This window comes from Euphorbia lathyris, chromosome 3 (assembly GCF_963576675.1).
Source record: "Euphorbia lathyris chromosome 3, ddEupLath1.1, whole genome shotgun sequence".
Classification (NCBI taxonomy): Eukaryota; Viridiplantae; Streptophyta; class Magnoliopsida; order Malpighiales; family Euphorbiaceae; genus Euphorbia; species Euphorbia lathyris.
In genome coordinates, this window is record NC_088912.1 from 94267622 (window position 1) to 94324312 (window position 56691).

The following is a 56691-nucleotide window of genomic DNA, read 5'->3' on the forward strand; positions in this document are numbered from 1 at the left end:
TCTTTTTAATATTTTATAATTTAGTTTGAATTCTTAATATATATATATATATATATATATATATATATATATAGAAAAATGTAAACATCAATGAGAATACTAAATATCTACAAACAATTCGGTCATCTGATTGAAACTGTAAATAGACTCAGGGAGAAGTTGCTCGTACCAAAAAGTTGCTGATTCTTTTAAAGTCGTTAGGAAAAGGTGAAAAAGTACTGCATCTGTTGCGATGGTGGCTTACATGATTCTTCTAAAGTTTTTGACGTGATTGACAGGATCTCCACTTCCTCCATACTAGATGAAAGTAGGGATCAGAAACCCCTCGGCATTGGCTCACTAGTAGAAAAACGTTCATTTGCATCGCTGCATTTGCATCGGCCATTTTTAACACGCGATGCAAATAACTCATTTGCATCGGCCCTTTAACAGGGACCGATGCAATTGTCTTTAGGTATAGCATTTGCATCGGCCACTTAGAAGGGACCGACACAAATACATTTGTTATTTGCATCGGCCCCTTCTTAAGGGCCGATGCAAAAGCCCCTTTTACGTTTTGCATCGGCCTCTGGAAAGGGGCCGATGCAAATAAGTAAGTTATTTGCATCGGGCCTTTCTTACGGGCCGATGCAAAACATTATCCATGTATTTGCTCGGCCCTCTTTATAGGGCCGACGCAAATACCCTTATCATTTGCATCGGCTTTTTTAGGAGCCGATGCAAAGGAAAAATTAAAAAATAATTTAAAATTACCTTTTCCACTAAAAACAAAATTGGGTATCTAGCTATAGTCTTCTTCTTCGAGCAGCGTTGAAAAACCTAGATCCATTTACGATCTGTTGAAGCAACTTCCTTCAATCTCTTGAAGCAGCTTTCCTTCAACCTTTCATATCTCTCATTTAGACAAGCAAAGAGGAGAGCCAGTATAGATAAGCCCTTCCCGAGGCATCGAGTGCCTTAGACGAGTCGTACACTGTTCATGTTGCTGCAATTTGAAGGGTTGATTGTGCATTCTATGTTTTTGTTTTATGTGAAAGCTAGAATGAAGTCATTCTCTTTTTTGTAAATATAACAAACTTCGTAGGATTTTGCTGCACTAGAATGAAGTGTTTTTGTTTTTTTGTACCAAAAACTTGAAAATAAATGGTAATAACCTTTTTGTTTTATGAAACTATTAATTTGTTAAAGGGTACTAAAATGATGCAATATATTATTGATTTAGTATATTTTTTCTTCAAATTGAACAACTGAATACATGATATTAAAATTAAATTCTGGAAAAATAAATTAAGTTATTAATAAATAAATTATTTGCATCGGCCCTTAAGTATGGCCGATGCAAATGATATAATCATTTGCATCGACCCTTAAATATGGCCGATGCAAATGATACAAGCCCTTGTAAGGACCGATGCAAATAAGGAATCATTTGCATCGGCCGTTGTAAGGGGCCGATGCAAATGATTGTGTCATTTAACGTATCTGACACATCATTTGCATCGACCCCTTATAAAGGGCTGCTGCAATAGAGGTGGCATTTGTGTCGGCCCCTTTAAGGGGCCGATGCAAATGACCACCTCATTTGCATCGGTCAGCGGCCGACGCAATAGCATTTGCGTCGAGGTCTTTTGCATCGGTCGCTGGCCGATGCAAAAGGCCCTAAACGACCGATGCAAATGGCCATTTTTCCACTAATGGCTGGTGCTGAATTTCCTTGGAGAAAGGTGTGCATGTGTCAGATAGAGTTGAATACCTATGGTATGTGCCATATCTATCCAATGCCTCCTTTCTAAGAAGCTCATAGACGTCTTTTTTACGAAGCAACTTGTCGTCATCTTCCTCCTCCAGCTTGCTTTTATCAACATGTCTGCTACGGCTGGTTGGAGGTTTTTGAGGAGATCGCTGCCTACTCCTGCCTCGCTCTTGGGATTGGTTTCTCCGTTTGTCTTTGGGGGGTTTTGCCTTTCCTTTACGTCGGGGAGGTGTCCTTGATCTGGATGTCTCCTTGTGGGAGAGAGGCTTTAGGAACGATCCTTTGAGGTTTTAGTGAATTCTCGACTAGATTCCGCCATGTGATTGGCGTTGTTTCGTAAATCTTCCTTGGCTTTCCTCAACTGTTGCTTGAGATTTTCCATCTCACTCTCGTGCGCTGCTTTTGCATCATCTATTTCTTTTTGCATGGCGGCCAAACTCTGTTCGAACCTTCGGGGAACCTCGTCCGCTAAGAGTTGGTATTGAGGTTCCAGTTGTGGTTGGGGCTCTGCTTCCTAATTAACCTCATCTTCATTATTCCGATGGATCTCTGACTAGACTAGACTATATGTAGCCATTTTTTAATAATCTGATTTATCGTTAATTTATCAGATCCACGCTCATTGCACCAATGATAACCGAGTATCTGAACTTCGTCTACGTGTTCGAACGTCTCATCGAACCTTCCTGATATATATCAACTTGTAAAACAGAATCTTAGGTCAGATGGGAAGGTAAAGCTATTGGTATTCGATAGACTCTTAGGTGGATCAAACTCAAGGGTTTGGGTGGTGTGGAGATAGGGTCAGATGCATTGTTAGTGATGGAGCATATTCATCAAGCATATTTTCGTTCTTCTTATTGTTCAATTATAGACGATTATAAAAGTCTTATTTCTAAAGTGGAGTGGCTCATACTTTAGCCAAGTCTTCTATTCCTTGTCAGAACTTGTAAAGTGGGGTACTATCCCTCCAGGTTTTATTTTACATTCCTTGTATGTTGGTTCCGTTTAATAAAACTTAAAACATAATTAAATAGCGCTTACATTATAGAAAAAGGAAAATGCCTATCCCATCCTGACGTGATTCAAACTCATGACCTCTCTAATCATAAGTATATTCTCAACCGCTAGGCTAAGAGTTTCATTAATTAATTGTAGGGTTAATTACAAATAACTACCTTGTGGTTTGGCCGATTTGCGATGTGGTACCTGTGCTATTTTTTTTTTTGCAAACACAACCCTATGGTTGCAAAATTTTACATGTTTTTTTTTTTACTTTGCCAAATTTGGCCGATGACGACTTCGAAATGAAAATTTTCAAGAGTTAAATGATATTTTAAGCAACTTTAATTCTTCAACTTTTAAGGTTTGAGGTCATTTAGGTGTTGTTTTTTTTATGAGAGAGAAAGAAAATATTTAGAGAGAGAAAACTCCAAAAATGATGATTTTGAAAAAATTAAGAATATAGTTCCATAGTAAATATGATACCAAACAAGTTTAATTCTTGAAAATTTTCATTTTGAGGTCGTTATCGGCCAAATTTGGTAAAGTAAAGAAAACATGTAAAATTTTGCAACCACAGGGTTACGTTTGCAAAAAAAAATACTACAGGTACCACATCGCAAATCGGCCAAACCACAGAGTAGTTATTTATAATTAACCCTTAATTGTATACTATGGAGATCTCAATTAATCTTTAATAGAACGTGTGCATTACATTACATCTCATCAGCACGTCGACTTTGACTTTGACAATAATGTACTAACAACTATACATATATTATGATATATTAATCCTATCATTAGCATTAATTCATATAATAATCTTCACACATTATTTATAATCATATTATAATTTAGAAACATAATCAAATATATTTCAATTGTATGCTATTTGATATACTGGAGATCTTAATTAATTTTTAATCACGTGTATTACATGGACTTTGACAATAATGTAAAAGAATAGTTATCATTTTAGATCCAATCTGGTTCCAATATATATAAAAAAAAAAAACTAAAAATATGGTAAAATTACATTTAAGACCCCTCAACTTTATTCTACTTTTTTTTATTGTGCCTAAACTTCCATTTACTAGTATAAAAGTCCTTTAACATTTTGCCACTCTAATAGCAATATAGCATCTATTGTAGAATTGATGGAAATAATATTCTAACTTTTTGATTTTAAAGTCATGCAAATGCTCGTTGGTTCCATTTTTCGGAGCTACTTTTTGTCTTCCAATAATTTTAAATAGAAGATAAAAAAGTGTTTAATAAGAATTAAAAATAACTGCTTTTAGTAGAAAAATTAATTAATATAGGAAATAGTTAAAAACAAACAGCATCAGTTGGATCAAACAAGCTTTTAAGTGTTCTTTATTTAGTTATGATAGAGAAAATGATTTTTTAGAGAGAAAGTTCCAAAAATGGTGATTGTAAATTTCAATTCTGAAGGTTAAGCAAGTTCAGGGGCCAATGTATTATTGTACGCAAGTTTAGAAGATAAATAGACTACTTAAAAAAATTGAAAGATTTAATAGATCAATTTAATTAAGAAATAAATAAAACGTTGTCAAAGTGTAAGAGAAAAATTGACTTCTTTGTACAAATACATGAGGTTAAATCTGTATTAAGCCTTGAAAAAATTATAATTCAAACAAAGTTGAAAAGAAATACTATATCTGGTAGTGTTCATATTTACCGTTATTGATCAGATAAATTTAATCAATTAAATCTAGATTTATTAGATTCAAACCTTATTGTTATTTTAATTTCCATCTTGAAATTCTAATAAATCCTACTTTTAACATTGAATGAACAAATTTGGTCAGTTAGTGTCCATGTTAACACCTACATGTTATTCTGTAATAAAATATAGAAAAAAATATAAAAATAAACTCTTTAATTTTACCGATTTGAAAGACAACGGTGTGGTTTAAAAATTTGTAAATTCAGAATTCCAACAAAAATTATTGCAGTGCTATTTATCTCAAATTGAGCAATTAAATGACTAATTTTGCAAATTTATATATAAGGTCTAATTTTGCAAATTAACAAAACTACAAATTTGTATATCATGATTATGCACTATTCTATGAGTCAATGTTCGTGGTGAATCTTGATAAGGCGTTGGTTCACCAAAAATAATCCTTTAACTACAAACTTCACAAACCTTAAACACTTATTTGTAAACTTTCAAACCACTAATTTTGTTTGTATACTTTTATCTGAAATATATGTCAGTTGTCATTGAACCAATTGAACTAAAAGTTCAAGCTTATAGTTAAGGATCAATCATAGATCTTATATGAATATCTGATATACCCTTGTACGCATGCAAATACCCATTGGATTTGCAGCGTTTATAATACAGACTCATCACCGTGTGTTTTTAGACTCGAACTCTCGACTGTTTGATCCATTTGATACCATGTTAAGCTTTTAGTTAAAGCTCAACTATAAATCTTATATGTATCTCTGACGTAAATTATATTTTAAAAATAAAAAAAATTGGGAATTAAGTTTTTCATGTTCTATTTAACATTTGGACCTCAAAACTTTCTATACTGCAGCCTTCTTCTCGGATATCATATCAGTAGATGATGGAGCAAAGCCTAATCTCATCTTCTGCAATGCTTGAAGATATTAATGAAGAAGTTCAAAAACTACTTCCTTCTCTTCCTAAAGCCATGGATGGGACAGTTTTCGAGTTATCTCTATATCAAGGCTTCTGGTACGCAACCTCATCTCAGCTTCATGGTCTATTATCCTTCCAAAGATGCTTTCAATCTCATGATCAAGATATTATAGTTTCAACCATGCCGAAATGCGGTACTACTTGGCTCAAAGCTTTGATTTTTTCTATTGTTAATCGAACCCGTTATACCCCTTCTAATACCCCATTACTTACTTCAAACCCTCATGATCTCGTACCCTTTCTCGAATTCAATCTATTTAATGGTGAGAAAATTCCCGACCTTTCGACCATACCATCTCCTCTGCTTCTTTCCTCACACTTGTCTTATTCAGCGTTCCATTAAACAGTCCAAGTGTCGAATTGTTTACATCTGCCGCAACCCTTTTGATTCTGCGGTCTCCTTGTGGCACCATTACTGCGAAATGGTACCGGATTTCGAAATGCCTATGGAGGAATTTTTTGAGGTGTATTTTAAGGGGGTCAGTTGTTTTGGACCCTATTGGGATCATGTGTTGGGATACTGGAAGGAAAGCTTGGAGAAGCCGAGTAAGATATTGTTTTTGAAGTACGAAGACATGAAGGAAGATAATGTGTCTTGTTTGAAGAGAATAGCGGAGTTTATCGGGTATCCTTTTTCTCAAGAGGAAGATGGAAATGGTGTGATTGAAGAAATTGGTGAGCTTTGTAGTTTAAGGAAATTGAAGAATTTGGAGGTGAATAAGAATGGTATGTATCTGGGGAAAAGTCCAAATAAGGCATTTTTTAGGAAAGGTGGAGTGGGTGAATGGGTTAATTATCTTAGCCCTTCCAAGAAGCAATATCTAGAAAATGCGATGGAAGAAAAACTAGCAAGTTCTAGTTTGTCTTTCAAGCTTTCTATCTAAGATTTATTCCAACGTACAATTAGATTTATTCCAAGTTCTAGTTTGTCTTTCAAGTAACAAAACTTGACGTCTTAATGTTTATGAAATGGTACCAATTTGACCGTAAGTTTCGTTACACGTGACTATAATTGCACCATGTCATAAACGTTAAAGCTAAAATCATATTATTTCCTAATGAGGATCAAATATGGATTTTACCATTATTTCAGTAGTTAAATTGTTATTGTCCTTTTTGTCCTTGTTACTGTTATGATGAGATGGTGATTCATCCTAATTTGCTATTTATTGAGTTTATGTATTCTGATACTGTTTTATTAGAATGGAATAATACTCATTCTCATCTTTTCCCTTTGATCTTCATCTTATTTCTGTGTTCATCGTGAAATTCTGCTTATCATGGTATCAAAACAAGTTGACACAAAGAGAAATTTGTTCTGAATCTTGAGTATTATTTGTAACTCTATTATCTTGGCGGGTACGGCTTCAAAATATTTATTTCAAGACATGGTGAATCCATTATTCTTGCATCCTTTTGATAATACTCCATCTATACAAGTTGATAAATTGCAAGGGTCTTCAAACTAGAGAACTTGGGGTCGAACCATGAAAATCAATTTGTCAAGAAAAACACAGACGATGAAACCAAGGCAGAAATGTGTGGGATACATGTAATAATATGGTAATTGCTTGGCTCACTCACATATTTGGGAGACTAATTCTAATTTTTCAAAATACAATATCAAACGAAGCCAGGAATCCATATTTGGGAGGCTAATTTTAATTTTTCAAAATTCAGCCAGTCTTGACTGGACAAAAAAAAAATAGCTTCCAACATACTAAACTTCGTCGTTTTAGTATGTTGGCTAAAAAGTTAAAAGTGTCAAATATAAAAAAGAATAGACGTATTTAATTTTATATAAGTTTAATACTATTTTCTTAAAAATTATACTAACATTTTTACATTTTTTTTAACTTTTAATTATAATTTTTTATGATTTTTATAAATTAAAATTTAATTCAATAATTAGTTATTTGAATCCCAAAAGTTAAAAATTGATTTTTTAATGAAAAAAGATATAGTAAAAATGAGTCAAAAGTGTAATGAAGATAATAATAATAATTAATAATAGTATTATAGTTACATAATATTTTTGAAAACAAAGTTCGAATAAATAAAAACTACATAAAATAAAATAAGATTCATGACTTCTTAAATTAAAGTTTACATGTTAAACCAACCCAATCACTTTTAAATATTAAAATAACACTATATAATTTAAATATAAACCAATATTAGGAGTATTATAAAGGGGCAAAACAATCGCTACACAGAGGTGGAACTGATGGCTGAGTGGGCTTCAGCCCCTGGGTTGGCTTAGTCCCTATTAAAAAGTGAATTAAATTGGAAAAATAAAAAAAAAATAAATGGTGGTGCACAAGAAATGGAGATTTCATAGGAGAGAAAACATGAAATAAAAGATTTTCCGTAAAGTAGTGTTAATTTTCGTAAAATTATACAAATGTTACGGAAATTTGTAAAGGTTTTATAGATTTTCTGTAAAGTAGTGTTAATATTCGTAAAGTGGTTTGGTGGATATAATTAAAATTATTTTTTTATTAATAATTTAACAAAAAATAATTAATTTACGGAAAATTATAGAAATGTTACGGAAAATTGTGAAGGTTTTTTAGATTTTCCGTAAAGTAATATCAATTTCCGTAAAGTAGTTTGGTGGATAGAATTATATATTCTACATTGTGTAACTTTAATTTTCTCTATTTAGTGGTAACCTGTAATAGCAGGTCAACTTTTAATATAATTTAATTTATTTTAAATTAATTTGACACATGTCGCAATACTATTAGTTATTGAAACAAAGTAAATTTACTTTGTTTTTAAAGGAAGTGAGGATAACGGGCACCTTTATATTATATTTTAAAATTTAATAACGATACTATGAAAATTAAATTAGTATTTACCCCCATTTTGATGACATTAAATGCCAAGTTGTTGCAAGAAGTAGGAGCATAAATGAAACTGTAAGCTAATGATATGAACTTGTAATTACAACTTTGTAAGACATTTCAGTAATATATATAATTTCTTCCTAATCTCTCCAATAATATTGTTTTTGCCATATATTCACCGCGATTAATTAATTAATTATTTTTGTTTAATTGTCGTAATACCTCCAACAATAAGTTACCAATCGAGAAAATCAGAAATACAAGTTACTTTAAATTCTGATTTTGCAAATTCACTCACAGAAGAAAATGACAGACACAAACTATATTAGATGTGGAAACCGAAATTGAAACTGAAACAAACACAGGTAAACGTTATTGTTATTAAACTATAGTCTTCAAAACATAGTAAGGAACAAAATGAAACAGAAATGAAAATGAACACGAATCACGGAAACACTATTAAAGAGGGTTTGAAGTGACTCGATACTTTGCAACGATAGAGTTCGTTCACGAGAGACGACAAGCAAATTCTGTTACACATATTTAAAAAGAAAAACATGATAATCAGTGCACAGTCATTTTCACCTGGTCAGTGACTGACCAAGTTAAACTCATCAAAATCTTGTGGTGAAAATTAAAAGCAACATAAGATTTAGATTCATACCTCCTAGATCTAACAGTGACTGACCAAATTCAATTAGTCATTCACTGACCAGGTGAAAACCACCGTACATAATTGAAAAGCTTTATTGTTACCTGCTAGCTTTTCAAAAGATAATCCTGACCATTATACAACCTATTGTGCTTCTTTTTATTCATTTTCTTATTGTTTTGGTATGGAAAGAAATCTTAAATAGAAAGCCTGAAAAACAAACCAGATCCTCTTAGTTTTTCTTCTATCACATTTTCTAAATGTTGCTTCTTGGAAGAGCTAAGATAATCAACCCATTCTCCCACTTCACATTTCCTAAAGAACACCTTATTTGGTCTCATTGACGAATGCATATCATTTTTGTTCACCTCCAAATTCTTCAATTTCCTTAAACTGCAAAGCTTAGCAATTTCTTCGATCACACCATTTCCATCTTCCTCTTGAGAAAAAGGGTATCCAATAAATTCGGCTATTCTCTTCAAACAAGACATAGTGTCTTCCTTCAAGTTTTCGTACTTCAAAAACAACACCTTATTCGGCTTCTCCAAGCTTTCCTTCCAGTATCCTAACACATGATCCCAATAAGGTCCAACCCAACTCAACCCCTTAAAATAGACCTCAAAAAAATCATCCATAGACATTTCAAAATCTGTTTGTATTTCACAGTAATGATGTCATAGGGAGACTGCACAATCAAAAGGGTTGCGGCAGATATAAACAATTAAACAATTAGATTGCTTAACTGACTCTGCGAGTGCTAGATGAGGCAAGTGTGTAGAAAAAAGCCTAGGAGATGGAATGGTAGAAAGGTCAGGAATTTCAAGAAAGGGAATAAGATCATGAGGGTTTGTAGTAAGCAACGGAGTATTAAAAGGGGTATAATGGGTTCGATTAACAATAGAAAAGATCACAGCTTTGAGCCAAGTAGTACCGCATTTCGGCATGGATGAAACTATAATATCTGTATCATGAGCTTGGAAGCATCTTTGAAAGGATAATACCCCGTTAAGCTGAACCAATCTAGTTGGAAACCAGAAGCCCTGATATAAAGACAACTCGAAAATCGTCCCGTCCATGGCTTCAGGAAGAGTAGGAATTAGCTGTTTAACTTCTTTATCAATATCTTCAAGCATTGAAGAAGATGAGATTAGGCAACCACTCTTAGTTTTAGTTTTAGTTTGCTCCATCATGTACTGGAGGCTGTGTAGGGAGAATGAATTGTGCTAACTATTAAATCTCAACTCTATGTACCAATTGGAAATTATTTGAATTTAAAGTAATGTTGCAGCCAGCTAGAAAGTTACATTTTTTTTAACCAGCTAACTTTCATTTGGGAAATTATCAATTCGAGATTACATTTTTTTAACCAGCTAACTTTTTTCTATGGAAGGTATCATTTGGGAAAATTAGAAACATCCTTCTCATCAATTTTGTAATTAACCAGGGGAGGTGGCAAATGTGTAAATAAAAGGAAAGAGAAAATTGTTTTATTTCTTTTATTTAAAATGCATTTTCCCAACTTTCCCAACATCGTTTTTAAAAAACTTTATACCGTTGGACTCGTCTTAATTAGACGGTCATTTTAAGATCCCAGAAATTCAGGTAAAAAAAATTCTGTTTTTCTATGAGAAACAAATGCGCAGAAAATTTTCAAAACATTCCAGAAAAAGTAAAACATCATTCTGAGAAACTTAAATTTCAAAGTGAGATTTCTTACGGTTTAGTCCCAAATCAACGGAATCCGGCGATTAGGTGGGCGTTTTCCGGCGAGAAAACCGAAAGTGCCCAGAAAATTATTAAAAAATTTCAGAAAATGTAGAACATTATTTTGAGAAACTTTAATTCTTGGGTCGAAGCAGGATTTCTTACGGTTTAGTCCCAATAAAAAAAATTTCTTAATTTTATTAATTTTACATATTTCAACAATTTATTGGGTCAAAATCGTAAGAAATCTCGTTTTGAGCCAAGAATTAAAGTTTCTTAAAATGATGTTCTACATGTTTTGGAATTTTTTGATAATTTTCTGGGCACTTTTTGGTCCTACCTTTCAGCACTATGTGTTGGAATATTTTGTTGGAACAATATAACAATTCTGTTGGAACAATATGAGTATTCTGTTGAAACAATATAAATATTTTATTGGAATAATATAACTATTCTGTTGGAAAATTGGTACACAGATTTGAAACAATTGGTACACAGATTTATTATGTTGGAAGAATATAAGAATTAGAATTATTTTCTAAATAATATAACTAATATAAATTTGAAGATATTATATTAAATACTAAAAAACAAAAATAAAATTGAAGACATAGATAATAAAATTGATTTGGAACAATTGGTAAACTGATTTATTATGTTAGAACAATATAAGTATTATGCTGGAATAATATAACTATTTTGTTGGAAAAATTGGTACGCTGATTTATTCTGTTGGAACAATATAAGTATTATGTTGGAACAAATGGTACACTGATTTGGAACAATTTCGTACACTGTCGGAACAATGTAAGTATGACAAAAAACGTGTCCAGAAAATTATCAAAAAATTCCAAAACATGTAAAATATCATTTTAATAAACTTTAATTTTTGGCTCAAAGCGAGATTACTTACGGTTTTGACCCAACAAATTGTTGAAGCATGTAAAATAGATAAAATTAAGGAAACGGTTTTATTGGGACTAAACCGTAAGAAATCCCGCTTTAACCCAAGAATTAAAGTTTCTCAGAATTAAAGATATTTATTGATATAAATGAAGGTCTGAAAACATGTGTATATATATAATTACAATTGAAATCTCTATGTAGCTGAACAATTGCAAAATGAAGTATAAACAGTTCAATACCATACGTATGAATCAAATTGCATTAAATACAATGACAAGAATGGAAATCAAAATTCAAACGACAAACTCGGAGCCACATTTGGCTATCTCGGTTAGGCATTGAACTGATGTCTATTGAAGTTCACTCATTTTTTACAGTATGATTACTAAACTTCAAAATGTAACATAAAAACTTCACACTTTCTAACACTATGATAACTAAATTTTGATTAACGCCTCAGAGTGACTATTGATGACCTTAAAATAGAAAATTCCAAAAATTTATAATATTCTAAATAACTTTAATTTTTCTATGTTTTCGTTTTGAGGCCATTTCGGTGTTGTTTGGTTAGGAAAAGAAAGTGAAAATTTAGAGAGAAAACGCTTCAGAAATTGTTGTTTTGGAAAATAATAAAATACGTGGTTTCATACCATTCCATTTTGAAGCGTTAATCAAACTTTATTGGCCATAATATTACAAACTACTTAAGTGATTTTTATATTATATTTTAAAATTTAATAATGATACTATGAAAATTAGTAAATTTTAATAAGCATGGATGTAATTTACCCCATTTTTATGACATTAACTAAGTTGTTCCAAGAAGTAGGAGCATAAATGAAACTGTAAGTTAATGATATGAACTTGTAATTACAACTTTGTAAGACATTTCAGTAATATATTTCATTTCTTCCTAATCTCTCCAATAATATTTTTTTTTCCATATATTCATTTGCGATTAATTAATTATTTCCGTTTAATTGTCGTAATACCTCCAATAACAAGTTACCAATCAAGAAAATTAGAAATACAAGTTACTTTAAATTTGTGCAAACTCACTCACGGAAGAAAATGACAGACAAACTATATTAGATTTGGAAACAGAAATTGAAACCGAAACAAACACAGGTAAACGTTATTATTATTAAACTATAGTCTTCAAAACATGGTCCGGAAACAGAAACGAAAATGAACACGAATCACGGAAACCATATTGAAGAGGGTTTTCAGTGCAATATAGTGTCCAACTAACATGATAATAATCAGTGCATATACATAACTGAAAATCTTTATTGTTACCTGCTAGCTTTTCAAAAGATAATCATGGCCATAATACAACCTATTTTGCTTGGCTTAATACATCATTCCCCAACCTGAACTTTCAAAGTATCCTGATAATCCTTCCAACTTATATAAAATGTTCAGTTAGCCTTCTGAACTTGCATAAAATATAATCAATTGACCATTCGGTCGTAAAAAAAGTAAATTAAATGCGAATGATGTATTCCACGCATCTTAGAATGTTATTACATAATTAAAAAATAGATTAAAAATGAAGTTATTGTTTGCTCAACTATACAACTTGTCATCTCTAATATTAGAACTGTATACTCTGATTCTGATCGTTTTACTTTTTTTTAAGACTCGTGCAATACATTTTCCGCATTTAACTTACTTGTTTGCAACCGAGTAATCAATTGATTACATTTTGCGTAAGTTTAGAGGACTAACTGAATATTTTATGCAAGTTGAGAGAGCTATCAGGACACTTTGAAAGTTCAAGAACCCATCAAGCTTTTTGAACAAGTTCATAGGCAAATAATGTATTAAGCCTGTTTTGCTTCTTTTTATTCATTTTCTTATATTTTGGTATGGAAATAAATCTTAAATAGAAAGCCTGAAAAACAAACCAGATCCTCTTAGTTTTTCTTCCATCACATTTTCTAGATGTTGCTTCTTGGAAGGGCTAAGATACTTAACCCATTCTCCCACTTCACCTTTCCTAAAGAATACCTTATTTGGTCTCGTTGATGAATGCATACCATTCTTGTTCGCCTCCAAATTCTTCAATTTCCTTAAACTGCAAAGCTTAGCAATTTCTTCGATCACACCATTTCCATCTTCCTCTTGAGAAAAAGGGTACCCAATAAATTCGGCTATTCTCTTCAAACAAGACACAGTATCTTCCTTCAAGTCTTCATACTTCAAAAACAACACCTTATTCGGCTTCTCCAAGCTTTCCTTCCAGTATCCTAACACATGATCCCAATAAGGTCCAACCCAACTCAACCCCTTAAAATAGACCTCAAAAAAATCCTCCATAGACATTTCAAAATCTGTTTGTATTTCACAGTAATGATGCCACAGGGAGACTGCAGAATCAAAAGGGTTGCCGCAGATGTAAACAATTAAACAATTAGATTGCTTAACTGACTCTGTCAGTGCTGGATGAGGCAAGTGTGTAGAAAAAAAGCCTAGGAGATGGAATGGTAGAAAGGTCAGGAATTTCAAGAAAGGGAATAAGATCATGAGGGTTTGTAGTAAGCAACGGGGTATTAGAAGGTGTATAACGGGTTCGATTAACAATAGAAAAGATCAAAGCTTTGAGCCAAGTAGTACCGCATTTCGGCATGGATGAAACTATAATATATGTATCATGAGCTTGGAAGCATCTTTGAAAGGATAATACACCGTTAAGCTGAACCAATCTAGTTGGAAACCAGAAGCCCTGATATAAAGACAACTCGAAAATCGTCCCATCCATGGCTTTAGGAAGAGTAGGAAGTAGCTGTTTAACTTCTTCATCAATGTCTTCAAGCATTGCAGAAGAAGATGAGATTAGGCAATCACTCTTAGTTTTAGTTTGCTCCACGATATAGCTAGGACGCTCAGGGCCGTCTCCAGTATTTTGGAGGCCCTAGGCAATATTTACATTTTTTTTCACGTCTAAATTTAATCTTATTTTAGAAATAATAAATACTAAAAAATACAATCAGTATATTATACATTAACTATAATTCAGCTGGTTTAAAAGCGATATGGGAACACCGGAATAGAGTGCTTTGGCGAGAAGAATGGTGGCCAACGGATATCAGTTGGCATACTATACTTGACGACACTAGGGACTGGAAAGCATTCTCGTCTATGTGTAAGCGAACTGGGCCACCTGTAGCTACTTCTGCGTTTTCTGCACCTCTAGGAGCTGATTCAGTGATCGCCACGCCCTCGACTTGGAGTCCGCCACCGGCTGGTTCAATAAAATGCAACACAGATGGGGCGAGCTTTGCGGAAATCAGAAGCTGTGGATTGGGAGCGGTTGTAAGGGATGAGACGAGCCATTTTCTGTTTGGGAGCAGTTGCTTAATTAAAGCTGTAAAGGAACCAAAGATCATCGAAGCACTTGCGGTCCGTACGAGTTTGAGTTGGCTTGCTAGCCAACATTTCATAAATGTTGTCTTTGAATCGGACGCCAAATTAGTTGTGGATGCGATTAATTCTGACAAACAAGATAATTCGGAGTTCGGTTTGATTGTTCAAGATTGCAGGGATATCATCAACTCGCATTCTGGTTTTAATTTGTGTTTTATTCATCGTTCAGCGAATAAGGCCGCTCATGTTATGGCTAGACGGGCTTATTCCAATGCTAACGATAGTCTTTTCAGTGTTTTGCCTATATGGCTAGCAGATGTTATTCGTGAGGACGCTAGTCCTACTATCTAATAAAGTTGCAATTCTATTAAAAAAAAAAAAACTATAATTCAAATCATATATTAATCTTAATAATCAAACTCAAATAATAATAATTTAAGGCTAAGAAATTATTATTCTTTCTTGTTTTTGTATGTGTAAAATCAAGTTTCTTCTCACCAGTCATGAGAGCAGCAAACAGACGATAAAATACTAATTTATAGAAATTAATTTTGGACGATTGAACTCGGATCTAATCGCAAGATTTTGTGGAGAGAAAAAGAAAAATTTATTTTGATGATTAGAGATTGGTTGAGACGTGCCTTTATTAGAATTATAAGACTTAAACTACTATTTGACCCTCGATTTATCTAAATTTTTGTCATTTGGTCCTCAATCTATCCAAATCTTGTCATTTGGCCTATCATAATTGGTGAAATTTCACCCAATTTGGATGGAAATTTAATAGAACTGCTATTCTATTGACACGTAACCATATTTTGATAATAAGACTTGATAAATTTTAGTTTAGAGATTTATTTTTTATTTATTTTCCTTGTTTTAATCTAATTAATTATTTTCTCATAAAAAAATTTGTGTCAAATAAACTTTAAGACACGTGACTTGTCAAGTCTATATGTTAAAATATCACCACATACGATTTTGTAAAGTCTCCATTAAAATTGGATAATTTACACTAATTGAGATAGTTTAGAGATAAAATGTGATTAAATAATAAATAAGTGGTTAAATAATAAAATTTTAGAAAGATTGGACAAAATTTTAAAAAGATCATGAGATATTTTTTTATAGGAAAGTATTGTTTCTTGTATTAGTACAGGTGTCTTGTTTAGAGGAAAAAATGAGTAGAAATTGACAGCAAACGAAAGTAATGGATAGAAATCTTTTATTTATAAAAACTAGTAATATACAATAAAACCATTAACTGGTTTAAAAAAAAAGCATGCTCTTGTAATCGAAGGCCTCTTATATAATTTCATAAATAAAAAAAGCACCATTTATATAAATAAATAAAAAATGAGGCCTCACATTTGGTGAGGCCCTAGGCACAGGCCTAGGGGAACTCCCCCTAGAGCCGGCCATGAGGACGCTGTGTAGGAAGAATTGTGATCTTAAATCTCAAATGTACTCTTGTCCAGATTATAATGTAAAGTTGAATTTATCATGTAGGAATATACGGAATGAAGTACCAAATTGTATTTGGACCTTTACCATTAAATTAATGTATAATATAATCCTACTGTGTTAAAATTTATAGATTAAATATTAAGGATCAAGCTCTTGATCATTGATTCTGTTATGGATTCGGTCTTTATTGAACTTTTTCGTCGAGTTTGGAAAAGGAGGAGATCGATTTGGCGATTCTAATGCTGAAAATCGCAAAATGAGAGATGAGAAGATCAAGCTTGGAAGAATTTAATGGAAATTGATTTCTGTAATTTCTTTTTACTTTTTAATCTCTATCTATCCTAGTCAATAATCTTTTATTTTTATTTATCCATGTCAATAGGCCGAATCGCCCTAACAATGCATGCCGCCATAATTCGACGAAAAAGTTCAATAAGGGCTGAATCCATAACAGAATCAATGATCAATTGCTTAATGTGAAAAAATAATTGATCATGGGCTTGATTCTTAAAACGGGCAAAATTCAGAAGTTTAATTATATTTTTTTCCTAAAAATAAATATATATTACGAATTAAATGGTTAAATATTCGTATTTAGTATTGTACAAAATCTCTCTCGACTAGGAACTGCAGAAGCGCCGCCGCACCAGATCCATGAACTAAGCCACTGCTACCGTCGCCGACTTCTTGGACCTGCGCCGCCGCCGCCCGCATGACTCCGCCGGTGAGAGTTGTCCCTCCGATGGTGAAGGTAGTCTCAAACCCATTTGAGTGTAGTTTGTGTTTCTTGTCGTGAGTTCTTGTTCGTTGCGGATTATCTTTAGATTTCTTTCGAGTTCTTGATGCCTTGTAGCTGTTACCTGCTTGATTTCTTGCTGCTGTTTTGATTGTGTTTCTCGACCGTGTAATTTGGGTGCGGTTGGTTGCTGTCCGTGTATTTCGTTTTTGACTCTCTGGTTGCATCTCTGTTTGCGTTCTAATTGCTGGGTTGTGGAGGGGCGGTAGTGTAATTTGAGGGCCATTATCAAATTGAGGCAGAGTAAGTGGCTGTGTTTATTCTGGGTGGTGAGGCAGAGTAAGTGGCTGTGTTTATTCTGGGTGGTGAGTTGTGGTTTTTTTTGGTGTTCTTGATTTGGCTTAGAAGGTTGGTTGTGCAGTTATGTAATTTGAGGGCCTTTAACAAATTGAGGGAAAGGTATCTGATTTGTATTGAGATGGAAAGGGAAATGGAGGGTCTGAGAATTGAAGGAGAAGAAGGGGGGCACCTTGAGCTGGTAGCGCCGCCGATAGCAGAGGTAGTGGTGGACTCGGGACTTCGCTTCTTGGGCCGGTTTGCAGCGGATAGACCACTCAATTTCCTGAGCATGAGAAACCGTCTGGCATTATTATGGAGACCGGTTAGAGGAGTTGATATTCAAGAGGTAAGCCCTAATCTATATTCGTTTGAGTTTTTTCACCCGATTGATAGAGACAGAGTGATTGCCGGGGGTCCCTGGAGCTTTGACAATTATGTTTTGATTATGAATACCTGGAAATTTGGAGTCCACGTGGACGATGTGACTTTACTGAATTATTCTATATGGGTCCAAATTTATGGCTTGCCTGTGGGGACAATGTCTGAGTTAGTTGGTAAACAACTAGGGAATTTTCTTGGAGTTTTTGAGGAGTATGATGAAAACAATAACATCGGTATTCATAAGCAATTTATGCGTATCAGAGTCAGCTTAGATAGCGAAAGGCCGCTGAAAAGGTTTAAAAAACTAAAGAGTACAGGAAATGTTTGGGCTCTAGCAACTTTCAAATATGAACGTTTGGGAATTTTCTGTTATGTTTGTGGTTGCCTGGGCCATACGGAATGCTTCTGTGAAAAAGTGTTCAACCTGCAGGGGGTGGAGATTCAGAGAGAGTGGGGGGAGTGGCTTAAGGCCCCAATAAGGAGAGGAGGTGATCAAAGTGGGGCAAAATGGCTAAGGGAGAGCACTGGGAGTAGTATGATTGGAGGGATCCAGAGGGGGATTGGAGGAGGAAGGGGAAGAGGGATGGGAGCTTTGAGGGATATAACTAATATGGGGAGAGGAAGAGGGGAGAGGGGGCCAAATAAACAAGTAGGGGTAGGGGAGAGGGAGGTTCTGATATATCCAATTTCAGGGCCATATCTAATGTTACCAATAGAATCTGATGGAAGGGGGGTAGGGGGTGAGGGAGGGAGAGAAACAGGGGCCTCTGAGGACACTGAGATGGAGTTAAATGACATTAGAAAGAGGAGAAGGGAGGGACAGGGCCAGGAGAGGGAGAAGGGTGGGGAGGGTATGCAGGGGGAGGGAGTCTCTGTTCCAGGAAAGGATAAGGGGATCTCTATAGTAAATGAATCGGCGAGCCCTAGTGCACAGGACCGCCGGGGGGAATGAGTTGCTTAAGTTGGAACTGTCGTGGCCTGGGAAACCACCGGGCAGTTCGTTCCTTGAAGGAGTTAGTTTCTTCACAAAAACCCGCTATTGTATTTTTAATGGAAACACTTGTAGAAGATCGGCGTTTAAATTTAATAAAACAGGAGTTGAAGTTTGAGGGAGCATTTCCTGTTTGTAAAAGAGGCAGAAGTGGAGGGTTAGCATTGTTATGGAAAGCAGGTGTCCAAGTGGTGGTCAAAAGCTTTTCTGAACATCACATTGAGGCTATTATTACTGATACGTCCCAGGGAGATTGGAGATTTATAGGCTTCTACGGGTTGGCCGATCGTAGAAGGCATGGAGAGTCTTGGGAATTATTGAGGAGACTGGCAAGGGAATCCTCAATACCGTGGGTGGTGATAGGAGATTTCAACTGCATTTTAAACACCTCTAAAAAGGTAGGAGGAGCTATTTACCCTACCTATTTAATGCAGGATTTTGCCAAAGCAGTTGAGGAGTGTGGTTTATGTGAGCTGGAGCAGAATGGTAATCCATTTACTTGGGAAAGAGGTAGGGGTTCTGCGATGTGGGTGAGAGAAAAGCTTGACAGGGCATTCGCTTCGGCAGAGTGGCTGAATCGATTCGAAAATTATCACCTCAAATCTTGTATGTCGGGTTATTCGGATCATCTTCCGCTCTCACTCAACTTGGAAAGGGAGATAAGCAGAAGTAAAGTCAACAGATTCTTCTTTGAGGAATCGTGGCTTAAGGAGCAGGAGTTTAAGGGATTGGTTTCAAGGCATTGGAGAGGGCAGGGTAATAAACCAGTGCAGGAGAAACTGAAGGGATGTGTACAGAAAATGGCAGAATGGGGCAAGGGTTTTAATACGAGGTTCAAAAGTCAGATCAGAAAATGGAGGACCCAAATGGAGAATTTACATGATAGAAGTGATAGGGATTCTATTGCTTTATACTTCCTTGCCAAGAGAAAACTTAATGACACCCTGGAAGCTGAAGAAAGCTACTGGAGACAGAGGGCTAAGGCTTTCTGGCTGACAGATGGAGATAGAAACACACAATTCTTTCACGCGAGTGTTAAAGCAAGAAGACAACAGAATTCTATTGCATCATTGACTGATGAGGTGGGGGGAGTAGCCGAGGGGCAGGCTGCGATGTTGGGCCTTACACAGAATTATTTTCGGACCGTCTTCTCTGCTTCAAATCTGGCCAGAGGTGGAACGGTTCAGGTTGTTGGCACACTCATTGACGCTCCAGCTAACGACCTTCTTACAGCTCCCTTTGAATTGGAGGAGTTCAAACAAGCCCTCTTTTCAATGAGCCCTAACAAATCCCCTGGTCCTGATGGGCTAAACCCTGGCTTCTTTCAAGCATTTTGGGATACATTGGGAGTGGAATTGGGTGCCGCTTGTGCAAAATGGCTCCAGGATGGAGAATTTCCAAATGGGATTAATGACACCACAATTGTCCTTATACCAAAGATTGACAACCCTCAAATGCTTAAGGATTTTCGCCCTATTTCTCTGTGCAATGTCATTTACAAGATAATTGCCAAAGCCTTAGCTAACCGGCTGAAAAAGATTCTTCCTCAAATTATTGGCGATACTCAATCTGCTTTTGTCCCAGGCAGATCCATAATTGACAATGTCCAAGTGGCCTTTGAGAATATACACTTCATGAAAAGATTGAATAGAGGGAAGAATGCTCAGGCTGCCCTAAAGATTGATATTAGCAAGGCTTATGATAGGGTTGATTGGGAATTTCTGAAAGAGGTGATGACTCGGATGGGCTTCCATGAAATCTGGATCCGTTGGATGATGTTATGCATCATAACAGTGAAGTATAAAGTTGCAGTGAATGGGGACTGTTCTGATCAGATCACCCCAGGAAGGGGGCTAAGACAAGGAGATCCATTGTCACCTTACCTGTTTATCCTGTGTGCTGAAGTCTTATCTAAACTATTAAGGAAAGCCGAGGGTGAAGGGCTTATCTCAGGTTGTCGGATTTGCAGTAGGGCACCGGCAATTACACACCTCTTTTTTGCAGACGACGGCTTCTTATTCTTTGGGGCTTCGGCAACTGAGGCTAGAAAGGTTATGGATATCTTATCTGAGTATGAAGTGGCGTCAGGGCAGGCTGTGAATCTAAACAAATCAGGTATTTTCTTTAGCCCAAATGCGCCAGAGGGTGTGCGAAACGAGATCAAAACGATTTTGGGAGTGTGCAGTCCTCTAGACACGGGACGTTATCTGGGGTTGCCTTCTCTTATTGGTCGGTCCAAACGTCGGATCTTCACCTTTCTGGTTGACAGGTTGCGAAAGAAATTTGGTGTGTGGGGCCTTAAATTCCTTTCCCAGGCGGGGAAAGAGGTATTACTAAAGTCAGTGGCTCAGGCCTTGCCAACCTTCTGTATGAGTACGTTTCTATTACCCTTATTTATCTGTGATGAATTGCAAAAATTAATGAATTCCTTTTGGTGGGGCTTGAAGCCTGAGGGGAGGAGAAACATTCATTGGTTTGATTGGGGTAAACTATGTATGCCAAAAGATTCAGGTGGGATGGGTTTTAAGGATTTGCATGCGTTTAATTTGGCAATGTTAGGTAAACAGGGTTGGAAATTGCTAAAGTTCCCAAATACTATAGTAAGCAGAATGTTCAAAGCTAAATATTTTCCTAGGGATGACTTACTGTCCTCTAAATTAGGCAATAATCCTAGTATGGTTTGGAGAAGTATATGGGAAGGAATTAGCATACTGAGAAAAGGGATTAGATGGAGGGTGGAGAACGGGAGATCTATTAGAGTTTGGGAGGATGTTTGGGTACCTAGTTTAGAGGGCTTTCGCATAAATTCCTTTTTAGTCCATGGATTGGAAAACTTGACAGTTAATGATTTGTTATTGGAGAATGGGAGAGGGTGGGACAAGGAGAGATTGAGTGGGTGTTTCAGTGATATAGAAGTGCAAGCCATCAGTGATATTATTTTGCCATACAATGTTGGGGAAGATGTGAGAATTTGGCATTGGTCAAAGGATGGGCATTATAATGTACAATCAGGCTATCTGGTCGGTATGGGTTTGGGTGATGGTAATAGGGCTCAGGAAGGTTGGAAGAAATTATGGAGATTGATGATACCCCCTAACCTGAAACAGTTCATCTGGCGAATCTGTTCAAAATGTATACCAACTAGAGCTCGTTTGGCCCAGAGAAGAGTCCCGATTACAACCGAATGCCCTGTTTGTGTGGAGGAGGAGACTGATGACCATTTATTCACTGAGTGTTGTTTTGCAGGTGACATTTGGAGGATCGCAGGTGTGCCTTGTCCGATTGTGGGCAATTCGAATGTGGCAGAGTGGCTATTGCAAGCATTATGCGGCTCAAACCAGGAAATAATTGTCAGAACATGCTGTGCTTTGAAAGCAATATGGGACCACCGAAACAGAGTTCTGTGGCAGATGAGGTGGTGGCCGGCAGATACTAGCTGGCACACCAGCTTGGAGGCAGTTCACGATTGGAGAGCATACCAACAACGAGAGCCACCCAGATAACCAGTAGCGGCACCTCAGCAAAGCAGGGAGGGACAGTGGCACCACGGTCTCCACAGCGCACAACCGACGGCACTCGGTCTCGTTCCTGATCAGCAATGTACCAGCAGATACATGAGGCAATCGGTTCCAGTGCAGAAATGGAAGCCTCCCAACCCAGGCTCTGTTAAATGTAACATCGATGGTGCAATTTTCAAAGAATTAAAAAGCAGCGACATGGGCGCGGTAATCAGAGATGAAAATGGTACTTTCTTACTATGCGGCAGCAGTCTTATCCCATGCATTAAAGAACCTAGAATTATTGAAGCTCTTGCTATTCGAACGAGTATGCTATGGCTTGTTAATTTGGGTTATACATCTATTGAGTTCGAGTCTGATGCCAAACTTGTGGTCGATGCCATTCTAGCGGATAAACAGGATATATCCGAATTCGGAATGATTATACAGGACTGTCGAGTGTTGTTAGGATCCAACCCACTTCTTAAATTAGCTTTTATTCCTCGTTTAGCGAACAGTGCAACTCATTTGGTAGCTAGGCTTGCCTGTTCCAATGCTAGCGATTTCTTTTCAACTGTTGTGCCGGAATGGCTTGTTAACATTATTGAAACGGACGCGAGTCCGTCATCTATTTGATTTCCTAGTTTCTGGTCAAAAAAAAAATGATGATTACTAAAAAAGAATTAATAATATTGATGATTATTAAATGGAAGTTACAGCTAATGGATTTGGGCTTGTGGGCCTGTATGTTGAAGTGGGCCTGTCATCAATTTGGGATTATGCTTTCAAGTGTTGGAGACTAGAGTAGAATCTTTACCACTTCGAATTCTAAGGATTTTTTCCGGTACGAAACTGATTTTCATTGGCTTTCTCGGGAATTAAATCTTGATGGCTTTCTCGGGAATCAAATCTTGAGTGGGTTTTTAAGGCTTGGGTTTACATCACTATTTTTCTGAAATTTTAGAGTAATCCGGGTCCAAAAATGAGAAATTGACACTTTTCGAGTCATAGTAACTCGTTAATATTGTGGATTACTATAATTTTAAAAGACTGAAATAGTCTTTACTCAAATTTTAAAATTCTTAAATCCTTTCAAACAACTTAAACTTTCTTTAATTTAATCCGGACTAATTCATTAACGAAAACATGGATCGGGAGAGGGACGGCAAAAGAAAAGGACTTTTGATACGTAATTTCGTTTGATTTGGATGATTTTTATACGTGTTTTGAATCGTTGACTGTTTTTGAATTCGGGTTTCGCGACACGGGACCCACGGCCATCACGCCGTCACCTGTGGTGCGGCGTATGAACATCACGCCGCACCACAGGTGACGGCGTGATAGCCGTGCGCCTCACCACAGGCGACGGTGTGATGTTCGAATTCATACGCGTCACTTGTGGTGAGGTGTGATGCCCATATGCCCGTGTGGCGAAATCCGAATTATTATTATTTTTAGTTAATTTAATTTAGTTAAATTTGTGTTATTTTTATTTTATTAATTTGAGTATAATTTTTATTTTGTCAATTTTAGTTTGTTTAATTTAGTTTAACTAAATTTTTATTTTGTTAATTTTAGTTAAATTTTTATGTTGTAAATTTTAGTTAAATTTTTATTTTGTTAATTTTATTTTTTTTTAATTTAGTATAGTTAAATTTTTATTTTGTTAATTTTAGTTAAATTTAGTTAAATAATGTGGTCAATACGTGTAGATGGAGAGGGAGAGGGAGAGTGTAGCTGGAAAATCTATCCCGTCAGTAGCTAGGCAGCTAGATGTGGATGAGGATGATACACCACGTCATAAGAGAATGCGTGGTATTGATATATCGGACCGTAGATGGAGAGCGGCTGAGACGCAGCAGTTGCGGGTGACTCAGATAGATCAGTCTGTGTTGGATCAGCCTGAGTTGGGGGGAGAGGAGGCGGATGATTCGGGAGACCGAGATCATGGCCTTGACGTTGTCGATGAGTATTTTCAAGAATTAGCTGAGGCGCAGCGACGGTAGGGATCTGATGGTAATGATGATAATGATGATCATGTGCAGTCGACCTAGGGCTCGAGCAGACAGCGCATAGTACATGTATTATTTATAGTTTAGTATTATTTATAATTTTATTATTATTTAAAATTGAGTATTATTTTTTAGTTTAGTTTAGTATTATTTAAATTTTAGTATTATTTATAGTTTAGTATTATTTATAATTTCGTATTATTTTTAGTTTAGTTTAGTATTATTTAAAATTTAGTATTATTTATAGTTTAGTATTATTTATAATTTTAGTATTATTTCTAGTTTAATATTATTTATAGTATAATATTATTTAAAATTGAGTATTATTTTTAGTTTAGTTTAGTATTATTTAAAATTTAGTATTATTTAAAATTTAGTATTATTTATAGTTTAATATTATTTATAATTTTAGTATTATTTATAGTTTAATATTATTTATTGTATAATATTATTTAAAATTTAGTATTATTTATAGTTTAGTATTATGGTCCAGTCGCCGATGATGATCAGCTACGAGTGTCCTACGCCGATTGGATACGGTGTAGAGACATTGTTGAGTCATATATGCCCGATCCAGTCCTACGTCAGGTCGGTTATGTTCAGCATATCCCAGCTGAGCATATTAGGTCTGATACTGCATTTCGGTCATGGAAGTCTCTATCGTACAGACTCGTGCATTCATCTGTTACAGTTGATGATACTTGATGGAGATTTCCATCGAATCGTGGCGTTGATCGGAAGAGATGCCAGCCAGTTGGAGCCGATCCCACTACTTGTGATACCAGGTACATGGAGTGGTACAGACGATATTCACATCCTTGTCTGCTTCGTGCCCCTCAGGATACGTCGGTCCACCATTCTCGCTCCAACAGCGAATATGTAGGTTTATTATTATTTTTTATATTTATTATTGGTTTACATATATTTGTTTTCTAATATTTAATTTTATACAGTGGGTTAGCCGTTTGGCAGACATCACTGAGCGGGTGATCTCACACCTGCCCGATGAGAATGAGGAGGCTACACCTATTAGGACTGATATGGAGCAGTTGTTGTAATATACTAGAACTTATTGTTTTTAACATATTTGAAAACATATGTAATACTACATGTATATTAATTAATTGTAATGTTAATTATTTATATTTAAAACTAAAAGGTTAATAATTCAAATTATAATCCGCAATAAACCACTAATCCGCAATAACCCAATAATCCGCAATAATTCAAATTATAATCCGACATAAACTATAAGGTTGGAAACTTATTTTTTTTCCTCTCCCCACACGCGGCGTGAGGATATCACGCCTCACCATATGGTGAGGCGTGTGGCTATCACGTCTCACCTTATCGTGAGGCGTAATACACACACGCCTCACCACTTGGTGAGGCGTGATATACACATGCCTCACCATATGGTGAGACGTGATATCCTCACGCCCGAGTGTCGGGAGAGGAAAAAAAATAAGTTTTTCCACCCCAACACCTGAAAGAGCATTTTCATCCTTTCGGGTGGCTAGGGGTGGGAAATTGTGGCTGAGAATAACAACACCCTTAATATTTGGCTTAATACATCATTTGCCTCCTAAACTTGTCCAAAAGCTTCATTAGCCCTCTAAACTTTCAAAGTGTTTCGATAGCCCTATGAACTTGCATAAAATGTTCAGTTAGCCCCTTGAACTTGAGTAAAATGTAATCAATTGATCACTCGATTGTAAAAAAAGTAAGTTAAATATGGAAGATGTATTCCACGTGTCTTAGAATATTATTACATAATTAAAAAATAGAGTAAAAATGAAGTTATTACTTGTTCAACTATAAACCTTGTATTCTTTAATATTACAACCACAATACCTCGATCTTGATTATTTTACTTTTTTTAAGACAAATGCAATATATTTTTCGCATTTAACTTATTTTTTGGAACCGAGTAATCAATTGATTATATTTTACGCAATTTTAGAGTGCTAACTGAACATTTTATGTAAGTTCAGGGAGCTATTGGGACACTTTAAAAGTTCAAGGGGTCAATCAACCTTTTTGGACAAGTTCAGGGCAAATGATGTATTTGTTGGATGTATAGTTTGATATACAGAAATAATATGGAGATAGAGAGAAGTAATATACACAATAATGTTTGAATCACCTTGAATGTGATTAGCTCTATGGCCTTGTATTTATAGTCAGACAATTGGAGTTTGTATAGGAATACAATATATAAGTATAGAAGTATTGAAACTCTACCTAGCTAGTAATATAGACAGATTGAGACTCTAACTAGATAAGAATCTATTTACATGATAATAGGGAATATTATCTCTGACACCCCCCCCCCCCCCCCTCAAGCCGATGGCGGGCACGAACAAAGAGTTGAGAGTGGAGCATTGCGAAGCGAGTAGGAGCTAGCGGCTTAGTAAGGATATCTGCAACTTGATCATCAGTCGGAATGAATCGGACGCTGAGAAATCCATTTTGCACTTGTTCACGAACAAAATGATAGTCAAGCTCTATGTGCTTCGTACGAGCATGGAATACTGGATTTGAAGTAAGATAGATTGCCCCAACATTATTACACCACAATTGAACTGGAGTGGGTAGAGGGAAGCACAGATCCGAGAGAAGCGATTTGAACCATAGAAGCTCTGTTATGACATTGGCCACTGCCTTGTATTCACTCTCGGTGGAGGATCTAACTATTGTTGGTTGTTTGCGAGTCTGCCATGATACAATGTTGGATCCAAGATCTTTGGAGAGTGTTGGTGTGGTAGCCATAGGAGTTAATGTAGATTTGGAGTCAATCATCTTTACTCTGTCGAGGATGTCAGCCACATTCTTGGCCTGACACAAGTGAATGCCATCTTTTTCATATCTTATCTCGATTCCCGGAAAGTACTCTGCCTTACCAAGATTACGAATGGGAAACTTATGTTCAATAGCTGCAATGGTGTTAGTAATGTGTGCAGGATTATTACCTGTGATGAGGATGTCGTCAACATAGCACAAAATGTAGATCTTTTCAGTTTTGGTGCGTCTCATAAAAAGAGAGTTGTCAGTTTGTGACATCTTGTACCCAAGCGAGAGTAGGAATGTTCGGAGCTATGTGAACCATTCTCGCGGTGCTTGTTTTAACCCATATAGACTCTTTTTGAGAAGACATACATGATCCGGTCTGTCACTGTCCCGGAACCCCTGTGGTTGTTCCATATAGATTGTCTCAGATAAGTTTCCATAGAGAAACGGATTAGAGACGTCAAGTTGATTGATGAACCAGTTATTTGCTGCTGCAATGGCAAAGACAGATCGAATGGTCGTAGGTTTGATCACGGGACTGAATGTTTCTTTGTAGTCATTACCGGCTTTCTGAGTGAACCTCGTGCTACTAGACGAGCTTTGTACCGATCAATGGTTCCATCTGACTTCTTCTTTGTGCGAAAGAGCTACCTAGAGGTGATGACATGTTGATCATGTGGTCTTGGACAAGTTGCCAGGTTCCATTGTCAAGAAGGGTTTGAATCTCGTCAAACATTGTCGTGTGCCATTCAGGTTGTTTGTTGGCCTTGCTGAAACACGTGGGGTCAACTGTGCCATTTGGATGTGTAGCGAGAAGTCCCTCAAAACGCCCTCTCGAATGAAGAGAAGACTGTCAAAGTTGCATATAATGTTGACGTGGAACAAGCATAGATGCAGTACGAGACTGTGGTCTTACAGTAGGAACAGAAGCAGGTGGTGCAGTTGGTGCAGCTTCATGAGGAGGAGACTGTGTTTGTGGCATGGTGTGTTGTTCATGAGCTGTTGCAGTTGCTGCATCTGGTATGGCAGGTGTGTCATTGTCCAGAGAATCAACAGGTGTAGCAAGATTGTTCTGAGGAACTAGTGTTGATGCAAATGTGATGGCTGGTGACAGGGTCTGACGTGGAGCTAATGGAGCAGTGTTTGTTACTTCAGAGTCAGAGGGAGCATTTGGAGTACCAGGATCAGGCCTAGAGTGGACATGTGTGGTTGGTTGGGAACAAGGGACCAAATATGAAAGAGATAATATAGGATTGGGAATAGAGAAATTACCTGGATACGGGCCGAGTAGAGGCGGGAGTTGACATGATGTGCTTACCCCCGAGTTGCTAGAGGAAGATGATCATGCAGTGGCTGTTGATGCAGGAAACACATCTTCACTGTGCTGAACAAATTTATAGATGTATATACGTCTGGTGGCATACTCAAGACAAATATCCCCAGAGTGATTCTCCGATGGACCAAGGTAGACACACAACTTAGAACGAAAATCAAATTTATGTTGATTGTATGGGCGAAGGAGAGGATAGATGCCACTTCCAAAGATACGCAATACCTTATAGGCAGGTTCTTTCTTATAAAACAGGAAATATGGAGATTTGTTTTTTAGAACTTTGGTGGGTAGATAGTTGATTAACCTAATGTTGTGAATCATGGCATAGTTCCAGAATTTTAGAGGCAAAGCTGCATTGGCTACCAGAGTAAGGCAAGTATCAACAACATGTCTATTTTTTCTCTCAACTATACCATTTTGTGCATGAGTGTGAGGGCACGTAATTTTGTGTATAATACCATGTCTTTTGAAAAACAGTTGTAATTTTTGAAATTCTCCCCCAAGATCGGAATAGATATTCGTAACCCTTGCACTATACTGATTAGAAATCATGGCATAAAAATCACAAAAGGTTGAGAAAACATCACTATTGTTCTTTAAACAAGACACACATCCAAATCTACTGAATTCATCAATGATAATTAAGAAATAACGGTGACCAAGACAATATACGACTAGAGCTGGTCCCCAAACATCCAAATGTAAGTTTTCAAAAATAAATGTGCTAGAGCGACTAATAGAAGGTAAAGAGCTTCTAGCAAGCTTGCCTAAAGGACAAAAAGAACAATTGCTAACTGGACTTGAAGATGATAGATTATTGCCTTTAAGAACTATACTGACTGTCTGATTCTGACAATGTCCAAGCCGTGCATGCCACCTTTCAAAAGACACCTTCTCTCCTACAAGCGTCTCCTTCAGGGTGGGTGTAAGAACATATAGTCCATCTTTACTCGGGCCGTGTAACGGGATTTCCGCAGTTGTTTGGTCCTTCACAAGAAAATGGTTAGGCCAAAATTCAAAGAAACATTAATTGTCACGAGAAAATTTTTGAATAGACAAAAGGGATTTAGTGAGTTCAGGAACAAGCAATGCATCATTAATTTGCAGATTATTTATATAAGAGTTTCCAAAGTGAGAAATTTTCAGACCTTGACCGTTGCCGAATTGAACTATGTCATATCCTTGATATGGTTGCATCTATTGAAGTTGAGTTGGATTGGCTGTCATGTGATTTGTGGCTCTAGTGTCGGGGTACCACGGTTGATTATGACCCATGAACAGATTATGTGGTTGTTGCCATGCCATGTGTGCTTGTGGTCCGGGATTATAGTTTGGATGTGAGAAGTTCTTCGGTCGTTTGCACTTGTCAGCCCAGTGACTTGGATCTCCACAGTTGTAGCACTTGCCACTTCTTCTCTTCTTTGGATTCTGCTTCTTTGATTGTGTTGATGCAATTGTGGAGACATTGGCTTCACGGTGCACAGATATACCATCAGAAGGAAGCAAAGTTGACTTTCTGGTTGATTGAATCATGCCTTCAATAGTCTTCAAACTATTCAGAAGCTCATGGTAATTGATATTGGTGCCGCGCTGAGTGACGAGATTCTGAACAGTGGAGCAATATTCTTCTCCCAAGCCTTTGTAGAGCACATACGGTAGTAAATGTCGAGGATATGGATTCCGTGAAGCAACCAGATCATCAAGGATACACTTTAATTTTTGCATGTAAGCAGTCACTGACATTCCCCCTTGCTCGAGTTCATGCAATTCAATATCTAACTGAAACTGTTTGGTTCATGTGATAAGGCCATAGGCATCTTCCAAAGCTACCTAAATGTCATGTGAGTATTTGAGATATGCAATATAGGAAAATTTTCTTCAGTGATGGAATTTAGGAGCAACGTCCTAACAATATTTTCTAGATCATCCCATTGGGAAAAAAATGGATTTATGATTAAATCCGCAGTAGATGTCATAAAACTTGTGCGAGAAAGAAATTGAGGTGGAGGTGCTGCACTAATAATATGAGAAAAAAGATGATAAGTTTTGAGGGTAGATTCCATAGAGATTCTCCATGCTTTGTAATTGTGAGGGGTTAATTTGATGTTAATGGTAATATTGGTGGGAGGTTATCTTGGTAGGGTGACAGAGGAAGAAACAGGTCCCGTATAGACAGGATTGACTGTATGAGAGGGATTGGAAGGAGGAATAAAATTAGGTTGAAAATTATTGGAAGGTGCATCTAAAGTATTGTGAAAAGAATTTGAGAAAAAAGATGGGGATGGATCACGGGCTGATTGAGTATGAGAATTGTAAACAAACGGAGAGGTGTTGGATTCAGAATTAACCTGATGTTGATTACTGGCTTCAGCTACTTGATAGGAGGCTAGGGCAGCAAGAACAGACAGAGAGAACAGGGTTTGAGTTGTCGTGGTGACAGACGGTGGTTGCGATGGAATCTGCGGCTACTGCAGAGGAACATGCTGGTGTTGCGATGGAGGCGGGACGGCTGCCTGATATGCCGCAAGGGCGGCCAGAACCGCTGCATCGGAGGCGGCGACCGACGGCTGTTGTTGAAAGGCGCCTTGGGGCTGTTGATCGGAGAAGACAGGAGTGCGGTTAGGAGCGCCCTAGGCAGCGGCCCGATGCGCTACGATAACGACTGCGGGAGGGAGACGAAAGGCGTCAGAGTCGGCAGGGGCGGCTGCGCGCCGCTGGAGTTGGTGTTGCGGCAGGCGCAAGGAAGACAGAGTCCGTCGAATGGAACGGCGAGGTGAACCGCCACCCCGAGCTAGGGTTTAAGGAGATGTCCGAGTCGCCGACGGCTGGATTCGCGGCTGCAGGAACTGGTCCAACGGCGGTGGAAGCCGGGTTGTAAGAGGTTGATTGAGGATTATCGGTTGATTCAGAGGAAGCGGAAGTCGAAACTACTGATACCATGTTGGATGTATAGTTTGATATACAGAAATAATATGGAGATAGAGAGAAGTAATATACACAATAATGTTTGAATCACTTTGAATGTGATTAGCTGTAGGGCCTTGTATTTATAGTGAGACAATTGGAGTTTGTATAGGAATACAATATGTAAGTATAGAAGTATTGAAACTCTACCTAGCTAGTAATATTGACAGATTGAGACTCTAACTAGATAAGAATCTCTGACATTGCCTGGACACGGATACGGATACGGTATCCGACACGGACACGGATACGGGAAACGTCATTTCTATAAAACACAGGACACGGATACATGGGGGAAACGTGAAAATATTAAAAATATTGGGGCACATTTATAAATATTAAAAATATATTTTTATATATGATTTTTTGTAATATAACTAAATAAATACATATTAATTAGGAGTTTCTGGCATTAATTCCCCCTGTCCTTTGGTTTTCTGCAGTGAATTACAGATACTCTGTTTCACTCTGTTTTTCTGATAAGATTGATGAATTTGTAACTGCTCTTACAGACTATGTCTTTTTAGTTACCTCTAATCTTAATTTCTCTGCACATACATATAACATAATCTTTGCATATTCCTGCTCTCCAAATCTATTTCAAATAACGGTCGATGATTGAAGTTGAACCTCTGTTTTTTCAAATTTGAAGAATCGACATTTTTTTTTCTGAGACACCGTATCCTTCACTGATACGCGTGTCCAACTTTCCGATATTACGGACACGACCCCGACACCGTATCCCAGGCGTGTCCGGCCGTATCCGTATCGGATACGTATCCGACACGCGATACGTTAGGTCTATCGAGTGTCCGTGCTTCAGAGGTATAAAGCCTTAATATTTGGACGAGCCAAAACTCTTTTTTCCGCGCATAAGCAAGATTATATGGATTAGTTTAGCTAACAACCGGAGGAATAATGGTACTAGATAAAGTTTTTATAGGACAATGTGATATTCAATCAGTTTCAAGTTAATTCATATTGTATTTCATTTACAACTCGTGCAATCGGTTAGGCATATTGACGAATTTAACTAGCAACATAGCATCTACTTGGAATAAAGTCAACTTTGGGTGGTGCCTTTGCCTACATGATAAATTCAACTTTCCATTATAATCTGGACAAGAGTACATTTGAGATTTAAGATCACAATTCTTCCTACACAGCCTCCTAGCAATATCAGTGCATACATCATGGAGCAAACTAAAACTAAAAGTGGTTGCATAATCTCATATTCTTCAATGCTTAGAAGATATTGATGAAGAAGTTAAACAGCTACTTCCTACCCTTCCGAAAGCCATGGACGGGACGATTTTCGAGTTGTCTTTATATCAGGGCATCTGGTTTCCAACTAGATTGGTTCAGCTTAATGGTCTATTATCCTTTCAAAGATGCTTCCAAGCTCATGATCAAGATATTGTAATTTCAACCTTGCCGAAATGCGGTACTACTTGGTTCAAAGCTTTGATCTTTTCTATTGTTAATCGAACCTGTTATACCCCTTCTAATACCCCGTTGCTTACTACAAACCCTCATGATCTTATTCCCTTTCTTGAATTCCATCTATTTAATGGCAAGGAAATTCCTGACCTTTCTACCATTCCCTCTTCTCGGCTTTTTTCTTCACACTTGTCTCATTCATTGTTACCCGAGTCCATGAAGCAGTCTAATTGTTTAATTGTTTACATCTGTCGCAACCCTTTTGATTCTGCGGTCTCCTTGTGGCATCATTACCATGAAATGCAAACTGACTTTGAAATGAGAAAATAAATGAAAAATATTTAAAAGATAATAAAATGTAAAATAAAGCTATATAAAAATTGTGGTAGAGAGACTATGGTAATTTTGATTTTGATAAAGTAACCATTATTTTATATATTTTCACTATTGGATGATGAAATATAGCCAATTATGAAATAACTGAAAAGTGCAGTTTTTGAATTTTTTTTTTTTAGTCAATGTTAGTTTAAAGATATTATGTTAAATAAAAAATATAGAAAAAAACTTAACCTTTAAAAAAAAGAAATAAAAATTTAAGCAAATAACTAATATATATTTTTATATTTTTGTAATTAATATATATAAATATTAAAGGCTTTTTTTGAGGTGTACTTTATGGGCTTTTTTTTGTAATTCATTATCTTAGCCCTTCTAAGAAGCAACATCTAGAAAATATGATGGAAGAAACACTAAGAGCATCTGGTTTGTCTTTCAGGCTTTCTATATATGATTTATTTCCAATACCAAAACACTATGTTGCACGGAAACTCTTTTTCATTAGCGTTTCCACATTTCGTGTCGATTTCTGTTTCTTTTCCGTTTCCATTATGGTTTCCTAGCTAATTTTTTTGAAAACGTGCCTTAGTTAATTTATTAGCAGATAATGTTTTATTTAATTATTTGAATTTAGGAGAAGTTATTCAGTTATTGCTTATGTTTAAGAGAAGTTATGGAAGTCAGTTGTAACTGATGTTTGTATTGCTATATAAATTTCCTGGAGTTCAATAGAAGTTAGTGTTGGTTCCAAACTCTTAAATGTTAATTACTACAAATTGGTATCAGAGCAAATTATCTTGAGGGATCTGTGAGAATGGAAGCAGATGCAGTATCTTTTAATCAGGTTGTTGCACCAGTTTTTGATGGCCAGAATTAGCAAGCGTGGGATACTTTGAAGGGTCTCTATCATGGCAATGATAGAATAAGAAGAATGCAATTGTTAAATCTCAAAAGAGATTTCGAGATTTTGAGAATGGAAGAAAATGAGACTCTACAAGAGTTTTTTGATAAACTAATGGCGGTGATAAATAAAATCCGATTGATGGGAGAAGATCTACCCGATAGTCGGATCGTAGAGAATATGCTTGTAAGTTTTCCTGAAAGATTTGAGGCAAAAATTTCATCTCTGGAAGATTCCAGAGATATTAGTCAAATTTCCTTGTCTAAATTAATCAATGCTCTACATGCACAAGAGCAAAGAAGAAGTTTAAGAAAAGAAGGAACCCAACAAGTAGTTGAAGGTGCTTATATGGCAAAGGGTTCATCTTCAAAAGGAAAAGCTCAGTCCAAATGTGCTATCTGTAGCAAGCCGGTCACCATGAAGACGATTGCTGGCACAAAAGGAAGCCTCGGTGTCACAAGTGCAAAAGGTTTGGGCATATTCAAAAGAATTGTAGAACCAAGTCTGAAGAAAGTGTCAAGTTGACACATGTTGCCGAAGAAGAACAAGAAGAAACATTGTTTTGAAATTGGTGAGATGTGCACCAATATGAAGCATTTGGAGAGAATTGCTCCAATTCTAGAATGGTGATGGGAAGTACATCATCAAAACAAACTTTGAATCAAAAGGAAGTGTTGAGATTTGATTAAAATACGCTTAGCAGATTGCAGATGTGCTAACCAAAGCTCCTCCAAAAGGAAGATTCGAATATTTGAGAAACAAGTTGGGCCTTTGTAAATACTAAGGCAAGGAGGAGTTTGTTGGAAAAGTTATTGCTTATGTTTAGGAAAAATTATGGAAGTCAGTTGTAACTGATGTTGGCAAGCCTTCCACTGCCAATTTATTTTGGCAAGAGGCCGCTCCTAAGACTCGAACCCGTGACCTCTTGGTCACACGACAATAACGTTTACCGTTGCGCCAAGGCTCACCCTCTTGACAAATAATCTGATGATAAATTAAGTGGGTTACTAAACCCAGCCCCATTTTCACACTTCCAGCCCCGGAAAAAGACGTAACCGCCCTTTAACCAAAAACTGAAAATTTCAATCCCTCCCAAACTCTCTCAAAGTCTTCCAAATACATTTTCATCCGAATCAAAGACAACACGTTTGATGGAAGGCAATCCGTTATCACCGGGAGGAGACGGTAGTGATGCTGTGTCTGAATTCGAGGTATTTTTCCGATTGAACTTCCTTGCATTTCTGTAATTTGAATTTAAAAAAATCTGGTTCGGCACTCGGGCGTGTGAGCATCACGCCTCACTATGTGGTGGGGCGTATGAGTATCACGCCCGACCATACGGTGGGGCGTGTGAGCATCACGCCTCACCATGAGGTGGGACGTGATGTTTATACGCCCCATCACATGGTGAGGCGTGATGCTCACACTCCCCACCGCATGGTCGGGCGTGATACTCATACGCCCCACCACATGGTGAGGCGTGATGCTCACACGTCCGAGCATATTTGTGGCTGTTTTTCGGGTTTAGACACCGAAACGCTGTAGAAATGTCACGTTTTGGAATGTAATGTTCGTTATTTATCATTTACAGGAGGTTTCGTGGGAAGAATTTGACGGAAATGGCATAGGTTACAGTTCGCAGTTTTTTTCCAAACAAACGTTTCAAACATATCATGAAGCTGTTAACTGGGCAAAACAGACGGCAATTGGGATCGGGTTCGAGTTAACCACAACGTCGCACAAGACGGGGCGCAAGTCAAAGTGGATATTGGTTAAATTTGCTCGTGGTGTTAAGAATTATAAAAGGAAAAATGATATGGATATGGATGTTATACTACGGAAGAATACAAAAACAAAGTACTGTGGTTGCAAATTCCAGATAAAGGTTATGGAAATCGCTGAATTGGGCGATTGGGTGGTGAATGGGATTCCTGGAGATAGAGGACATCACTGTCATCAGTTGGCTGTATATCGTCAGGGCTACAGACAGATGAGCGGACTAAGCCCGGCTTCCAAAAAACTTGTTCGTGAAATGAGTTCAGCTCAAGCTAAGCCTTGTGCTATTTTTGCTGCAATCAAAGAAAAACATCCGGAGGATTGCCCGACACAAAGACATATCTATAATTACAGGGAGAAAATCAGGACTGAGAGCTTTGAGGGTCGGGATGTAATCGGTCAGTTTTATCGGCTTGCTATAGATAAGGACTACATACATTGGACGCAAGCGGTGCCGGGCAGCAATGTCGTGACTCACTTATTTATGGCACATCCAACATCGATCACATTGTTCCGATCTTATTACTTGTTTGTTGGTATGGATTCAACATATAAAACAAACAAGTATAAGATGCCATTCTTTGAAATCATTGGAATGACGCCTTCAAACAAAAACTTCTTGATCGTCTATGCAATCATGAAAGATGAAACTGAGGGTAGTTATATGTGGGTGTTACAAAAATTGAAGCTTTTGCTCCAACCTGATGTGCATCTGACAGCCATTGCTACAGACTGGGAGTTAGGACTGATGTGGCCGGTTCGTGAGGTATTTCCTCATAGTCATCATTTATTATGCACATGGCATATTAATAAAGATGTGGAGGATAGAGTAGGCAAGTTGTGTGGAATGAAGAGGTTTGGTGAAATTTTTAAGAATTCCAAATGGAAACGTATAATTGAAGCCCCGACAGTAGCCGAATATGAGGCGGCAGTGGTAGCCATGAAGAATACTACTGCCAACTGGCCTCATGTGATAGAGTACGTGGAGACCACATGGCTAGTGCATAAAGAGAAGTTTTATTGAGCATGGACGAACAATGTGTTGCACTTAGGAAACACCATAACCTGTCGAGTGGAGAGTTCACATGCACAGTTGAAATAGTGGTTGAATTCATCTACTGGTGCACTCGATACAGTGTGGGCGAAGGTGCACGAGGACATTAAGGCTCAGATCGAGGCGATCAAGTAAGACATTTATTCTGTTATTTGTTTTAATCTTTTAAAATTTAATACATTAGTTTTGTAATCCTTCACTGTATATAATCAGATACTCACTCGAGGACTCGAGAAGAAGATCTACGGTGAATCACTGTGGAGCACCTTTTATGTATCTCGACTTACACGTTTCACATTACTGCTTGGCTGTACTAAATGATGAGCTCAAACGTATGCACGAATTGAGTATGGATGTGGTAAGTGAATGCGGATGCGTGTTGCCCATGACTCATGGCATTCCGTGTGCATGTGAGCTTAAAACATATATTGACACAGATGAATCGGTCCGTGTTGACTGCATCCATCCTTTTTGGAGATCTCTTGCGTTTGAAGGGTTGAGTGACATACCAGTTACTGCTCCAGTATATGCTGACGGGTCTGAGGATCACCGATTTTTTCAATCTCTTGTGGAAAAGGTTGAAAAATTAGATCCTTCAATGGTGCGTAGCATATCGATGATGATTCATGATCAGATAAACCCAGAACAAAGTGGCTTCAAAGAACCTGAGGTCAAAGACACTGTTTGGGGTAGACCAAAGGGAAATTCATCAACAAAACAAAATCCGAGTGCATGGGAGTACAGTTAGGCACCACGAGGTCGAGCACGGTCCTCAAGTTCGAGGAGTAGTCGTAGTCGAGGCCGTTCCTCATCCTCATCTGTGCATAACAGCCAGATGTCGGGTATATTTTATTTCATTTATTTATTGATAAATTTCATATATTAATATTTTCAATCGGATTTGATGCGGATATCGCCGGTTACCACCATTTACATCAGGTTCAAGGTCTCATCGTACCATTTATTACTGGATTCCATGATGTTGTAGCAGATGGTAACTGTGGATTTTGTGTTTTAGCCGATGCCATCATTTATAACCAAGAGGAGTGGAAGCTGATGAGAGTGCTCATAGAGAATGAGATGCGGGCAAACCGTGATCTGTATGCGCCAGTGTACGGGAACGGATTTGATGCTGCCCTCACACGTATTAAATGGGCAGGAGCGGGTTGTGGTGAGTCCCACTGGATGGTGAGTCCGGATGACTTATATGCTACTGCATCTGTATTGAACGCAGTAATTTTCCTCTTTACTACACAACAATTAGGATGTTGCACTATACTGTCGATGCGTTCGGACGATGGAAGACCACCAGAGCGAGAGATTGTGATTTGTTATTTGGGGAGTTATCATCACTACATACGTCTTTATTTACATCCTACGTTTCCAATGTCTTCCATTGCCACCCAATGGTGTTTATTTTGTCATCTGAGTGTTCGTCACTTGGAGAATCTATACGCTGAAATGAGAGAGGCTTGGACTAGATTATATTAGTTTTATATGTTGTGATTAATAATATTTATTAATTAACTTGTATTATTTTTACTGATTTTAGGACTAAATTGTATTGTATTTTTAGGTTTTAAGTACAATTCTGTAGTTACGGTTTTAACGGTCTATTTACGTGTTTAACGGCCTATTTACGGGTTTAACGAACTATTTACGGGGTTAAAAAGCTATTTTTTTGCCAATCCGACACGCGGGCGTGTGGCTATCACGCCTCACCGCGTGGTCGGACGTGACAGCCAACTGTCCGACCTTGCGGTGAGGCGTGGGGCTATCACGCCCGACCACACGGTGAGGTGTGATATCTATACGCCCGACCACGCGGGGAGGCATGATATCCACACGCCCGCGTGTCGGATTGGCAAAAAAAACAGAAATTCCCCTCCCTAAAACCTATGAAAGGGCATTTTCGTCCTTTCACGGGGCTAGGGGTGGGGATTTGGGACTGGGTTTACCAACACCCTAAATTAATCTTTTTTTTATAATCTTGTAGGACAAATTGTTAAGTCCGTGAAGCAAAAGAGGCAATTGGTCGCGATTCTAACATGACGATCGCTCAACCTAGTACGCAAAGGTAAGAAACCAGTCCCAAGCTTCCAGAGAAAAATTTTAATTTTTGGCATTAGGTTCAACGACCACAATTTGTCCCAGCCCTTCCTAAAATCCGCACAAGGTCTGTCCCTTGCCATAATCCGGTATCCGGATTTAACATAATAAACTCCATCTTTGCTAAAATGCCATAATAACCTGTCAATTGGATCAGCAGTTGGGTGAACTTCATTCAGAATCAGGGGCGGAGCTAGGGGGGTAGGGGAGGGTCTCCCGACCCTCCGGAACACCCTTGACGAATAGTGGTTCAGTTTCGAACAGCCCCCCAAAATAGTTAAAATTAATACTTATAATGTAGAATGTGATTATATGACATAAAATTAAGTTTGCATAGTTGGTTGTAGTGATAAATAAAAGATTCTTTACATCCAATTGTTTTGTATCTTAATGTTTCCAATTATGATCAAATTTATCCTTATATTATCAAAAATTTGAAATTTTTGATTTGACTACTATGAATCAAAGCCTTAAATCGTTATTAAGAAAAAAAATCTCCATGCAATGGAGCCCCTCCGGACCTTAAACTATGGCTCCGCCACTGTTCAGAATAATGACCGAGTGACATTTATTCTTTCAGTGTTGGAGACTGTAGTGAAGTCTTTACGACACCAATTTGCAAGGAACTTTTTACTGACACTTATTTTCATCGGCTTTTCTTGGGAATCAATTCTGTGTCACTACTTTTTAGAAATAGAATAATCCGGGTCCAAAAATGAGAAATTGACATATATTGACAGATTATGTGGATGAGTTTAGCTAACAATCAAAGGAAGAATGGTACTAAATAATGATTTTCAAGTCAATGCAGATCGTATTTCCCTAATAAATTGTGCAGTCGGCTAGGCATATTCCATAGTAAATAACGACAGCAACATAGCATCTCATGGAAACCATAGAATAATGGGATGAATGCCATTCATTCGTCAAATTATAAATTATTTTTGGTGTTGCCTACATTATCAATTCAATTTTCCATTATAATCAGGACAAAATTACAAGAGTAGATTTGGGATTTAAGACAATAATTATTCTTATACAGCCTCCAGTACTAAAACTAAAACTAAGAGTAGATGGAGCAAACTAAAACTAAGACTGGTTGCCTAATCTCATCTTCTTCAATGCTTGAAGATATTGATGAAGAAGTTAAACAGCTAGTTCCTACCCTTCCTAAATCCATGGACGGGACGATTTTCGAGTTGTCTTTATATCAGGGCTTCTGGTTTCCAACTAAATTGGTTCAGCTTAATGGTGTATTATCCTTTCAAAGATGCTTCCAAGCTCATGATCAAGATATTATAGTTTCATCCATCCCGAAATGCGGTACTACTTGGCTCAAAGCTTTGATCTTTTCTATTGTTAATCGAACCCGTTATACCCCTTCTAATACCCCGTTGCTTACTACAAACCCTCATAATCCTATTCCCTTTCTTGAATTCCATCTATTTAATAGCAAGGAAATTCCTGACCTTTCTAAAGTTCCATCTCCTCGGCTTCTTTCCTCACATGTGTCTCATTCATTGTTACCCGAGTCCATTAAGCAGTCAAAATGTCGAATAGTTTACATCTGCCGCAACCCTTTTGATTCCGTGGTCTCCCTATGGCATCATTACTGTGAAATGTTCACAGATTTTGAAATGCCTATGGAGGAATTTTTTGAGCTGTATTTTAAGGGGGTGGTTAGTTATGGACCTTACTGGGATCATGTATTAGGATACTGGAAGGAAAGTTTGGAGAAGCCGAATAAGGTGTTGTTTTTGAAGTACGAAGACATGAAGGAAGACACTGTGTCTTGTTTGAAGAGAATAGCAGAGTTTATTGGGCACCCTTTTTCTGAAGAGGAAGATAGAAATAGTGTGATTGAAGAAATTGTTGAGCTTTGTAGTTTAAGGAAATTGAAGAATTTGGAGGTGAACAAGAATGGTATGTATATGGGAAAAAGCCCAAATAAGGCATTCTTTAGGAAAGGCGAGGTGGGGAAATGGGTTGATTATCTTAGCCCTTCCAAGAAGCAACATCTAGAAAATGTGATGGAAGAAAAACTAAAAGGATCTGATTTGTCTTTCAAAGCTTTCTATCTAAGATTTATTTCCATAAAACAATAAGAAAATGAATAAAAAGAAGCATAATAGCTTGTATGTGTGTGCTGATTATCATGTTAATTGAATTGTGTGAGTGGGTTTGCAATGTCAGAATGCTAAAGTAATTTATGTTTCTAATTTTCTCAATTGGTAACTTATATCCAAATTTATCCCTAACATTTTTGGATTAGTACAAAATTGTAAAATTGTATCCTTAAAACTTAATTTTGAATCTAGATGACAACACATGGAGTGATTTTAGGTCCAGGTAACAAAACCCCTAAAACCGGACTCTTATTTAGGACCAAAGACGGAGGCATGGGGCACATGGGTACCGGCCCACTCCTAGCCGTTGGAAATCACCCTTATAGGAGTGGTTTTGCTCCTACCCTCCTCTAAATCTTCATTTAATTGTACCCCAACAGATAAAGGGTTGTGCAATTCTTTCTTCTTTTTTTTGCCACAACCTAGACCAAAAATTACTCCACGTTGAAAACATTTATGAAAATTTCAGATGCTGATTATGCAACTGTCAGACCAAAATTTGTTGGAAATTTTTCTTGATTGCGACAATTTAACGGAAGCAATAATATTTTATTGAATTTATGAGGTTTACAAGAGGTTATTCTCTAGAAATTTTCTAGAGTTACAATGAGATAAAACAAAAATAGTAGTACTCGGGTGTTTCCCAAAAATACCCAAAATAATTATCTTTACTATTTTTATCTCTCCCCAAAATAATTAGACTATCTTCTGAAATAAACTCTCAAAAACTCACAAGACAGTTGTACCTCTTCTCAAACTACATCTTTCTTCCATTCTATTAACTCCCATTTCTCTTTCTTTTTTTTCCAATATCTCGAGTTAAAATTTAGCAAGTTTTTTCTATTGACATTCTGAACTTTTTACTGTTATAAGGGCATCCAGCCGTCAGGAACCACCTCTGGGAGAGGTGGCCAGTGGGTGCCAAGAGGAAGTAGTTAAAAAAGCAAAGAGAGAAAAGAAATCAAGAGATCAAAAAATTAATTTTTTTTATAATATTATAGGACACATGTTAGACTTTTCCAACTTTCTAATGCACACCTAAGGTTATAATATATGTGGTGCTTGCACGTGTTTTGGAGATGCCAGCAACTAAATATATACTTGTAATAAAATAATAAAGGAGAGATAGTATCCTAGCTTATATGAAGATAATGAGGATGAGCAGGATATATATATATATAGATAAACGGTTAATTTCAATATGTCACTGAATAATGGAGGAAGCTAAGAGTGGTTACCTAATCTCATCTTCTTCAATGGTTGAAGATATTGAGCAAGAAGTTAAAGAACTACTTCCTACCCTTCCTAAAGCCATGGATGGGACGATTTTCGAGTTGTGTTTATATCAGGGCTTCTGGTTCCCAAATTCTCAGCTTCATGGTGAAATTTCATTTCAAAGATGCTTCCAAGCTCAAGACACAGATATTATAGTTGCATCCAATCCAAAATCTGGGACTACTTGGCTTAAAGCCTTGATCTTTTCCATTGTTAATCGAACCCGTTATACCCCTTCTAATACCCCGTTACTTACTACAAACCCTCATAATCTTATTCCCTATCCTGAATCCTATCTATCTAATAGCAAGGAAATTCCTGACCTTTCTAAGGTTCCATCTCCTCGGCTTCTTTCCTCACACTTGTCTCATTCATTCTTACCCGAGTCCATTAAGAAGTCAAAGTGTCCAATCGTTTACATCTGCCGCAACCCTTTTGATTCCGTGATCTCCATGTGGCACATCGATGTGAAATGTTCACAGATTTTGAAATGCCTATAGAGGAATTTTTTGAGGTGTATTTTAAGGGGGTGGTTAGTTATGGACCTTACTGGGATCATGTATTAGGATACTGGAAGGAAAGCTTGGAGAAGCCGCATGAGGTGTTGTTTTTGAAGTACGAAGACGTGACGGAAGACACTGTGTCTTGTTTAAAGAGAATAGCAGAGTTTATTGGGAACCCTTTTTCTGAAGAGGAAGATAGAAATAGTGTGATTGAAATAGTGTGATTGAAGAAATCGTTGAGCTTTGTAGTTTAAGGAAATTGAAGAATTTGGAGGTGAACAAGAATGGTATGTATATGGGAAAAAGCCCAAATAAGGCATTCTTTAGGAAAGGTGAGGTGGGGAAATGGGTTGATTATCTTAGCCCTTCCAAGAAGCAACATCTAGAAAATGTGATGGAGGAAAAACTAAGAGGATCTGGTTTGTCTTTCAGGCTTTCTATCTAAGATTTAGTTCCATATCAAAATAATAAGAAAAGGAATAAAAAGAAGCATAATAGCTTGTATCTGTGTGCTGATTATCATGTTAGTTGAATTGTGTATGTCCTTCTGGGAGTAATTTATGTTTCTAATTTTCTCAATTGGTAATTTATATCCAAATTTGACCCTAATGTTTTTGGATCAGTATATATATATCATTAACTTACAAAATGGTAAAATTGTATCCTTAACTTCTCAACTTAATTTTGGATTTAGATAACAACACATGGAGTAAGTTTAGGCCCGGGTAACAAAACCCGTAAAACCAGACTCTTATCTAGGCCCAAAGACGGGGGCATGGGTACAGGGGTACCGGCACACTCCCGGCCGTTGGAAATCACCCTTATAGGAGTGGTTTTGCTCCTACCCTTTCTCTAAATCTTCATCTAATTGTACGCCCTACAGACCTACAGATAAGGGGTGTGCAATTCTGTCTTTTATTTTTGCCACAACATAGACCAAAACACGGCCTAACAAAAATATTTAGCCCAAGCAGTCAGATGCTGATTATGCAACTGTCTGAGACCAAAATTACTCCACGTTGAAAAAATTTATGAAAATTTCACCATTTCACAAGGGATATTATCTGCTGCACTTCCCCAAAAGTGCTAGGAGGTATATTCAGTCCATATCCCCGACTCTATTTAATTGAAACAGAGTGTATTTAACTAGGTACGAACTGGGAGGATACTTTTATGCAGTTGGCAGCAACTTAGCATTCTAATAAATGGGGAAAGGACTAAGACATGGTAAGTCTCAAAACTTTAAGGATCAAGCCCTTGTTTGGGATTAATGGAAGTAAATGGGAGTAATGGAAGGTTAAATATCACATTAACCTTGTTTGAGAGTGGTTTTTGGAGAGTAAATGAAGATTAAATGTTTACTTCCTTTAACCTCCAAATTGTTTTTGGTTAACCTATCTTTCATGCTGAATGGCTAAGGCAAAAACTCTGTTAAGAGTTGGGAGCGGCTCCATGAGCAAAATTTGTGAGAAGACAGTTGAAAAACTTTCATTAAGTCCTTGGAGAAAAGTGATTACCTGGTCAGCATCTTGCCGGGATCTTAGGGTTCGAAATGTATTGCAGGAGCAAGCTGGATCACATGTGCATTTGGACATTGGCCTGAGATTGCAAAGTTCATCATAAAGTATCTTCATATGGGTGTAATGTTCATTTACACCTAGTTCCCCTTACTTCAGATTGAAAAATTCTTGCCTCAGTTCAGAGATTCTAATTGAATCGACTTGTGAGAATCTGGTGTTCATATCATCTCACATATAAGAGGCTTTATCAAGCTAAATGATGCTCTATGCTATGGATTGGGAAATCGCATGATGAATCCATGAAAAGACCATAGTGTTGCAGTGTTGCCATTAATTATAGAGTGGATCTTCTGGATCTGTAGGCTAGGTAAGAGTTACGTCAATGAAACCATATTTATTCTTAGACATAAGTGCAACCTTGACGGATCAAGACCATTGGTGATAGTTTGACCGGTGAGAATGTGAGAAACGAATGGTGTTTCATTGGTTGCGAGATAGTAATCAGAATTTGGGGTATTGCTGTTTGTATTTGCCATTGATAAAGAGAATTAGAAGATAACTAGAGATTTTTGTAGAGGAGCGATTAAGCTCTAATACTATATTGAGTTTAAGAATGGAGAATGAATATTCTTCTCATTGATTAAAAATATAGAGCTACAAGGTAGAAATCTTTTCAACTGAAAAATGGTAACTTAACAAACTAAGGTAGAAATCGGGTGTGAGGAGCTTATGTTTGTGTATCAAGGAAGTGGGCATGTGTGTACGCTTATGACCTTTTTAACACTTCTCTTCTGTTCTTTGGAACACTGCTCTTGTGACCGATTTGGGATTATTCTTTTAGTGTTGGAGACTAGAATCGAGTCTTTGCCTCTTCGATTGGTAACGATTCTTTACTATAGGAAACTGATTTTCATTGGCTTTCTCGGGAATCAAATCTTGAGTGGGTTTTCAAGGCTTGGTTTTTCGTGGGTTTGCATCACTATTTTTCTGAAATTTTTAGAATAATCTGGGTCCAAAAATGAGAAACCATAGAATCTAACTTTTTAGAATTTAACTAGCAACATGGCATCTACTTGGAACAAAAGTCAACTTTGGGTGGTGCCTTGCCTACATGATAAATTCAACTTTCCATTATAATCTGGACAAGAGTACATTTGAGATTTAAGATCACAATTCTTCCTACACAGCCTCCTAGCTATATCATGGAGCAAACTAAAACTAAAACTAAGAGTGGTTGCCTAATCTCATCTTCTACAATGCTTGAAGACATTGATGAAGAAGTTAAACAGCTACTTCCTACCCTTCCTAAAGCCATGGACGGGACGATTTTCGAGTTGTCTTTATATCAGGGCATCTGGTTTCCAACTAGATTGGTTCAGCTTAATGGTGTATTATCCTTTCAAAGATGCTTCCAATGATCAAGATATTGTAATTTCAACCTTGCCTAAATGCGGTACTACTTGGCTCAAAGCTTTGATCTTTTCTATGGTTAATCGTACCCGTTATACCCCTTCTAATACCCCGTTGCTTACTACAAACCCTCATGATCTTATTCCCTTTCTTGAATTCCATCTATTTAATGGCAAGGAAATTCCTGACCTTTCTACCATTCCATCTCCTCGGCATTTTTTCTTCACATTTATCTCATTCATCGTTACCCGAGTCCATTAAGTAGTCTATTTGTTTAATTGTTTACATATGTCGTAGCCCTTTTGATTCTGCGGTCTCCCTGTGGCATCCTTACCGTGAAATACAAACTGACTTTGAAATGCCTATGGAGGATTTTTTTGAGGTGTACTTTAAGGGGTTGAGTTGGGATGGACCCTATTGGGATCATGTGTTAGCATACTGGAAGGAAAGCTTGGACAAGCCGAATAAGGTGTTGTTTTTGAAGTATGAAGATTTGAAGGAAGACATTGTGCCTTGCTTGAAGAGAATAGCGGAATTTATTGGGTACCCTTTTTCTCAAGAGGAAGATGGAAATGGTGCGATTGAAGAAATTGGTGAGCTTTGTATTAGAGATTATATTATTCATCACTTATTTGTATATTCAAAATACTTAACATATTCTTAGCCTAACTTATAGGAGTAGAGTTTCATTGTAATGTGGATTGTTCAATGTATATATTAGTTTTACACATCAATAATAATTACGCACTTACACAAATTCTTATATGATATCAGAGACCAAACCCTAATCCAACCTCTCTTTCTTCTTCCTCTTTTGCGCCACCGGCCACCCTCCTCCAATCGCCGCCGCAATGACAAACTCTGCCGCCTCCAATACCGGCCCCACCAATACCGGCCCTAACCCTACTGAAACCGCAGCCACAGTCACAGCCAACTCCGAAACACAATCCCTCACTCATCCCTCTCTCATTGTCTCCAACATCTCTACTTTCATCAAAATAACCCTAGACATGGAAAAGGGACGCTACTCAACCTGGGCTGCCCTGCCCTTTTCAAACTTCACACCAAAGCCTTTCAGGTACTTGATCACATCATTTCAAACCCTGCCACTGACAACTCCGCCACCTCTATGCAACAAACCAATCCCGACCTATGGTCTCGCATTGATGCTATTGTCCTTCAATGGATGGATTTACAGTACTATTTCCCTGGACTTACTACACACCATTATTGAAACTGATTCTACTGCCGCCACTGCTTGGAGCCGCCTCCATGACATCTTCTCGGATAACAAGCACTCTCGTGCTCTTTTCCTTCAACAAGAGTTTTCTAAAATCAAGCTAGCTGACTTCTCTGACATATCCTCATATTGTCAACATCTCAAATCCATCTCCGACCAGCTAGCAAATATCGACTGCCCCATCACCAATGATCAGATGGTACTCCAACTGATATCTGGCCTAACTGATGCATACGACACCGTTGGCACCCAGATTCGCCACGGTGATCCCCTACCCACCTTTAAAAAAGCCCGGTCTATGCTCATTTTAGCCAGAAAGCCAAATCCACCCCAGGACTCCCTCGCCTTCACTGCTGCATCCTCCGACACCTCCCCGGCTACCTACCCGCCGCCACGATTCGCCAATCAGACACACCGCGGAGCTCTAGTTTAAGGAAATTGAAGAATTTGGAGGTGAACAGGAATGGAATGTTTTTCTCAACAAGCCCAAATAAGGCATTCTTTAGGAAAAGTGAAGCGGGGGAATGGGTTCATTATCTTAGCCCTTCTAAGAAGCAACATCTAGAAAATATTATGGAACAAAAACTAAGAGGATCTGGTTTGTCTTTTAGGCTTTCTAGCTAAGATTTATTTCCAATACCAAAACAACAAGAAAAAGAAGAAAAAGAAGCATCATAAGTTGTGTTATGGTCATGACTACCTTGCTAAAAGCCAGCAGGTATTGGTAAAGCTTTTCGGTTATCAGTTATGTATGTAATGCTTCTCATGTTCGTTGAACTGTGTTTCTGTGTTTCATGTCCATTTCCGTTTCAGTTTCTATTTTCTAACTATGTTTTGAAAACAACATTTTCCGTGTACGTTTATGTTTCCATACAACATAGGTTTGCAATGTTAAAGTAACTTTATTTAATTGGAATAGAGTGCAATTAACTAGGTAACAACTGGGAGCATAGTTTTGTACAGTTGGTAGCAACTTAGCATTCTAATGATGGGGAAAGGACTAAAACCTCTTAACCTTCAAATCTTTAAGGACCAAAAGAGCAACTTGACAAATAATCTGATGATAAATTAATTTTTTTTATAATCTTATAGGACCAACTGTTAGTCAACGCTGAGATTAGAACTTATAATATATGTAGTTGGCTGCACAACTTTGAGAGATGACAGCAACTTAATATCTATTTGTAATAAAATAATAAAATAATAAAGGGGAAATAGCATCCTAGCATATATGAAGACTATGAGGATGAGAAGGATATATATATGGAGGATTTTTATATGTATTTTAAGGGGATTAGTTGGGATGCCGGAAAGATTATGTGTTGGAATACCGGAAAGAAAGCTTGGAGAAGCTGAATAAGGTGTTTTTGAAGCATAAAGACATGAAGAAAGACATTGTATCTTGTTTGAATCGAAAGTCGACAACAACAAAAGCATAGTCTTTTTTTTTGAAGCTTGTGGTGGGACCCCTCCCCGGACCCTCGCTCAGCGGGGACGCGTAGTGCGACCGGGCCGCCCTTTTTTTTTTTTACAGTATCTCTCAACAATAATACCACAATCAAGAGCCTCCAAGAATTTATTTCAGAACTTATTTCTTAACGTTAATAGAGATAAGTTACAAGTTTAGCTCTGGTTATTGGGGGAGAGCGATTTAACCTCTACATATAAAACAAAACAATGTTCTTAAATAGCATATATGAATTGTAATTAATAATATACTCCTTTAACTATTTGACATTTATTATTTCCGTGTTGGAGACTGTAGTCTGAGTCTTTACAACATCGATTTGCAAGGACCTACTGATTATCATGCGGCTTTCTTGGAAATCAAATCTCGAGTGGGTTTGTGTCACTACTTTTCTGAAATAGCTAGAATAATCCGGGTCCAAAAATGAGAAATTGACACATTGAACGAGCCAAATCTCTTTCTTTCCAAGGGATGTGACAGATTATATGGATGAGTTTTAGCTAACAATCAAAAGAATAATGGTACTTATTACCAAAAAAAAAAAATAATGGTACTAAATAATGATTTTATATGACAGTTGTTGCACGGATTTACTGAAAGATAAATAAACCGAAAAAGTGAAACACAGATTTTACGTGGTTCATCAACGTTATGTTGGCTAATCCACGGGCAGAAGGAGAATAACTTTTATTAAGGAGGCGAAAAATCAGATTACAGATTAGGGTTTACATAACAGAGTATTTATAGTGCTCAATCTAACCTAAACATACTTGGACCCCATGATGTCCCCACGACGTCGCTTCCAAGTAGAAAACCGAAAGCAAATACTAATCCGAATAGAAACAAGATATACCGTCAGGCCCGTGGGAACTCCACCCCCGGACCCAGGCCAGGGGGCGCATCACCCCCTGGATCCCCGACTTGCTAACCGGGCAGCGAGACCCGTTGCTTCCTGTCTTAGTGTGTAATACAGATTCAAGACATTACGACAACAGTAACATTCAATCAGTTTTTCAAGTCAATGAAGAACGTATTTCACTTACAAGTTGGGAAGTCGGCTAGGCATATTCTATAGTGAATAACGACAGTAACATAGCATCTCATGGAAACCATAGAATAATGGGATGAATGCCATTCATTCATCCATTCATTATCAATTCAATTTTCCATTATAATCAGGACTAAATTACAAGAGTAGATTTGGGATTTAAGACCATAATTCTCCCTATACAGCCTCCTCCAGTACATGATGGAGCAAACTAAAACTAAAACTAAGAGTGGTTGCCTAATCTCATCTTCTTCTTCAATGCTTGAAGATATTGATGAAGAAGTTAAACAGCTACTTCCTACCCTTCCTAAAGCCATGGATGGGACGATTTTCGAGTTGTGTTTATACCGGGGCTTCTGGTTTCCAACTAGATTGGTTCAACTTAATGGTGTATTATCCTTTCAAAGATGCTTCCAAGCTCATGATGAAGATATTATAGTTTCATCCATGCCAAAATGCGGTACTACTTGGCTCAAAGCTTTGATTTTTTCTATCATTAATCGAACCCGTTATACCCCTTCTAATACCCCGTTGCTCACTACAAACCCTCATAATCTTATTCCCTTTCTTGAATTCCATCTATTTAATAGCAAGGAAATTCCTGACCTTTCTACCATTCCATCTCCTCGGCTTTTTTCTTCACACCTGCCTCATCCAGCATTGCCTGAGTCGGTTAAGCAGTCTACCTGTTTAATTGTTTACATCTGCCGCAACCCTTTTGATTCCGCGGTCTCCCTGTGGCATCATTACTGTGAAATACAAACGGACTTTGAAATGTCTATGGAAGATTTTTTTGAGGTGTATTTTAAGGGGTTGAGTTGGGATGGACCCTATTGGGATCACGTGTTGGGTTACTGGAAGGAAAGCTTGGAGAAGCCGAATAAGGTGTTGTTTTTGAAGTATGAAGACTTGAAGGAAGACATTGTGTCGTGTTTGAAGAGAATAGCGGAATTTATTGGGTACCCTTTTTCTCAAGAGGAAGATGGAAATGGTGTGATTGAAGAAATTGCCAAGCTTTGTAGTTTAAGGAAATTGAAGAATTTGGAGGTGAACAAGAATGGGATGCATTTGTCAACAAGTCCAAATAAGGCATTTTTTAGGAAAGGTGAAGTGGGAGAATGGGTTGATTATCTTAGCCCTTCCAAGAAGGAACATCTAGTAAAAGTTATGGAAGAAAAACTAAGAGGATCTGGTTTGTCTTTCAGGCTTTCTATCTAAGATTTATTTCAATACCGCGGCCCGGTGCACTACGTGTCCCCGTTAAGCGAGGGTCCGGGGAGGGGTCCCACCACAAGGGTGTACTGGGAGCAAGCCTTCCCCTGTCAATTTTTTGGCAAGAGGCCGCTCCTAAGACTCGAACCCGTGACCTCTCGGTCACACGACAACAACGTTTACCGTTGCGCCAAGGCTCGCCCTCAATAAGAAAATGAATAAAAAGAATAAAAAGAACCATAATAGTTATGTATGTACTGATTATCATGTTAGTACAGTAAAGCCAGCAGGTAACAGTAAAGCTTTTCAGTTTACAGTTATGTATGTACTGATTATCATGTTAGTTGGACACTATGTTGCACAGGAACTCCTCTACAGTAGCGTTTCTGTGTTTCGTGTTCATTTCTGTTTCAGTTTCATTTTTGTTTGCATACTATATTTTGAAGACTCATAGTTTACCGGTGTTTGTTTCTGTTCCAATTTCAGTTTCCATCCAATATAGTTTGTGTCCTTTTCTTCTGTGAGTGGATTTGCAATGTCAGAATTAAAAGTAACTGGTATTTCTAATTTTCTCAATTGGTAACTTTATTTAATTGAAACATAGTGTGGTTGTTGGAGGTATTTAATTGAAATCTAACACCTATATATATACAAAAGCGTAAAATATGTGGACTTGATTCTTTAGTTATTATGGTTCAGAAATATAATGCATTCCTTATCTCTTTCTTTTTGTCATATATGTCACATTATTTAGAGATGACAGCAACTTATATGAAGATAATAGAAGGATATACACACACACAATTTCAATATATCACTGCATAATTTCCAGTGATATACGGCCAAGAGTGGTTGCCTAACCAGTGGCGGAGCCAGGAATTGACAGCTGGGGGGCTAATTTTAGTCCGATTATTGGGAGTAATTTTTCGAAGTACAGCCCATCAGGGCTGGGCAAATTTTTTAAACTATTTAAATAACACTACATAGGTTAAATATATACCAATATTAGGGGGGGCTACACGAGATAAAACTAACGGTACTTAAGGGCGGAGCTGGTGGCCGGGGGGCTTCCCGGGCTCTGCGCTGGCTCCGCCCCTGCCTAACCTCATCTTCTTCAATGGTTGAAGATATTGACCAAGAAGTTAAAGAACTACTCTATTCCCTTCCTAAACCCATAGATGGAACAAATTTCCAGTTGTGTTTATATCAGGGCTTCTGGCACCCAACTAGATTCGGTCAGCTTCAACGTTTATGTTAGATATTATAATTAGCTTAAGAGTCTTTTAGTAATTTTACTTATATCATTACTATAAATACATGTATATGTAATTGTTTTCAATAAAAAAGAATTATGTATTTCTTCATTTTTCTGTTTCTCTGTTATACAAGATGGTACCAGAGCTTATAGGTTTGTTCATCTGATTTCTCCTTCTAAACCCTAATGGCGAAAAACAAGCAAAGATGCTTAATGGTGTATTATCCTTTCAAAGATGCTTCCAATGATCAAGATATTGTAATTTCAACCTTGCCTAAATGCGGTACTACTTGGCTCAAAGCTTTGATCTTTTCTATGGTTAATCGAACCCGTTATACCCCTTCTAATACCCCGTTGCTTACTACAAACCCTCATGATCTTATTCCCTTTCTTGAATTCCATCTATTTAATGGCAAGGAAATTCCTGACCTTTCTACCATTCCATCTCCTAGGCTTTTTTCTCCACACTTGTCTCATTCATCGTCACCCGAGTCCATTAAGCAGTCTATTTGTTTAATTGTTTACATATGTCGCAACCCTTTTGATTCCGCGGTCTCCCTGTGGCTTCATTACCGTGAAATACAAACTGACTTTGAAATGCCTATGGAGGATTTTTTTGAGGTGTACTTTAAGGGGTTGAGTTGGGATGGACCCTATTGGGATCATGTGTTAGGATACTGGAAGGAAAGTTTGGACAAGCCGAATAAGGTGTTGTTTTTGAAGTATGAAGATTTGAAGGAAGACATTGTGCCTTGTTTGAAGAGAATAGCGGAATTTATTGGGTACCCTTTTTCTCAAGAGGAAGATGGAAATGGTGTGATTGAAGAAATTGGTGAGCTTTGTAGTTTAAGGAAATTGAAGAATTTGGAGGTCAACAAGAATGGAATGTTTATGTCAGCAAGCCCAAATAAGGCATTCTTTAGGAAAGGTGAAGTGGGGGAATGGGTTCACTATCTTAGCCCTTCTAAGAAGAAGCATCTAGAAAATGTGATGGAAGAAAAACTAGCAGGTTCGGGTTTGTCTTTCAGGCTTTCGACCTAAGATTTATTTCCAATACCAAAACAGCAAGAAAATGAATAAAAAGAAGCATCATAAGTTATGTTATGGTCATGACTACCTTTCGAAAAGCCAGCAGGCATCGGTAAAGCTTTTCGGTTATCAGTTATGTATGTTTTGCTTCTCATGTTCGTCTAACTATGTTTTGGAAACAACATTTTCCGTGAATGTTTCCGCTTCCATACAACATAGGTTTGCAATGTTAAAGTAACTTTATTTAATTGGAATAGAGTGCAGTTAACTAGGTACAAACTGGGACCATAGTTTTGTACAGTTGGTAGCAACTTAGCATTCTAATGATGGGGGAAGGACTAAAACCTCTTAACCTTCAAATCTTTAAGGACCAAAGGAGCAACTTGACAAATAATCTGATATGATAAATAATTTTTTTTGAGGTGTACTTTAAGGGGTTGAGTTGGGATGGACCCTATTGGGATCATGTGTTGGGATACTGGAAAGAAAGCTTGAAGAAGCCGAATAAGGTTCCGTTTTTGAAGTATGAGGACATGAAGGAAGACATTGTGTCTCGTTTGAATCGAAAGTCGACAACAACAAAAACATAGTCTTTTTTTTCAATCCAACAACAATAGCACAATCAAGACTCTCCAAAAATTTATTTCATAACTTATTTCTTAACGCTAATAGAGATATTTCATAACTTATTTTTTAACGCTAATAGAGACAAGTTACAAGTTTAATTAGCTCTATGGTTATTGGGAGAGAACCATTTAGCCTCCACATATAAAACAAAACGGTGATCTTAAACAGCATATATTAATTGTAGTTAATAATATACCCTTTTAACTATTTGACATTTATTATTTCAGTGTTCGAGACTGTAGTCGAGTCTTTACAACATCGATTTGCAAGGACTTTTTACGACACTGATTTTCATCGGCTTTCTTGGGAATCAAATCTGTGTCACTACTTTTCTGAAATAGCTAGAATAATCCGGGTCCAAAAATGAGAAATTGACAGATTATGTGGATGAGTTTAGCTAACAATCAAAGGAATAATGATTTTCAAGTCAATGCAGATCGTATTTCACTTATAAATTGTGCAGTCGGCTAGGCATATTCCATAGTAAATAACGACAGCAACATAGCATCTCATGGAAACCATAGAATAATGGGATGAATGCCATTCATTCGTCAAATTATAAATTATTTTGGGTGTTGCCTACATTATCAATTCAATTTTCCATTATAATCAGGACAAATTTACAAGAGTAGATTTGGGATTTAAGACCATAATTCTTCCTACACAGCCTCCAGTACATGATGGAGCAAACTAAAACTAAAACTAGGAGTGGTTTCCAACTAGATTGGTTCAGCTTAATGGTGTATTATCCTTCCAAAGATACTTCCAAGCTCATGATCAAGATATTATAGTTTCATCCATGCCGAAAAGCGGTACTACTTGGCTCAAAGCTTTGATCTTTTCTATTGTTAATCGAACCCGGTATACCCCTTCTAGTACCCCGTTGCTTACTACAAGCCCTCATAATCTTATTCCCTTTCTTGAATTCCATCTATTTAATAGCAAGGAAATTCCTGACCTTTCTACCATTCCATCTCCTCAGCTTTTTTCTTCACACCTGCCTCATCCAGCATTGCCTGAGTCGGTTAAGCAGTCTAACTGTTTAATTGTTTACATCTGCCGCAACCCTTTTGATTCCGCAGTCTCCCTGTGGCATCATTACCATGAAATACAAACCGACTTTGAAATGCCTATGGAGATTTTTTTTTTGAGGTGTATTTTAAGGGGTTGAGTTGGGATGGACCCTATTGGGATCATGTGTTAGGATACTGGAAGGAAAGCTTGGAGAAGCCGAATAAGGTGTTGTTTTTGAAGTATGAAGACTTGAAGGAAAACATTGTGTCGTGTTTAAAGAGAATAGCGGAATTTATTGGGTACCCTTTTTCTCAAGAGGAAGATGGAAATGGTATGATTGAAGAAATTGCGAAGCTTTGTAGTTTAAGGAGATTGAAGAATTTGGAGGTGAACAAGAATGGTATGCATTTGTCAACAAGTCCAAATAAGGCATTTTTTAGAAAAGGTGAAGTGGGTGAATGGGTTGATTATCTTAGCCCTTCCAAGAAGCAACATCTAGTAAAAGTGATAGAACAAAAACTAAGAGGATCTGGTTTGTCTTTCAGGCTTTCTATCTAAGATTTATTTCAATACCAAAACAAAAAGAAAATGAATAAAAAGAAGCATATAGGTTGTGTTTTGGTCATGATTACCTTTTGAAAAGCCAGCAGGTAACAGTAAAGCTTTTCATTTTACAGTTATGTATGTACTGATTATCATATTAGTTGGTCACTATGTTGCACGGGAACTCCTCTTCAGTAGCGTTTTTGTGTTTTGTGTTCATTTCTGTTTCAGCTTCATTTCTGTTTCCTGCCTATATTTTGAAGACTCTTAATTTAGTAATAACGTCAGTAGCGTTTTTGTGTTTTGTGTTCATTTCTGTTTCAGCTTCATTTCTGTTTCCTGCCTATATTTTGAAGACTCTTAGTTTAGTAATAACGTTTACCGGTGTTTATTTCTGTTTCAGTTTCCATTTCGATCAAATATAGTTGTGTGTGTCCTTTTCTTCTGTGAGTGGGTTTGCAATGTCAGAATTTAGAATTTAAAGTAACTTGTATTTAATTGAAATCGAACACCTATATATATAAATACAAACGCGTAAAACTATTTAAAATACGGCTAAAACTAACCAATTTTAGTTTTGATTTCTGACACCTTATTAGTAACATTCAAATATGTGGACTTGATTCTTTAGTTATTACGGTTCAGAAATATAATTCATTCCTTGTCTCTTTCTTTTTGTCATTTTCTTGTTGAAAACTTAAGTTTTGTTTTTCCTCACTAAAAGTCATACAGGTGACATGGTTATTGTCTTATGTGTTAAATATAATGGAGGACTAAATTGAACAATTTTTGTTTATTAGATTAAAACTGAAATTTTACACTATATATTATGAACCAACTCACCACACTAATTTATACACTACACTCAATTTATTTTTATCACTTGCTTATACTCTCTCAATTTTTCCTACACAAAACTTACAACCTCAATACCTATTTATACTAGGATGGAACCAATTTAAACCACAAACTTGTACAAATCTCATCCACAAACTTGTACAAATCATATAAATTAGAACCACATTTTAAAGATTTTTTATGACTAATCCTAGATATTTCAAATAGATTAATCTAGAACTTAGATTAGTCTAATTTGCTAGATACTTCCACATAAAAATCAATGTTGATATTTCAATACTCCCCCTCAACATTGATTTTTAATAGTTCGTATATGCTAACCGTTCCAAGATGCTTTTCTGAAATCTTCTTTCATAACATTTCTCCATTTCTTGCTTAAAGATGCTTCTCTATGTGTTGTAGGCTCTTTTACCGTAACTTCTTCGATTACTTGCATTTCTTTACCAAACACGACTTTCTCACATTTCTCTTTGTCATTTATGGCACGATTGGATTTTCCCA

General features: G+C 37.1%; 2 protein-coding genes and 7 pseudogenes across 2 annotated transcripts; 7 read left to right on the forward strand and 2 right to left on the reverse strand.

The window, feature by feature from the left end:
- Positions 1–5388: 5388 nt before the first annotated feature.
- On the forward strand, positions 5389–6337 carry LOC136222793 (cytosolic sulfotransferase 15-like; annotated as a pseudogene).
- A 2817-nt stretch (positions 6338–9154) lies between these two features.
- On the reverse strand, positions 9155–10096 carry LOC136222796 (cytosolic sulfotransferase 5-like; annotated as a pseudogene).
- A 3355-nt stretch (positions 10097–13451) lies between these two features.
- Positions 13452–14397, reverse strand: LOC136222797 (cytosolic sulfotransferase 5-like; annotated as a pseudogene).
- A 25643-nt stretch (positions 14398–40040) lies between these two features.
- On the forward strand, positions 40041–41884 carry LOC136221881 (cytosolic sulfotransferase 5-like). The gene has a single exon (XM_066009355.1). The coding sequence runs from the start codon at positions 40136–40138 to the stop codon at positions 41165–41167; it is 1032 nt and encodes a 343-aa protein (XP_065865427.1). The 5' UTR covers positions 40041–40135; the 3' UTR covers positions 41168–41884.
- Positions 41885–42314: 430 nt separating this feature from the next.
- Positions 42315–43545, forward strand: LOC136221883 (cytosolic sulfotransferase 15-like; annotated as a pseudogene).
- A 2041-nt stretch (positions 43546–45586) lies between these two features.
- LOC136224806 (cytosolic sulfotransferase 15-like) lies at positions 45587–46670 on the forward strand (annotated as a pseudogene).
- A 3153-nt stretch (positions 46671–49823) lies between these two features.
- Positions 49824–51328, forward strand: LOC136223608 (cytosolic sulfotransferase 5-like). Its single transcript, XM_066011709.1, has one exon. The coding sequence runs from the start codon at positions 49851–49853 to the stop codon at positions 50868–50870; it is 1020 nt and encodes a 339-aa protein (XP_065867781.1). The 5' UTR covers positions 49824–49850; the 3' UTR covers positions 50871–51328.
- A 593-nt stretch (positions 51329–51921) lies between these two features.
- On the forward strand, positions 51922–53342 carry LOC136224714 (cytosolic sulfotransferase 15-like; annotated as a pseudogene).
- LOC136222799 (cytosolic sulfotransferase 15-like) lies at positions 53192–55996 on the forward strand (annotated as a pseudogene).
- Positions 55997–56691: the final 695 nt, after the last annotated feature.

What these genes read in the sequence shown, in the direction of transcription:
- LOC136221881 (XM_066009355.1), top strand. Translation starts at nt 40,136, where the DNA reads ATGGAGCAAACTAAAACTAAGACTGGTTGCCTAATCTCATCTTCTTCA.
- LOC136223608 (XM_066011709.1), top strand. Translation starts at nt 49,851, where the DNA reads ATGATGGAGCAAACTAAAACTAAAACTAAGAGTGGTTGCCTAATCTCA.